Genomic DNA, 60,948 nt, shown 5'->3' with positions numbered 1-60,948 from the left:
AGAGTTTGGAACCTGTTTGCATTTTATTTTCTGCATATATTCACTATATTAACATTAAAATGTCCACATTTGCGTACCGAGAATTAATTGTTAAGTCCGTGCAATCCAGAATGACAGCTTTTGAGAAACTCTCATCATCATCCTCCTCCACTTCTCCCCCTCCTCGTCATCCTCATCCTCCTCCTCCTCCCCCCTCAGAGGATGCAGGACTGTGCGGTCTTGAGCTCTGACGCCTGAGAAGCTGCCGCGATCATCTCGGGGACAGTCGGGGAAAGTCGCCGCTCAGGGATCCGGTTTCTCTCTTCTTCTTTTTTTTTTTTTGTCTTGGCTATCTCTGCGTTTCTCTCTCCGCGTAAACTTCCACCTGACAGCATGACGGAACGCGCGCATTTGGGATAATTTCAACGATGGTTCGCTTCAAAGGTGCATTTTCACGGAGCTGCAGCTGAGGTTTCATTCAAAGTCCGACTGGATTCGCGCAGCGTGATGGATACAAATGAGCTCGCGGTGCTGAAACTTTTTGTTGTTGGGGTTTTGGGTGAGTAGCGATGACTTTTTGGTTTCTTATTAATTTCAGAGAACGCTCAAGGATTGATGGATGCAAATCCATCACCCAAGAAGTCTGCCTGCTCTGTTATAAGGAGAAATACCATAGCAGCATCACACAAATGCAACATACAACTTGAGACCACTTTCCTCATTATAGTCCAGTAAATAATATATTATAATTGCTTTTGTTTTCTATGAGTGCTGCAATCAATTTCTTTGCATCTACAAATGCACTGCCACCATGTCAGGTTGCACATAACGAGGCTTCATAAGAAGAACTAACAGGAACATCAATCCCACCTCAGAGCATGCACTGAACGGGGAATATACAGTGCTGCACCATGGCCTCATGCCCCACTGGACAGAACTGACCTATATCGTGGCCAATAGGAATTTCTGGATCTGGCTCATTATCCGGCAGCCCAGGGGTGAAATCATGTATGAAATTATGTTTCATGTGGCGCGAGGTTGTGGCTGAGGAGTTGAAAGGGTTAAAGGCTGTCACGGCCGAGCTGTTTTGATTGGGACCTGCTCTGTGTCCGCAGAGTGGCCCGTAGTAGTGACAGCAGATAAGAATGAGGAGTCCTGATACTGCTGAGTACCGACTCTTTCCAGGATTCGGAGAAGCCGGGCTGAGGGGCTGTTAGTTAGCAGCTGTTGGGCTGATATTTGGTCAGCTGGTCTGACACTGATTGAAAATGCCTGGTCATGCTAGGCGACACAGGATTTCAATTTTATGGCTTGTAGTTCAGCGAAACTCTTATCTAGTTGCAGTTTACCCAGAGCTTTTTGGAGGGGTAAACGTGAGACAGTTAGGTGACAATTTTATGGGAGGTCATTCTGCCATTTAGAAGCCTGTAATAAACAGAAGGATGTGCTCTATATTATGTCCTGACAAGATTATCAGCCTGGACTAGGCTGGATCTCAGCCATGTAACAGCTGTGGAACCTCCCAGCGCTGCACATCCAAGCAGAAACCTAACTTAGATGCTCATGTTCAGGCATAAAACATGTTTTATGTTCTAAGCTCTCCTTTCAGTGTTTATGGAAAACCAGCGAAATCAAAGATTTACACGTGTAGGAGCTCGCTGCATGTGCTGCTGTCAAAGCAGCGAGAGGTTATATTCCCATGCCGTGAAGACATGCAGGATTTTCCCATCAAGATCCCTACTGGGAGGAAGAAGGCGGGAGTCCAGATGTGTTCAAAGAAAGCCAGAAAGCAACGCACTGAGTCATTCTTAATGCAACGCCAGTGTGGTGGACGCAGCGAAGACTGGAGGAGATGGTCCACATCTGCAGCACACAGAAGAAAAAAAAAAAAAAAAGATTCCCACTGACGGTGAAGCATCTGCTTACCCCAATAAATAGTTATTCACATACACTCTCACAGCGAGGGAAAGGGCCTCAGGGTTCTTCTGTTCTGCTGAAAAAAAAAAAAGGCATAGCTGTGAAAAACGTTTTTTAAGTTTTTCTTGTAAAAATGCTATTCATAGACCTGAGGAGAGAGTTCGATGCGTGGAGCTGTTTTCAATGTGTGTGGCTGATGTCTTTTCTTTTAGCACATGGATGTTGTTATACACGGTGCTGCTCATCATCTGGACATTCCAGGTTGAAATACCTTCAAGTTTATTAGACGAGACAGTTGTAACACCACGTTAGAGCTTTTAACTCAAGCCTGGTGTCACATTCTCAACAAATACTTAAAAAAGCTAGAGTACATGGACAACAATAAAATGATTTCACAAGATACATTTACCGGCCCTCTAAATAACCCCCAAATCGGAGATGTTTTCACAAAATATGACAGAATACGAAGAAGATTTCCCCAACTTTAGGAACGACATTGAACTTACTAAATAGAAGATGACAGCATCAGTTTCCTGCTTTATTTGTCTTTCCAAACACTTGTTTGAACGGCTAGTTGTTTTGCTGCCACCGTGTTTACCTCCCAGAAACTTGGGGCAATGATGCACAGAAAGAAACACAGAAACCTTATCTGTTCCAACCAGAGAGAAACAACATCAGATTAAGCATTTACATGACAATTAGGCACAAATGTTTCCCTACTGAACTGACTACCAAAGTGTTACACCACCCTTCTCAGTCTCATTGAAAATGTCCTCTCCAGTCCAGTCGCCGGTGCTGGCCTGTTCCTACTTGAGATGGTTCTACGAGGTTCTTCTGTCCGGGCAAATGAGTAAAATAAAGTGAACACATAGCAAGAAGGTTCCGGGTTTGTATCCATCGGCCGACTGGGGCCTTTCTGTTTGGAGTTTGCATGTTCTCCCTGTGTCTGCGTGGGTTCTCTCAACTTTAAAAATGATAAGAATATCTGTGAGCGTATCCAAACTGCAGATCGGGCTTTATCCTGTCAATCATGTGTCCACATTCAGCACATGTCATAACATCAACAAGAGCGAACGTTCGCTCGGCGTCGTGACACTGACTGGAGTCCACAGGGCGCAACGGCAGGGAAAGTGTGTTAAGAGCGTTATTAATCTTTCAGATCCCCGTTAAAGATTCATGCCCCAGAGGGGACTTGAACTCTGCCTCTTAGCTCATCCCGCTCATATCAAAGTCTGAAGCCGAGGTGTCGCCGACTCCTGAGTTGCCGCGCAGAGGGCAGAGTGTGTTTCTGTCAAAGCGCCAGATGGTCAACAGATTGTCGAGGGGTTCACCCCTTTGTAGAAGCACCCATAAACTCCCTGGGTATCTGTTCGTCATGCCATATGACCACCGAAGATTTCTTTAACAGGAAGCGCTGGAGGCTCCTTTTCACAGGCCAGATTAGCTCTCATCTCATGTTATGAAAGTGTGGAAGCAGCTCCAGATATGTAAAACAGTGAAGCAAAAATGGGTCATAGACTGAGCCTTATTAAAACTGAATTAATGCAAGAAACTAGAAATGGTTGGTTTGATTAGTTGAGCAGCAGAAAATACATTGTTTTATAACAGAATGAATATACACAGTTTCTTTAACTGTTGGTTAAAAGTGTCAGATTTGGAACTACATTAGGCAAAACAACAATTAAATGAACTTGTCTGTGCATAGTGTTAATACATAAACCTAATTTCATTTCATACATCCTTCAAGGCTGGAAATACTCCGCGATGTTTGCATGGCAGCTCAGATCATCTGATGCTGCAGACCCGTGGCTCATTATGTAACGTCATTTGCAGAAGCCATCATCCTCTGATGCTGGCTTCCGCAAAGGAGCGGCGAGAGGGCAGAGTCGGAGCAGGATGTCTGTTTATATCGGGAGACGTGATAGAAGGAGGGATCTCATATTTCCAATCACAGAGAAGGTGCTAATGAGCCTGACTGAAATGAGAAGCGACATCGAGTCCAATGGCGGGCTCAAATTAATGATAAATGACAGACTGAAATGAGGTACTGATGGGAGGAGAGGGACGCATCTATGACAAGGAGTCATTTTATTCACTGGAGGCCGAAATGTTTTCAGTGGAGTAGCCAAATAGCAAATGAGTTATGATTTAAAATAACCACGGCGGGCCTAAGCGTAATGGGTTGAAGCTGTCAGAGGAAGCGAGACCACTCGGCGCTCTCGCCCGGTTAATTAACAGGCAGCCTTTTGCGTTTTTGAAACAGATTCTGACTCACGCTGAGGTGTTTTTTTTTTTTTTGCGTTCCTCCACCACTGAAACAGTTTGCAATAACCCGCAGCAGCTGTGAGAAGCAGTCAGACATCCGAGGCATCATTTACCAACAATATTTGTTTAGCAAAATACGAAGTATCACGTTGGTGTGACAGGAACACAGCGGAAAGGGGGTGAAATGGGGGGAGGTAGGGTGGCATCTTCTCTTAGAGTTCTGCAATTTAGTGGACATGTGAAAACTACGGTTGCAAATGATCAGCGCCTGATTCAGTGGGGGCAAAGTCTGAAGACCACAAGATGGAAACGAGGTGAGCTTACCTGAACTCCAACTCTGCTGGAGCCTTGAGGCTGCATTCAAGACAGCATATCAGTTTGAAACATTGCAGGAGGTAATGGATAGGGGTGTAACGGTACACACAAATCACAGTTCGGTACGTACCGTGGTGTGGGGTTCACGGTTCAGACAAAAATAGAATAAAACACAAAACAAATGCATTAGGAGGGTTCTCGTACCATTCATTCATTTTATTCATACAGAGGAAAAAACACAATTTCTTGTAGGGATAAACTGAGGTAGCACCTCCGCGAAACATCGTCGGCAGACAATCTTTGTCCGGTCCACCACTCGCGTCCAATCGCTGTTATGTTGCACCAAGAAACCAAAGTGTTCCCACGCTGGTGATTTAAATGAAGCCGGCGGCTCTTCCAACTCCACACTCTCTATTACTTTTCTTCTTCGTCTGTTTTTCTTCTTCTGTAGGCTAATGACGTTAGCTGGCAGCTTTTAGGCTCATGACCACCACCTGGATTGAAGTGAGGACTCGACTTTTTCTTTTTTTTTTAATAGGCTATTCACTTAGAAGTATTCGCCGTATGACTGTGTGCACCAAACCGTGACACCGCGGGACGAATACAAATACCGTTAAACCCCTAGTAATGGAACAAGAGGGAGTGCCCACAGTGAGCTGTTAGATGAGGAGCTGCAGGCCACGAGCTCCACCTTGGACCTTTCACCGTGCTGTGCTGTGCTGTTTGCAGCCTCATGCTATGTGATCTGTGGCTTTGATTTTTGCATTTGCTGCTGCACAACCATGAAGTAAATGTTAGAGATTGCCACTTTAAAGGTCTTTTCGCATAATAAAAATGAAGTCACAAATAACGTAATTATTAAAACTTCATGTGCCTGCAGCAGTCCCATGGTGAAGATATTCATTCATAGACATGGTTATTATTATGGTGTGTGACTGGACAAATCAGCATGATTGGGTGATTAGTGAGTAGTCCAAGAGACTTTTTCAGAAGGGCTCTATCGGGGTTGCTGTTGCTCTCTGCGGTGTAGTCATTTCTCACGGCCGGACATTTTGACTTGGCAGGGAAAGCAGAAGTGCGCGAATGATTGCTTAGTTGCTTAGTGACAAGTCAAAATACCTGGTGTGAAAAGGGAACCCTAATAAAGATGTTTCTCTTTGTTTCCATCTTTGCTCCTTACTCTGCCTTTTCTCCTTCACAGTTTTGCGTCCCTGTCAGGCGGACGAGCAGCTTGTTCGCGCAAAGGTCTTTGTCACTGCTGGTGAAACAGCTGACATAAGCCAAGCCCTTTTGTCCTTTTCCACTCAGTCCCTTGAATGCAATCCGTTTTTTAATGGAAATGGGTCGTGTAGCTGTCTTTTCTGAAATTACACACGCTGCTGAACTAGATGTAAAATATTCATAGTATACGTCCATGTGTTGTACCTATTTATCTGTCCCTTAGTGTATTCATCTCATCCCTGGCGAGAGTTGGGCCGAAGTTGCAGTGATAATGCGCTTCTCTGCTGTGCTCTGGCTTTTTATCACGCTGTAATTAATGGCCAGGACAAGTTGGCATATTTATTACAGACCTGTTGTGGAGGGGGTGGACTGCATCACTCAGAGAGGGGGAGTGTTTACCGCTGCTGCAGTGCTTGACATTTAAGGATAAGTGCATCTGTTTTATTGCATTTCATCTGAAGGAACCAGAAAATCAAGGTGAACTGGTCGGGTTTCATCTTGGCTGAAAAGGTGACCCATATTAACTCAATTAACAGTTTTGTCTTGTTCTGCGTAGCCTCGCAACTGTTTCTCCTGTCGATGGCATCTGCTGCTTTTCTAAAAGCTCACACAAAGCGGTAAAAGAAAGCCGCGACGTCGTCCTCGCCAGCAAATGTTTGTGTTTTTCTGGTTGCAAGCGTCCCACTGGAGCTCACATTTGTCAGAGAGGGATGACACGAAGTGGCTTTAGGCCGCGTTTAGCTTTTATGTTTTGGAATTAAACGCCCGTCTGCGCTTGAAGAGGGGGCCGTGCGCGGGGAATACTGATGAAAGCCCGAATCGCATTGCCAAGCTAATTCAGTTTTTCATTTGATTATCCACCGCTAAGGAAGAACAGTTTGGGATTTCATAAAGAGGGCAGATTCTGCTAACTCACTGTTATAATCGCATCCGAGTTGCTTATCTGTCGCCGGCAGCCTGCGTTGTGCGTCAGCGTGAGCGCTCAACTCCTGGTGCTTATGTGAATACAAATGCTAAAAAAAAAATAAAAATAAGAAAGAAAGAAAGCATTTAATGAAACTTTTTTTGTTTCCATGCTGAACTGCAGACAAAATGTTTACGAGGTGCTCGGCGCAGCAGCTTCGGCACTCATGCAAACAAGCCGTGATAGATCATAGACAGATGGATTCTCTCCGCAGGGGCCTATTCTGCAGAAGCTTGGCTGTAATTTTCTTCTCCACATGGTAAATGGACTGCATTTATATAGAGCCATTATACCAAAAGCCCTTCACGCTGCCTCACATTCACCCACGGCGTCCTACATACAAATAGTGTAATAGGTTAAAAAAATATTAATTTTTTTTTGCCTGGAAAGACCTCAATCATGGATTCCCCCACTAATGGCACTTTATTTCTGTCTGTCTGCACCGCGGCCGTGCAGGAGTCCCCCCTCTTAACTTCCCCTCCTTCCTGCTTTTGTTTGCCAAGTTCCCCTGTCTTGCGCATCTGTGTCATTCTCCACTCTCGTCTTCCTCTCCCTCCTCCTTGACCTCCAGATCCCCTCTCCTTTAAGATATCGCTCTGACACAAGCAGCCCCCGGATCAACGGGCGGTAGCAGCAGAGAAGAAGTAGTGCGTGCCGTGTGATGGAGTGTTTATTCCTGATCCAAACAGTCGCACTCACGGGTGAAGACCGGTCGCCTCAGCGCGACGGAAGCCTGTTAAATAAAAAGTGAGGATCGTGACGCACACGTGGAAACTGTCTCCGCGCTAAGACGTTTGCGGGGTTGCACTCGGCAGTATGCGTGGGCAAACATGACAGGAGACAGAGGCGGGTCTTCCTTACAGCTGGACAGTTTCGGTGTGAAGTGGATGTAAATGACAGGAAGGTGTGTGTGTGGGAGTGGGTTTCAGTCAGGGACAAGCAGTTTGGATGTAGTATGCTCCACTTCAACTGCACTACAAGTGAAATGAAATACTTTTCCACACTCTTTATTATTTTGGATTCAAAGAGAATCAGTAGCAACACACTCTTCAGTAAGAATTAAATATTGTTCCCGTTGAACAATATTCATCCTCCACATTTACCTACTTTGTACTTTTTCCCACCGTCTCTCTCTTGGTTCAGTCTCCTTTCACAGAATTAATGTCTGCCCGCCCCAACTGGCTCTTCAGCTGGTCGGTGAATAATAATCACTCAGCAGTCAATCACTGCGTCTCTGCCTCACTGTGACTCCAGCAGACCGGTAAACGATGGGGCATGATTGAGAACAGGACCCAATCACATAGTTTCCCCTTTCAGTTTTCTCATCCGCAGCGAAAAAGTGATTGTCTTTGACTGTGAGTGAAATAAATTCTGCACCCAAGCTGAATACGTTTAGAAGAAAAGAAAAAGTCCGTTTGTACGCCTGGAAGGTCTGCTTCTCCTTTGGCTGTGGGCATTTTCACATATGTGATAGACATCCTGAGATTTCTTTGTTTTTTATATATATATTTATACATATTTTAGCTTCTGACAGCAGCAGCTGGAGGCCATGGTTGAACAGTTTACAGAGGAGAGATTTAAACGTCCTCCCTGAGAAGCAAACCTCTCACACACTGACAGACAAACACACCAGGCTTCCTGATCGGTACCCTTATATTTTATCTATATGCAGAGTTGTGCTTTTGTCACTATTAAGCAACACAGACTGCTAAAAAACGTCGCAACAACGAGAAAATCATTCTTACTAATTTTTTTAAATTAACGAATGTCATGATTTTGAGATTAGTTTCCCTGGGTTTCTGTTTCCTGTTTTATTTTCTTAAGTTCTTGATTTCCTGTTTCGTGTTACTCCCTGTGTTTTCCCCTTTTGATTAGGTCATTGGTTTCTCCTTGTGTTCTGTCTTGATTTGTGTCACCTGTGTCTCGTCATCCCTCTGTCCGATGTGTGTATATATAGCCCTGCCTTCCCCTTTGTTCTCTTTGATGTTGTGCTTGTCACACGTCGTACATGTCCCATAGTTTTGCCTCATCTTGTTTAGCTCGTGTCTCGTCATAGTTTTTTGTTTTCTCATGGCTTAGACTTGTCAAGTTCATAGGTTATGTTTCAAAGACGTTTTTGGTTTCATCAAGTTAAGATATCCTGCCTCGTCTGCAGCGCTTTTGGTTTTGTCAGTTTTGTCTTTTTTTTGCATTAAATACCTTTTTGCCTACTCCTGCCTCAGCCCTCTAAGTCCTGCATCTGGGTTCTAACCTCCAATACCCACAAACCCCGTCCTGACAACGAAAGCATGACTGGAACAAATTTGATTGTGAAATCTCAGGAGGGGGAGACAGTTGTTGCAGGCAACAGCTGACTGTAGACTGACTTTCCCAGCTGATCCAGGGATTTGTGCAACATGCAACTTGTGAGTCTTTGAGAAAAGCATATGCAACCCTGCACGCATAATATCTAATGTTCAAGAGGATAATGTGACAACAATGTGGGTCAAATGATTGAGTGCAATGCTATGTCAACAGGTCTGCAGATATGTGTTTGTGCCATTTTTTTAATCTGCATTTATCTACAAATGTCTCTGCATTATACTCTCAGCTCTCAGCAGCAGCGGTCAGATTTTTAAGGCGGCTCTGTGGTTGTATAGCTATGCACTCTCCTGTGAATGAGCTCATGCAACGTCTCCCCGCTGGGTCGGCAGTTATCACTCATCAGATCGGTTTGTAACGCTGTGAAAGTGTCTCTTTCAGCGCGTCCCTCAGTTTAGTCGCCCACACCCAACCCAACAGGAACTGAAAGTTAACGCAATCCAAAAAAAAGAGAATAGTATGTCGACTATGTGAAAAACAAGAGAAAGCGCTTCCTAAAAAGCACTGATCCGACCCCAGCCTCCTGGCTTGAGAGATATGGAGGCTGTCAAATATAAATGGATGTTTGGACAGCATTTTGGATGCATATTCACAGAACTCATGTCGCTTACACAGCACGACACATGACGCACTGCACAAAATTAAGAGAGCAAGCTTGAAACCGAAGGAGGATGCTGTTTCCTACCTCTTGATGTGCACACACAAACGGACAGAAAATCGATTGGGCAACTAAGGCGTTGTCTGCGCTAAGCTGGCTGAAGTTGGAGACATTTTATGTGTGAAAATGAAGTGCATCCACACTAGGTCATTTTTTATTATTTTTTTTTTAATCTATGACTAAGCCAGTGAAACTGTAAAAAACAGGACTGCATTTTTTACTTCCTCATTTTATTTTGCTCGAGAATCAACAAAGCGTCAATCAGAAGAGCCTGATTAGTCTGCTGAAGTCTCCTGAAGTCGTTAAATACAGTATGCAACTAATAAAGAACATGTTGCTCAAGGGATCAAATGTTTTATGTGGCAGACAATTAATATTTAACACAATCCAGGGATGTTGTCAGTAAATTGAAGTAAAGCAGACGTTGCTGATCTTGTGCAGCGTCCTCACAAAAGACGGATGTGGGTGGTTAATTACTGATCCCAAGTCTGTGTAAACACGACCTTGACAGGCCACAATTTTCTGCTAAGAGAAATTAGAAGAATCATTTTCGGAGTCGGGGGCGTTTTATGTATGAGGAAGTCTATTTCTAAAAATTGCTCGACAGTCCTCACTATCAGCTTCCGTTTAGGGCTGTTATTAACTTTGTGTATTAAATCTGCCATCAGCCAATCAGCGTCAACTTTCAGCACAAAGGTGGCTACAACCACAGAACAGTCAGTGGAAGTCTGAAAATATAGATATCAATCAGGTGTTCATATGTGGCAGGTACAATGAAGATGATTACTTTTCAAATTTGAGACAAGAATGCAGTTGGGGTCAATGACAGACAATCCAACAATGCAATATTTTGTAGTGTAGAATACAGTAAAGCAGTCAGAAGTATCAGCACAAAGATATTGCTACTGGAAACTTTTATAAGTCAAACCGTGAAAGTAAAAATGAGTGAGTGCAGGGACTACAAATAGACTTCTGTAATTGTGTTGACCACTTCCTCAGATCAATATCACACTGAGCTGAACACTGCACTCGAGTCAATACAAGATTTTATTAAACTGTATTTCAGAGAATTACGGGTTGTCCCATTGATCAGACGAGGCTGTTTTCCCCCCCTCTCATTTGTAACCCTAGACCAACAGAGACTCACTGCAAAATGACACATTATTTTCAGCGTGTGTGACTTCACATGACCCCGACGGGTCAGTGTTTCTATCACAACAACATCCTCTCCTTGTTGTTTTGTCACATCAGGACTCAGCAGCGGCCACTTACATCGGCCCTCTACTAGGAGGTCATCCATCTTCCAGTCAGGGGAGCTCTGCTGATAAGAAGTGTGACTAACACTGACAGTGTTTGGCTGACACTGGTGTTACTGCCGGAAGATCAAACCGAAAGGTTTTGGCATGGATTTAACACTTCTTCTAATTTAGTTTTCTGCTGCAGATATTGTCTTAGCATGGATTTATTCATTTAGGTACATTAGTGTTTATTGTCATAGGAAAAATCTCATCGGACTAGATAGCGGCGACAGTCTCAGATGGAAATCAGCTGTGAACCGATGGAAAATCACTGCCAACATGTTGGTATCCCCTTGAGTCAAAGAGAAAATAAACTGCCACAGGAAGGAGGAGGGGAGGGTAAGTAGGAACATCCTCTAGACAGGACCAGTTTGGGAAACTCTTGTGCAAACGTTGTGTTTGAGACTATCAATCACCCAAGTTTCATTTGATTGTAGGATACTTACAACTGCTTTAAACATTACGGTAGAGGGTGTAGATGTAACTTGATGCATTTTCCAGATGTAAAGTTGTTATATCTACAAGCTCCCTGTTTGCCCACACCACTCTTTGCCCTTGACATTTCTTTCTATTTATTTGAAGACAATGAAAAGGATTCCTTAGAAGCAAGATCTGCCTCAGACCTCTTGTTCTTATAACCTCAGTCAGTGTTTGAGACTTGTGAATTTCCCCGGGCATAAGAGCAGGAAGAGTAACAAACAATAAGGAGTGACTTTATCTTTGACCTGGACGTGAAGGTATTCTTTTCGTTCCCCTTGCAACCTTGCGGTAACGTCATCAAATTTATGTCGACACTGATTAGGATTTCTGCGGAACACCATAAAGTCATTGCCCCATAAGTCTGCCATTTGTCCTCCGTTCTTAAAATAAAGTATCCAGTCTGCTCTTTCACTTCCCTCTGGCCTTCTGAGATCTGCAACGCAAAGAAAACAAAGCTTTTCCGCCGCACAGCTATGTCCTCATTGATCTAGCTTGCTTCAGTTGTTTTCCCACAGCTGGTGATCACCGGAGGGCAGCTCGGGTTGAGAAGTCAAAAAGCCAGAGATCTTTAAAGTATCCTCAAAGAGCAGAGAGGGAGGTAGAGACTTTTATTTATGAATGCTGAGCAGTGTTTGCCAATAAAATATAAGCCTAATATATTCAGATATGCAGATTTCTCTATAAAGTATTTATAACATGCAGCTATTGTTATAATTTTCTTCAAACCACATGATGCTGTTGACGGTGTTATCTAATAAAGTCTGCAAAACTGGCTCTACGGGTGCTGTAAATAAATCTTCCTTCCTATTCATGTTAAAGGGCGTACCCCAGGGTTCTATACAAGGCCCATTCAAATTTTTCAAAATCGTACGACATCTAATGACACTACTACCTATTTCTTTTCCCTCTACAGCCTATAAAGCATGTAATTATCTATCTTGGATTTTCATCAATTGTTTTCTTTCGTTTAGAAAAAAGCTTTCACATTAACTTTAGCTTTGTGGCCAAGCTGAGGCAAAGCTGAATCTGCTACCAACATTACGGTGCATTCACGCTACCAGCGACAAAAGCTACAGCTCTGCTCGCGTTGCCAGTGACACTGTTGCAGAGTCTCTGTTAGAGTGTCACTCAAGCGCACAGTGTCGTTATGAACGGGCAAAGACTTTCAATACGACATGGCCACGGGTGAAGCAAGCGTTTATGATTGGTTGACACATCGCCACATCGGAATATAACCTGTGACTGCGGGCTGTGTCGATGTTGGAGCACACTGCTGTGGATGTGTCAAACCACGGTATCGTTTGACTGAGCATCTGCTGCAGGCTTAGGTGAGAGGAGGTTTAAAAGGAGTTGAAATCAGGGTTAGAGAATGACGTCACCTGTCAGGGAACGTACGACAGCGCTGCCTGATACTGTGACTACCGTACAGGACATATATGTGCCTAAATGCATCTCTCCTTGGGCTGTCCCCCTCCTTACCCATCTTAATATACAGTTCACTAACAAGACCACACCTCTTGATATTCAAAGAAGTTTATGGAGAGATGGAACCGAGGGGTTGAGGGGATGGGATGAGAGGAGTTGAGGGGGAAAGGGATGAAGGGATGGAGGGGTTGTAGAAAAGGTATGGAGGGGTCGAGGGGAAGGGAAAGAGAATGGAATAGCAACTGATGGCGATCCTTGGAAGTCTGGATGCAGGAACGCGGGGAGAGAGATTCAGGGTGGGGGCACATCTCTGGAGGCATCGACTCCTTGACTCCCTGGTTGCAAAGAGATTGCAAAGAAGAAGAGGCAACAGAGAAGGTTGGGGTGGAGGGGTTTGAGAACTGAGTCAAACGGGCGAGGAGAGGTTAGATGCGCCTATATAGGCAGGTGCGGGTAATTGGGTGTTTGAGGCGTGGCCCTGTTCCTGAACCTCAGTTATTTAACTTCACTATAATAACCAGGATCTACACGCTCAAGACTCTTTCTTCTTTTTTCAGACTGCCTCAATTTCCTGGAACAATGTGCAAATGAATGTAAAATTGTCCAAGGATGTAAAAAACAACCTCTTGTTAAGCATGTTTGCTTCTAAATCACTATTTTCATTTTCATTTGTGTAGTTCTGGGAACGTGACAGTTGTCAGCCTTGATAAATAAAGGACAAAAATACTAATATCTCCAACGTTGTTTGGGGTGTTTTCAGTAAGACTGCAAGCTTCTTTCTCCATTTCCTCCTATTTGCATCATTTTTCCTCGCCCTCTGCGCCGTGTGTCCGCCTCTCATTTCCATCCGTCTCTCCACCTGCATGTAGAAACCTCAGCTGATGTCGGCCTATTTATCTGCAGTGCTGTAACGGAGAGACCGAGAGATTGAGACAGGAAGAGAACGATTTATGAGGACACCTGATTTACTTCCATCTTTTAATTCCTCTGATTGGATTTTAAAAACAGGACACGTTACTGATTCAGAGCCAGACATATCCTGCTTAGGATTCATTACTTCATCTAACTAAAGATTTTTGTCTTGTTGTAAAATCCCAAATTCAATTTGCAGTCGGATGCGTTTCCTTTTATTAAACCTGCCTACTTTCTCATCCTAACGACGATGTGTCAGACCTGAAATTCCTGCCACTACCACCTGTGCTTGAAATATATTTGGACAGCGCTGGCAGTTCATCTACCTTCATTCACGTTCTGCTTTCTCTCATCTATATTTATCTAGCAGGCAGCATATGACGGGGTGACAGCGTGCCAGCCGAGCCAAGCCGATGCTCAGCTGGCACGCTGTCAGCCCGCGCGTACAACAACCCTTCCCTCTGAAATCACTCTGCTTTAGCTGCACAATTTACTCTTTTACTGCCTTTTTTAATGTGGACCTAAGGTCGCGTTTTAGATTTGCGAGCAGAAGGTTGTCACTTCACAGCTCACATCTGCCTATTTAAGTAAAAACCTGGTGCTGTAATGGTATCGCAAGTATTTAATGATCATTGCTTTATGGCATTTCAGTGCATTTCTTAGGGAAGCTAGTAATGACAGCCTGTTGGCGTCTGGCTAATTTTAAACCCCCACATGCAGAGAATCTAATGAATATCCTGCCACATTTGTGCTCTGTTCTTTATAAAACTGGAAACATAATTAAGTTGATTGTTTTAACGCTATATTTTCTTGTCTTGTATGGAGCCGGTTATTGCTCTATCTTTGGCGTACATTCAAATTAAAGCGATGCTCAGTTAATGAGATGTTATTATAGTTGCATGTATTTCACTATGATGTTTAAAAATTATGCTTTTTGATTACCATTAGTGTTCTGATTACGTCTTGATGATCTGAGCGTCATCGACAGCAGCCAGGAAAGGCCTCTTTATCCCTAAATGTGTGCGTGCCGCTCGTCTCCGCCAGTTGTTTCTCAGCAACGGCAGCCACAGCTCCCCGAACCTCGCTTGAAGAGGAACCTGATGAATGGCACCGAAGACGGGCGAGCAGCTGGCTGAGCGAACAAACACAGGACCACTGATGAGACGTTTAATGGCTCAGTCGTCTGTAGCGAGCCCGGCTTTTAATGAGATCTCGTGAATGAGTGCAATAACGTGCAGTAGATTGCTCCTCAAACGTTTTTGATCCGCGTTTGTTTCTGAGAGGGGGAAAGTGGCGTATGAAGAACACAGGCGGCCATCTGCGTTTCACAGCTCAGCTCATTCAACTTGAAACAGGCTTTCACACTGAGTTGCCGCAAATTGGCACTCAAGGTTTCAGCAAATTGAAAGGACATTGCTACAATCTACAACCCACGGCCTGTAATGTTCTGAAGACGGCAGAGGCTCCTGCAGGTAAATTGCATTGCTGCCATTCGTCCTCTCTGCAGAGGCCTGGTGAGAGAAGCCGCTGGAAGGCTGTTATTGACGATTTGTCGCTGATCCAACCTCTGTGCTTCTCTAGACTGTATAAACAGCCTCTGTACGCACACATACTGCACTTTAAAGTTGCACTATTTAATGATTTATATAAATAATGCCCTGAATAATTGGCTGTGATGTGAAAGGGGTCCCTCGTAGGGAGATATTGATAAAGAATTCTCAATTTACGTTGCATTTTAGCATCTATAAGTTGTTTGGCATCCGTTTTCCCCCTGAAAAAGCACCTATTCTACCTTTCTGGCATCAAATTTCAAACACACAAAGCCAGCAATTAGTTTAGCTGCTAAAGCTGAACAGAAAACAGACGACCTTTACTCTCATATTTGAGTTTAAGCTTATTTTTTTTTTTTTCCTGCTAGCAGGTTTTTATGCTTGTTTCCCTTAAAGCCTGCAACTGTTGCTCATCATTTTTCAATTAATACTTCTTTGACAAGTCCTTCCTGTGATATTTTATTTGCTTTTCAAATCCAGTTTGAAGGCCAGAGATTTGGCACGCCAGGATGAGAGAGATTTACCGAGCCGCTCCAATTCACGCTCACGAATCGGCGCGTGATGTAACCAAATCTCTCGTGCTCACGCTTAATCACTACCGATGCCAATTCTGCCTGTGTTTGCTCAGTCCGCGAAGCTGATAAAGTGGATTTAGTTTCAAACCTCCCCCACCACCACCACCACCTGCTGTTACGCTGAGTTCACGCCGCAGGGAATCCTGCCGCTGGATTGTTTGATCGGCTCCGCCATCGCGCTTGTGTATATTAATAACCCCAGAAGAGCCAGAGTGACTCTTTGGCAGGGCGGTGTGTCAGATTTTATGCAAAGCTTGTTGAAGCTCCAATGTTCACACTGGCTGTATATCTGTTATGTTATAGCAAAGCATATTAATACAGGTGCAGTTGGTGGCTACCACCCACTTGGCATGTTATATAGGATTATGTAATCTTCTTCTTACTCTACTTTCCGATGCTGTTGCGTTGCACCCACACATATTGTCGTTGCTGCTGGATGCTGTTCACACTGTTGTCTGTGGTTTGTTATCAAAGAGGGACATTTGGCTTTGCCACACAGGAGCTTATGCGCTCGAGATGTATTTACTTTGGACGTTACACACGAAAATGTTATTTTTGGACTAGTCCGCATGAGGGCTGCGGTCGGGAGTTATCGAATGCAAGGGGAGAGCTGTGGGAACGAGAGGGCTGAAAGCCAAGTTCTGAAGTCAGAGAGGGCGAACTTTCAAAGAGTGCATTTTTTAAAGTGCTCCGTGAGCCGCCGTAATTCTTGATTTGATGTATTGATCACAGCGGGCATCGAGGGTTTCTTTTCTTTGTGCCCCGGTGCTTCGGAGAATCCCGCGAAGTGATTTTCTGCCGCGGCATGTCAGATTTAATGTCAGAAAAAAAGTGACACTGATTGACGTTGTCCCATGAGCTTGGATACTGTCAGGCAGCGACTCTAGCCGCGCCTCGATACGCTCCAAGGAAGTGTGACTGTCACCCAAAGACACCCCTTTAGTTCTCAAAATGCTTTTTCTCAGTTTCAAGAATTAATGCATCTGCAATTTCCCAGATGTTTTTTTAAATGATTTTGGCAAATAACTGATGTGAATGTAGAGAGCATGGACAGTGGTGACTGAACCTCAGAAATCTATCTATCTGACTGAAAATGTTTAAACCTTAGGGATTAGGGATTTCCATTCAGGCCCACCGTTCCGTAGCACTCTGCAGACTTTTTTGCAGAGTCCTTTTTCTAATTAAGAAGATTTTTCTTGCCCTTTCCAAACAGTTTTGACCTGAACTTTAAAGGATAGAATGTATTTGGGGTCCTGAAAGCTCAGGGCAGCTCTTCTAAAAACTGTCTGGCAGGTCGGGGCTTTCTTAATTCTGCGCTCAGAAAACAAATGCCTGTGTAAAAGTTAATGTTTTTCTTAATTATGAGCTCCAGAGATTCAAGTAGGCCGAGTTTGTAGCAGAGCAAGGCCAGATGTTTCCAGTGCTAAGCTGATGTGTAGCTTCATATTTAGCACATTTCTAATATGCAATCTGTTTTCTTACTTTTTTTGTATTCACGTTTTTGTATTCATCAAATCGCGGCACAAGTCAGATCAGAATCTACTTCAAGAACTATACAAAAATTTGCTCCCATCACAAACACTCCACCTCAAAACATCCTCAAATACTCAAACAAGGAAGTCTCTATATTTAGCGCGCTAACTTGGTGACAGTCTGTGTCCTGCGGGGCGTCTTTCAAACTGATCCGCCGCTTTGTAAGCGTGCCACATCAAAGCAAGATTCTCCTTCCTGCGCAACGCCGTGTTTAGCTCGGGCCGTTCCTTATACCGTTGCAGTGAGACTCAGCCGCCGTGCACAGGATTTTTAAAACCAGAGCACTGGAGGGGAGGGAGAGAATGGGAGGAAGGGAATTTTAAACGTTTGTAAGATGGATGCTGTGCAGAGGAGTATCAGCGAGACGACTGCCTACATGTGTAATACTTCATGTGTCCCTTCCACCTGCCTTAGCTCTGCAGGAAATTACTGCAAAGAGAAAAAAAAATAGAAATGAAAATATGCAGACAATGCCCACACAAATAGATTAGGAAGTCAACCCTGAATGCAGCTGCCTTCAGGGTCGACTAAAGGTTGAATACGATTTAATACTGCAAAGCTAAAACAGAATAGCAAGCTGTTTTGAGTTAAAGGTAATTGTGACTACATTACTTAGGAAATATAAATTAGTAGCACATTTAGCAAGTGTAATATCTATTAATTCTGATCACTACAGTGTTATTTAAACAGTTTTATAGTTATGTTAAGTTATATTATGTCACAAATCTTTGTAAAACTATGTGAAAAATAATCTGTGTAATCTGCTAAACTGTAATGTCATGTGTTGTGTTTGTTGTGGGGCGAGCTCTTAAAGGGGAACTACTGTTTTTTACAACCTGGACCTTATTTCTTGCATAAAATACGATCGTTTACTCACCCATATAACTTTTGTGTAATTTGTTGTCGTTCGGGAGATATTTAAATCAGCGTATATCCATATAGTGGGAGTGACTGGGGCACCGAAACGCAGCGCTCAGAGATGACATCATCCAGGTCAGAAGACATCATCGGGGGTCTGTAGGTCAATCTACAGACCCCGGATGATGATAACAGGTAACTCCAGACTCAACGGGGAATAGCACTAGCGTAGCATAACAAAATATTTGTGAAATGAACGTGTTTCGCGGCAGGTAATGCGTTATTTAGAGGCTGCGTTTCGGTGCCCCAGTCACTCCCACTATATGGATATATACGCAAATCTAAATATCTCCCGAACGATATTCGGTTATATGGATGAGTAAATGATCGCATTTTATGCCAGAAATAAGGTCCAGGTTGTAAAAAACAGTAGTTCCCTTTAATGCACAAATCATCTACCCAAACCACCTCCTGGATCTGGTTTGCTCCTTACTGTCAAGCGGTTTTCCCTCAAAACCTTGCAGAAGTCTGGTCAAATTTGCAAGCAGAAACTAACCCAAATAAAAACAAATCCCGGTAATTACTTGTGTGAAATAATGTTGTCGGGACCAGCTTCTGTTAAAAGACACAGTGAAGCATCCCCAGCAGCTTTACAGTAAAAGTTAAAATGCCGCTCTGGAAGAGTGGTGACAGAGCTCGACAGAGATCAACGAGTCCGCCGTGACTTCATTAGCATTAAATGAATTAAACAGGGTCGGAAGAGTAATCACACGAGAGGGAGGTCAAAGGTCACAGTCCGTGTCAAAGAGTGTAAATTTAGAAATAAGTCTTTACTTCTCGAATACGGTTCAGTTTTTCAGTTACTTTAATTTTCTTCTTTTGTTTGTTTTTTTACAGTCAATGCCTGGATGATGACATCAGGGACATCAGGTGAGCATATCCATCCATCCATCCATCCATCCATCCATATTGCAGATACATCCACCCGTCAGTGCTTGTAAAAGTTCCCAGGAGATAATGGGTAGAAATGAATCTCATGACGGACAGTACGGAAACTACAAGTCACAGTTTAATGACAGAATATGCAGTTAGAAGGAAAAACTCTCACGACAGAACGCTCGTAAATAATACAAGAGTACAACCCAACATTCATCTTTGTCATGTTTCATCACAGTTATTTGGTTTATCCGAAGCCAGGCGCACAAAGCACGATCCATGACTTTGTGTCTTTGTGTCCTCTCAGCTGCAGACAGCGTCAACACAGAGCCCACTGTGCCCCGGCCGGGGAAAGTCTGCAATGAATCCCGCCTGCAGTGGGAGATAGAGGTCTGTGGAGAGGACTTCAAGAGGGACATGGCTCACATAGATCCACAGTACTGGTGTAACATCACGCATTTCATCAGGTACGAACAACGGGGGGGACTGATCACTGTCGGCGACCCCCTCATCGTGTCTGTTCATGAAGTTTGTGAATAACTACTGCACGTTGCAGTATATATATATACTTATAAGACTCGTTCTATGTCACCCTAATCAAATGCTGAAACCCTGCATCCTCCACAGCTGCTCATCTTTCACTGCAATCCCCGCTAATGCTTTAGTAATGGACTTTCTACCGACTGAATCTAGATGGAGAGGCTGTTTAAATATTGCAGGGAGACGCTGTTTCCTGTCCAGCTCTCTAATACCTGCACTGCAAACAGACACGCTGAGGCAGACTGGAAATACTCCAGCTAGAGTAAACCACAAGTGGCGCACACGCAGTCACCGTTCTGTCTACCACTTCCTATTCTCATCCGTCATTGTCACAGGTAACAACAGATCTGTAATGCTCCAGTTTAACACGTCGAAGCGATGCTGGCAGATCTGTCCTTTGTCTTGTCTGGTTGCATTTTCCAAGACTGACGGATGTGAGCTTCTCTTTGCAGGTCCTCAATGCCAACTGAGACGCTTATTAGCTTTAGCTTAGCTTTTTGAACCATCCATGCCCCAATTTGGGGCAAGTAGACCAATCCAGACCAATCCAATCCAATCCAATCCATCGGCCGACTGGGCCTTTCTGTGTGGAGTTTGCATGTTCTCCATGTGTCTGCGTGGGTTTTCTCCAGGTACTCTGGCTTCCTCCCACCGTCCAAAGACATGCTCATTAGGTTTATTGGTGATTCTAAATTGGCTGTAGGTGTGCATGTGAGTGTGAATGGTTGTCTTCCTCTCTGTGTTAGCCCTGCTGATAGACTGGCGACCTGTCCAGGGGTAACGTCTGGGATATGACATCTGGGAAAGGCTCCAGCCTCCCCGTGACCCTCCAGAGGACAAGTGGTTACAGAAAATGCACATGCAAGGATTATTGCAAGATTGTTGATCTGAAGAGAAAAAAATCTGAAAATCTCTCTGGTTGAATTTTCCTGCACGCAAGGTGCAGCCTTCACGACTGGCTCATTAGGTGAACACAACATCTGTGCAGCATCTGTCAAGCCGGTGATCACCTGTGGTTTAATGTGGACGCTGAAGAGAACATCTGATGGTCGCGAGCCAAGAGCTGAAGTAATGAAGAGCAAAAATATTTACGGACCTTTATCCTCAGAGAGTTCATGCCATTCGAGTTAAAGCTTCAGTGGGCGGCTGGTGGTTCGTCTGGATCTGGATCCGTTTGTATTCCCAGCGCATCTCAGCGCTCATTTGCATCAGCTAGCAGAGACACTGATAAAGACACATACAGAATCACTTTGGGTTTAATTGCATTTTTGAGGCGTTCATTGTTGCTTAACCTCATCGTCCCAAAATGGATTATCTCCAGCAACGTACCTTCCCTGCTCGTGATCTCAGCACAACCACGTAGGAACCTGTTGGCTGTTTTTTTTTAAATTTTATTTTAATCACGCACACACTTAAATTGACTTTAAATAGAGAAAATCACCCCTCCTCCCTAAGAGAGAGCCCATAAATTCTTCCTGTGTTGTCCCAAAATAAAGCACCGATGTTGGGAGCAAAGGAGGATCTCCTCTAAACACACACACATCTCAAGGGTACAAACAAAGTGTTGCATTACATTAGTTGGCCAATGCAGATTTAATCTGTCAAAGAGGAAGTAGTAAAAATGCTATCGGGGTGGTGGTGCTGGAAGCTGCTTTTACAAGTTACTACAGAGCAGCTTTGTTTATGAAAGCCACGAGATAAAAAAAGACATCTGGACGGTGAAGAGCCACCCACGTTTTGAATCATTATCACTCCTCCTTTCTCAAGTGCTGCTGTCCTCCTGTCTGAGTGCCCTATATTTGTCATTTTAGTTAAGGGGCTGTCAATTCTGCATGGTGGCATTTTCCACAAAACACTTTGCAGATCGACAGGGAGACTGCAATCCATCCCAGCCTCTTGCAGCTCAGTGGATGTCTGCGGGTGAGAGGGGAGACGGAGGTTTGGGGGTGTTTCCACAAAGCCCAGACAAGCCGTCTGAATATGTCTCCATCCAGCTTTTCCACCTCATTCCATCTTCACAACTCTGACCTCTAGCGTTCTTCTTTTTTTTTTTTTCTCCTACACTTCGTACGTCTGCAGAGCCGGGAAGTCAAAGAGCGAGCCGCGAGACCGGGTTCTTGCGCAATAATAGCACACGCAGACTAGCTAAAATAAATATCTGAGTCACCGATACGCAGTAAAGATTCTGGGAAAAAACGTTTATCCACTGCTTGAAAGCTTTTATTTATTTTTTTCTGCTTTTTAAAAAAAAAATAAAAATCCTGTTCTTTTTCTTTCCTGGAAGGTTTGTCAGAGCTTCATGCTGATTTCAAATAAACTGGTGTTTTATTCGGATTCGAGGAAAGGAAACATAAAGATAAGCTGTTATTTAGAGCACCATTCATCGGAGAAAGAGGACGAGGACAAACCATCCCCCCACATGACAAGCATCTGGCCGTTAACAGACACTAGTCTGATGGGTAACACCCGCAAGTGTTCCTCTTTAAACCTCAGCTCCTCCACCAGTCTTTCAGAACTGAAGAAGCCACACGGATGAAACGTCCTCAAGAAACTTCCAGTTGCCTTCCTTTTTGGATCCACTGTGACCTGGATGACTGAGAACCTTCACAAAGAACTGGTCATCTGTTTTTCTGTTTTTTAACATAGACGTAAGCAGTTGTGAAAAATATTAAGACTTAAACCTGCTACAGTCCAAAATCTAACTATGGAGCACTTGTGAAAGTTGTCACTTACCGCACCGATGAACCCACTGAGAATAATCATCCACCTCCTGAGTTCCCCTCAGATATGCAGAGTTTTATAATGATTTTAATTTGTTTCCTGCACCGCTGGAGCTGGAGCTGCATCTGGAAGCGTCGGCGTTGCTTGCAGATGCAGCTCCAGTCTGCTGCTGTCCAGTACAGAACGCCAGACAAAGATAACGATGAACAACTAGCAGTTAAAGAACCATTTATTTGCTATGGGACACCAAAATCAAAGCTTGAAGGATTTTACTTTGTGGCCCACTATAAAATATATATATATATTTCAGGTTTAAGATTTCCAGGGTGTACCCCGCCTCTCGCCCGATGACAGCTGGGATAGGCTCCAGCAGACCCCGGCGACCCTTAACAGGACTAAGCGGGTATAGAAGATGAATGAATGAGTGAATGAATGAATGCTGCCTAACTTTCACTTAGAGCAGGTGTGTCAAGCTTAAAGACCTTTTTGAAGGATAGTTTATTAAATGTAAATATTCTCCTGATTTACTTGTTCTTCTTCTTTGCACTAAAACAAATGGAGTAAATCTGGAGTTGTCGTTACTTATAGGTTATTATTCTGTTATCTTACTGGTCCGGCCCGTTTGAGATCAAAGCCCCCGAACTAAAATGAGTTTGACACCTCTGACTTGGAGAGACAGACGCGCCTTTTGTCTTTCCTTCCGTGCTGGTTGAAAAGAGACTGTGTACATCAGGGCTGTAATCAAACCCATTAATAAGTCAAGTGTTTTTTGGATCCTTTCAAGTGCTGTTTTTGTCTACTAAAGTGCAGCATGGGTGGTGTAATGTCCGGTCTGTGTTTTTCACATTTTGTTCTAGTTAAGCTACATCATCACTCAAACTTGAAAGCTATGGGGAAGGACTTTTAAACAGTCTGAACCACCTTCAAGCTGGAATTTGACATGTAACGATGTCTGACGTATTAATGGCAAGGGACGAATAATATTCAGAGCATGTTTCCTGGTTAAACCCGGTATGACTTGCCTTTCCAGGAACATTGCCTGCATGAGTCCACATTCCTATGAAACAACAACAGTTCAGTGGGGGGTTTCGTGACACTTCATTTACATGTCCGTGGAGGATACACTCATTTTCTCGGCAGCGGTTTACACTGGAGCCTGGAAGAAGTTGATAAGAAGGCAAGAGAGAAGGGGAAGGAGGGAGTGAAATAGGCTCTAGAGGAACCGGAGAGTGGTGTGTAGGATCAGGCTTGGAGAGCCAGGGGCCTTGTGTTTAAACAAGCACTGACCCCTGCAGAGTTTCCTTTATTTGACAAATGAGCCGTGTCGCTCTCTGCAGTGATTGCTTCTGGCCAAAACACTCAGCAAACATGACTGTTATTGTTCCAAATGAGCCGGCACAAGCACGTCGGGCCACAGAAAAGGCTACGGATAGCCCACCGAGAGGCAGTGTGTGCTGTAGGTGCATTTACGAACTTCGTCGTTTACTTCAAATAACACGCCGCATCGATTTTCTGCCCTGAGCCATTTACACCTGCAGGAGCAGCCGGGGATAATGAAGTTCACACAGGAAGAGGGAAACAGTGGTGTCAGTCTGGACCTTTTAATAATACAAAAAAAAAATATATATGGTCAGTTTCTTCTTGGACCAGACGCTGCTCTTCAGTCATCAGAGCCAAGTTCCGCTGCAACTAATGAGAAGCAATTGACCATTTAGATGAGAAACCATTGTTTTAAGTGGGTTATGTTGTCGTCACACGAGACACAGTCATGGCAGGCGAGGACTGTTAATGGTTAAGAGCACTTGAGGACTATGCACGGCTGAAACCGATGGAGAGTGTAGAGTGTCATTCTCCGCTTTCAACAATTACAGGTTCCACGCGGCTCGTCGGTCAAGTGCTCATAATATTCACATAACAGGTTGCACACGCGCATTCATTTGCATTTTCTGTTTGCTGTTTTTCTGGCAGTTTGGATGGAAACTATTGGACTTCCATGCAGTCCAGCTGCCTTTAAAATTAGGTTTCTGTTCTGTCTGAACATGCATGAAGATTTACAGTCTCAGATGTCATAATACAACACAACTACAAAGCATTTTTACGGCTCAAGTAACGGCATATCCTCTTTAGTGCATGTAGAAATTGATCGGGAAAAGTAGAAAAGAAAGAAAGAACACTAAAATAACATTTATTTATTTATTTTTTTAATGTAGAGGTTGAGACCACAATCTCAAGTACACTAAGTGTATGTCAAGCAGTGTATGTTACATGCCTTGCCACATCCTACTGATTTCTGAGCTTTAGAAGTGCTAAATGCCAGGTTTTTATGATATTCTGGCTATTTGTTTCTAATTTTTATATATTTTTTATGCTAAAATAATCTAATCCACTGAAAGTAGTTTTATTCTTCCTGTAATAAGCCAGTGTACAGACACACCTGCAGCTTTAATATCTTTCTGCACCGTGAATGTCTTTGTGTAAATGAGTCTTTATATTGTGTTCATATACATGTGTGCGTGTGTGTGTGGTTATGTTCGCAGCTATATATATCATGCAACTGGGACTGAGATGCAGAGCACATTCGTCTCTTCGTTTCCTCCTCCCTGCTGATTGCTGTGTGCGGATGAGAGTTTGAAAACGTGTTAGATGCTGTGTGTTACATCTGGGAAATAACTTCAAAAATCTGCTATTCCCCACAGTCTTGCATGTTGCATTTGGCTCACGTCTGCCTCAGTGCTCTGATACATGCTTTTCTCAACCCCCCATCTATTTCTCTTTCTCTCTCTGTGACATTCTCAAGCTCTTTCTAGTGGTATAAACTCCACCTTCAAATAAGACCTCTTCATATATCAGAGCAAACCAGAACCTACAGCCAATAGCCTGTATTAGCATCATCAGCATCACCCAGTGTATATATTTTCTAAAAAAGTGTTTTTGTTTCTAACACATGAGCCTCTGCAGGTTTATGAATATACTATCGCTGGGTTTGAATGCCACAGGATGCTTTTCTCAGTAAAACACTTCTCTAATCTGCACGGCACGCACTGAACTATATACATCTACAGTTTAAAAACCCATATATCCCTCTGCAGACATCAGGGCTTCCTTGATTTGCAGCACTTAAGCGTAGGACATTTAAAACAATGGCTTAGGTTGACGTCAGAGCTATAGATGCTGTAGATGTTGAGACAGTATAATATATACTTAATAATGACCCCTGTGGCGTGGGAAATATGTACAGCAGCATTTCATAACAGGCGATGTGTTATCTTGTACTGTGACCCAACATTAATCATGCACTCACATCAGGCAGCAGTGTGTGGGATATCTGAATTTCGTTTTGGCTCTCAGGCCGCACACAGGCCTAAAGTCGATCCATGCAGATAGATGATTTTCCAAAATCCATAATGGTATGTGAAATAAATTAGATTAGATTAGATTCAACTTTATTGTCATTGCATCTACAGTAGTACAGGTACATACACATTGAAATCCAATTAGGCATCTAACCAGAAGTGCAAATAGCAAAAAATGCAAAAAGGTACAGATTGGTATATGCAGTATGGACAGATATACACACTTATATATGCATGCACATGCACATAAATACATTTATCCATTCATATATACACACAAACATAAATATACACATATCAAGCTACATAGATATGCATGTTATACTGAATGTCATTAAATATATACAGTACATAACATATTATACAAAATTATACAGTATAATAAATAAATAAGAGATGTTCTGTTATTTTTAGTAGAGTAAAGATCAAATGTAGCATTATCATTAAGTCCATTACTATAATTTCAGATATCTTAAGTGGTACACATTGTCCTGCATAATTAATTATGTGTTTAGTGACCAGTCAATGGGTCTAATGTTTTGTTGATTTGCACTTTCGTGTTTGTTGTTGTGTTGTGTTTGGCATAGTTGAGCACAGACACTGAAAAGAGGCAAACAGCTTGCCTGGCTCCGTCCCAACATGACAAAAATCCCTCTAAGATGTCTTTAATTAACATGTCATACTTTGTTTGCTTAATTCGCTCGAAAAGGCCAGAGCTGAAAAACAAAAAGCGCAAGGAGCACAAACACGAGAGCGATGCCAGTTGAGAAGGAGTCCTTTTCACGCCGGGGCCAGAGTGGGAATATGTTGCTCAATTTACTGTTCGGCTGGCGAGAATACCAACAGCTCCCGGACGTCATGAGAAGAAAAAAAAAGAAAAAAGAAGGATAGAGAATCCAAGGCCTAGAAAGAGGGATTAAGAGTGGCTGAATGTTTTCATCAAAGCAGAGCTCTGAGCCTGAAAAGGCCTGGGGAAGGCTCTGAACAACGCTGCTGAAAAATAGAGAAGGGTAGTGGGCCATGAAAGGGAGTAAAAGGCAGTGTATTCCCTCTCACAGTGATGGGTCACTTACCACATGTTAGATGCTCAGGTTAGCGAAAGCACGGTGGGGATTTGAATTTATGTGTTCCCTTCAGAGAACCATGTGTAGAGTGTCAGTTTGGACCTTGATAGAGTTTATTGATGTATGGGCCACAAGCCAGTGAGATGAAAAGTCATAACTCTTTACATCTCGCCCTCTAGGGATTCATCTACTAAAAGTGTTCACTGGGGATTTTCTTCTAATCCTTTTCTCCTCTCGTCTTTCTCCCCAGGGAGTACCACTTCTTCTCCCTCTGCGGAGAGGCCAAGTCCCTCATCTCGGACTGCTACTGGCCCAATCCGCTGGTGGAGAGCTACTTCATCCGCATACACAAGCACTTTTTCTCCAATTGCACCATAGAGGAGGTACTATGGGTCGACCCGCCGGACAACACGCTGACCATCCTCATCGTCGTCCCCATTTTCCTCACACTGGCCATGATTGCTCTGGTGGTCTGGTGCAGCAAGAGGAGCGATATCCTGGCCTAGGACACGAAGGTGGACGAGAATGTAAAGAAGGAACCGAGTTCACGGTCCCGATCGCTTCACTAACTCTCCTCAGTGCTGAACTCTGAACGAGCGCACAGAGTAAAGCCTCTGTTGGTCTGATTATCGGACATAAGTGATGCCGAAAACCACCTACACTCCTTGTGGAAATGAAGAAAGGACCGCCTGCTTATATGACCTGCTGTCGCTCAACATGTTGAACTGTTCAACAGGTTTTTATGTCTTACTTTCCAGTAGAAATTGATTCCGCTGCCATGTCTCTATGGTAAGTAGTAAGCTAACAGCTGGTTAATTTAGCTTAGCATGAAGACTGGGAACAGAAAGAAACAGCTACCCTGGCTTTGTCCAAATATTTAAATGTGTCTGAAAGTGGCTTTGTCACCTTTGGGTAGAGTCATGCTACCTGTTTGCCAATGTTTCCAGTGTTGTAATGCTATGCTAAGCTAATCGGCTGCTAGCTTATCTAACTCTTCACAAAGAAGTGATTAAGCATATTTCCCTTGATCTTTTTTTCTTCGAGGCCCCGAGGGGTTTGGTAGCTTCAGTCGTCATCGCTCACTGGGTAATTTTACCAGATGGACAGTCGACCACATCTTGGATGCATTTCGTAAGCTCACGGATCCAGACTTTTTGACCTCGACGTTTCTTGTCAGAGCACTGCAATGCTACTGAAGGCCAAAGTACCCGCCATACATCAAAGTCAGTGGCTGACCTCTACAACCCTGTGGGAAATTAGACCCCCCGAGGAAACTGTTGTTAAATATTTTAACATGACACTGCATGATGGCCTGGAAGGATGAGGAAAAAAAGCCAAATATGGACACAGTATTGTTCCAGTGTAGTCTTACTGTTGAGTCACTGAATGGACTTTAACCACTGGAAAGGATGCACTGCCCAAAGACGAAGCAACGCTTCACGTAGATCGGGACTTGAATTTCTTGTGTGAATACCTGAGCCCCACAGACTGTTTTATAACAGTGTAACTTATCAGATGTTGTTGAATAAAATACTGTTAATGCTCACAAAGAGGGGTTCTCAATGGAAACAAACAAAAAAAACAAAAGAACTGACATTGAGACCTCATATTGTACAGTTATGCTTTCTGTCTGTGCTATCTACTGTATCAGCATTGCCTCTCCAGTGTTAACTCAGAGAAGTACGCGCTGGTGCTTTGAGGAGGGAGAAAGGTTTGATTCAATGTGCGCATTCCATCAGGTCTTTGAACAGTCCCAACCAGCCATGGAGCAAACTTAACCAACCACCGCTTTTCTTATTTTCATCCAAAGCTAAGTCAGTCAGTTTGTCTGCTCTCACCCACACTCTGTGTGTCTCACTAAACCTGTCGTCGATGGAAAGTGAAACTTCTCATCAAATGTTTCTCGATTAAATTCCAAATGTGTCTAAGTGTGCTTGGCTGGTCTTTTATTAGGTGAACTGAATGTGCATGGGAAACAAATAAAATACTGAAGTCCTACAGTTCAGCTTTTTGTCGCTCAGCATATTTTGTGTATGTATTGGTTACTGGTTATTGGTTGTTTTATGGTTACATAACTCCACTGAAATAAAAGAAAACACACAGATCGGGCGTAACATTATGACCACCTTCCTAATATTGTGTAGGTCTCCCTTGTGCCTCCAAAACAGTTGTGACTCATCAGAGAATGGACATGGGCCTTCTGAGGGTGTCCTGTGGTGTCTGGTAACAGGATGTTGTTAGTGGGGGCCTTTGGGTCCTGTGAGTTGAGGGGAGGGGCCTCTGTGGATCATCCCATGATCAGTTTGGGATCTATTGAATTTGGAGGCCAGGTCAACACCTTGTGCTGTTCTTCATGTTCCTAAACCTTTTTTTTGTGTGTGTCTGTGTCAGGCTGCATCCTGCTGGGGATGGCTGCTGCCATCAACGAGTGTCATTGCTATGGGGTGTGGGTGCCTGATCTGGTCTAAGTGGGTGCTACATGTCTAAGGAACATCCACACGAATACCAGGTCCAGAAGTTTCCCAGCAGAACATTGCATTGTCACAAGATGGTCAATGTTATTTACTTCACCTATGGTCATAATGTTATGGCTGATTGGTGTATGTACAGCCTCAGCTTCTTAAAATTCGTACAAATTCAGATTGCATTCTTGGACACAAGAGACTCACAATAAACAATGCATTTATGTACAGATTTATACCCTGAAAGATATAAAGTCTCCCATAAGTCAATTTACGTATTGTTTCCACTTATTCCATTATATGAGCTACTCTCTTTTTAATAATAATCTGAATATTTGTGGTGTTTTAGTATAGCATTGTTCCTTAGTCAAGTACAAGGATTACTGTGCACTTAAAGCAGATTCAAAACCTTCTCATGATTCATCTACACTTGTTTTCCTCCCGCTTGCAGACCCCCCTGCAGACGTCCAGGAGTATGCCCAGTTATCTAATTCATCTTTTTAATTCATGTCGTCTGTCATCTTGAGAGCTGGGCATGTTAAATGTCAAATGTAAACGCAATCATAACTGACTTTAGGTAATTCATAGATAGCTTTGCCCCTTGAATTATTTACTGCAGCGTCGCGTGCTGCCCCAGTTTGCTGAGTCTCATTGTGATCACGCTTGTGTTTGAATATATGCAGCAAGCTGGAAAAGGGATCAAATACCCAAAGCTGCTGACACATCGAATCTGTGATCTATCCAATCTGCAATGTGCCAAAAGACCATGAAATTAAGATTTTCTCAACTTTATGAAGTCATACACACTCACTTGCTAGAGGTGCAGCGTTGGCATAAAAAAAAGTTAGTTGCCTCACAACTAGCAACACATATTTAAAATGACAGTAAGATTTAATTACCCTGATTTCATTGATTCAGAATTATGAGTTAACACTAATCAAATAATCAAGATGTGAGTTTTTTTAATCTAAAGTGTTGATTTCAAAAACACTGAAGGTGACAACAAGACAATAACTCCAAGTAAATTCATGTTAATTCATGTTGCTGGCTATTAAAAAGTGGAAGCTATTGCGGCTTAAGTGTATATTGAAACCACTTTACTCAAGAATTATGTTTCTTTTTGTTTGTTTGTTTTTTACAGAAATGAGATATAATGAAACATACATACATATTAAACGCGCTAGCTAACACCCTAACTTGAACTAGCTCTGGCATGTTCCTGGCTTTTTAACATGTTAGCAGAGTTAGCAAGTTAGCTACCACTGATTGATGCTGCCCTGAAATGGACGTCACAAACTCGTGGTTATGACATGAGAAGTTGTGTACGTGAAATGTTTGACGTTCTCGTGGTATCATCAGCCTTAAGTCATGAGAACACCGCTGCTAGGCAACCATTGGCGTGTAGAGGCCACTTAAGTTAACAGTTTAGCAAGCTAATGACTGGCTAGCTTAATGTAGGAAATGGAAAGGTGTAATGAAAGGAGGACGTTGAGAATAAAAACATTTTTCTCAGACATATTATAGAATTACTGAGAAATCAACTAAAATACAATATTAAAACTTTAAATTCAGGCTTGCTCTGGGGGTTTCAGGCTGGGTTTTTGTAAAGCGTCTTGAGACGATTTGTATTGTTATTGATGCTATATAAATAAGATTGAATTGAATTGAATTGAATTAAATCATCCAGCGCCGCTATTTACAAAAATGTTACAACCAAACATTTCCCCTCACAAGGTTGTTAATACCACGAGATGAGGTCATTCAAATGGACTTTTCTTGTAATTTCTCATAATAAACCCAAGAAAAATACATGTGAAATGCAAAAAAAAAAAAAAGGCTAATTACGGTTCCAAAGATTTTCTTTATACATCAGTAAATCACTTTTACGCTAGCATGAAATAAAAGTGACTAAATATGTAGCTAACTATCGGGTAACAAAAAAATCCTGTTTAAATAAGTAATACTTATGTAATACTTAATTTTACATTTCTAAAATTTGTGTAAAATAAAATGTGAGGCAAATATTTGACAAGAAGTGTTATTGCAAACATAATATAATAAAGCTAGTGTTTTAGCATTGCAAACATTGATGTTTCACATCAACCAATAAATCAATCCACATAGTGTTATATATACAGTAGCTACACATAAATACTGTATATCACGGCTTACATGATACATTACAACTTTGCAACATAAACAATATTGTATCATTTCTCTAGCGTGATAATATTTGTTTGATAGAGGTGCTAACGTCAGACAATAAAGAGGGTTCAGGTTAGCAAGAGTTTGTGTGCGTGCTCAAACTCGGACATGATTCTTTCATTAAGACAACAGTATTATCTCAGCCCAGACCAACAGCTGAATCCATGGCAGATTTTCTATGTGTTTGTTTAAACCTTGGGAACAATACAAAGAAAACCCAGCATGCAGCTTCAGTTCTTATCGCTGCATCGCGTAAATAAACTCAGAGTCAAACAATGCAGTCATCGTTGTCGGTGGGTGACGGTCAATGATGTTGACATTGCTGTCGACACCCAGTCTAATCTTCCTCTGTCTGACAGCGAGGCACAAAGCGGGCGGCAACAAACTCCATGACCACAAAACAATCGCAGCATCATTATTGACTCCACCTAAACAAACAAATGGCAAGATATCAGGCAATATTTATTCCAACTGAAACTGTCCAGGAAACAAAGCTGTTTTTTTTTTTTCTTCTGTCTGAGCAACACAAACAGAGGAGACAATAGTTCACTCCGCGGTGAAGGAGACACAGCACAGCGTAGTTGCCCTTAAGGATGGCTTTTCACAAGGCCTGCGTGGCCAGCATCTTGGAGGCAGGAAGGATATAAAAGCTTTTTCCCAGAGTTGACAGAAGAATACAGGGAAGTGGGTTGACCCAGCGGTTTTGACCAAAAGCGTTGCAGGAAGCGTGAGAGTGCCATGCTTCCATGCAGACCTTCACTGCTGTGATGGGTGAACTGCTGGCAATGCTCAAAGTGACTGTGGCTTCCCAAGGTTGAGGACCTTTTCTAGAATATGTGGTGCGGTTATTTTTATTTATTTTTTTCTTTTTGAAACTACTTTTAGCTAAAAATAACATCAAAAGATTCACACCAGTACATCTGCAAATGATTACATCAGTCCGGCTTTAGACATCACACTCACACACAGTTATGAGGCAGCTGAACAGGTGCCACCCACAACAACATCATCGCCCCGAACACCTCACTGATATGTCAGAATTTCAGGTTCTTGCACGTTCAATGTTCATGTCGCACTTAACTGTCCATTGCATTTGTCAAACCCATGCATGTTAACAATGAATGTGGAGACCGAAAACATGCATAGTCTGACGACAGGGAGCAAGCAGAAGACGAGGAACCTCAGAATAGTAAGGCTTTTTTTAGACATAGGCTTCTCACCTGTTAAAAATTACATCAGTAAATGTATTTTTTTTACGGTGCAGTAGCATGAACGCATATAAACAATAAAATTCCTGATGGCTGAATTCTATTAAGTGCACAAGTTTCAAAACAATGTTGAAATAGAGGCTTATCATACTGTAGACATTACATTTTGGGGTTGTTTAAATCATCCACTTCTACTGTAACATGCTTTTCTTCTCAAGTTGTGCAGTAATATTCTAGGGCAATGCAACTGATATTTCATTATCACTTTACAATGTATTTATCTGCATATAAACCCCAATGACTGTAAGTAAGTTAGACTCCTATCTCCTGTTGTTCTACCCGAGGAAAGATATGAGTGTGACGTCATCTGAGTAATATGTGCAGGTGATAGCAGGGATAAGATAAGAATAAGGTAAGGCAAGAAAAACTATGTCAAAGTAAATATGTTGACGGTATAAAAAATAGAAAGGGCCGAAAGTCTGACGTTTTCTGATATCAGTAAGCGTCTGTGGCTCTGGTTTGTCCAATGTGTCCCGTACCGCTGGCACTGGTTCAGTGTGTTGAATGAACAAGTCAGTGAGATAGATCGCTCTTGGCTGATTGGATTTGAGAACAAGTGCATGAGAAGGAAAATGGAAGGGACAAAAATAACCACAACAGTAATGTGAAAAGGGCTTTTTTTAATGAATGAACTGGAGACTAACTGAGCTGCATGATTCAGGGTTAGGGTTGCAACTTTATGGACACATGCGACGTAAAGTGACGTCACCGCTGGCCTTCGTTGATGGTAGTTCACTCAGCATGGTGTGTCCATACCTCAGAGTTGTTGTTAGAGGACTATTCAAAAAGAAACTGTAGCCCGCTTGTCGCAAAGCTGGAACAACTGCACAGTCACTTGGACACAGAAAAGGAAAAATAAGTGCCCAGAGCGTTTGGTAAGTCTGTCTCACAATAAGTTTCAACAAGTTGTTATGACACCAACTTTATTCATGGCTCGATTCACAGCGTCTTGAGCAACATTCCTGGCTCATCCCACAAAAACACTTGGACGACAGCCGTGCTAATTCACCAGCAGCAAACCGTGGCGATAACTGCACTACACTTACTGTCTGCACCTGCTCCTGCCGCTGTGCAGCTTAAAGCTGCAGTGCACTTCAACCGTGCGCTTGCATCAATGCAGCAACACAATCAGCTTGATGTTTCCTGGCTTGACAGATTTAAAGCAGTCTATTGTGTTTTTTTTTTTTTTCTTTTCAGGGGGAGGAGCGGGACATGTGTCATAAAGCCACCATCTGTGGCATTATGAGATTTCTATTCGGGATACTTTAAATTATTTGCACCTCCCTCGCCAAGAAATCTGCATCACGTGATGATAAAAGATGTACGATGATCATGACACACATGAGGCATATGAATTAAATATTTCGAGAGGCTTTACTGAATTAATGACAGATGAATAAATCTTATTCATACAGTACAGTAATAAAGAGATCGTAACTTATTCATAAATGAATAATAATAAACTGCAAGGACCAGTATCAATAAATTAATAAATTACTTAATATATTAAATAATAAAGCAATTAAAATGCACCAAAGACAATGTTTAAAATCAAAGCATTAATAAATCAAATTAAATCAAATGCGGCAAAATTAACTTAATATTAATTTCCATATTTTATTTTCAATTTTATATATATTTCCTATTTAACTGTATTTATTATTGCATTTATTCCTTTTTTTAAAAAAAATATTTCTTTTTTTAAATAAATAAAAATGTATTTATTTTATTCCACTAACTTATTTATTTCTGTCACACACACACACACAGTTTACGCACTTCTGCTTCATTACTTAAATGGAGGGGGTGGCTGTCTTGGTGTCAACTTTTCACCTTTTCTTTTAATTAAGTCCTAATTTTCTGCAATTCCTAAATGGCCTCCAACAGGCGAGTTAGCACTAATTCCATTTAAACATACCATTTTCCATTTATTAATTCAGTTTTCCTGAATTCTGTGCCAGTAATGGCTAATCATAGATCTTTTCCATTATTATATTATAATGAACCTATACACACACAATGCATGGAGAAAACCTGCAATATCTCATACATGTAAGTGTCTGCTTCTGTTTATCTTCTATTTTCTGCACCCACAAGTCATGTCTACAGAGATTTACTCGATTTTTCATGTAATGTAGACGGTATGACCGGTCCCCAGGGGTCATGAGTCATGTTTTCCTTTTATAATTAATGGTAAACTTCTCATTCATGTGTATGTTTTTTAGTGCAGAGGCCCGTGAGAGGGAAGGTTTCTCTTCACCCACGCAAAACACACGCATGCATACACACATACATACATACACAAACAGTGGCGCTCTGCATCTGCAAAGACATCACACTGGCTTACACAGTAAAGATCATGCCTTACCCTAACCCACCAAATTGCTAAAAATCACCATGACGACATCCCGAACTTCCTTACAAGAGCAGCGGGTTCTCACAAGTGGCTAAACTAGACCACACGCAAACACATACATATACACACACACACACTTTCCCACAGTAAAAAAGCTCTGAGGCACATGACCCAAACAGGACATCCTCCCAATCTTTCACCCTCTTAAGTTCCCACTCTCTTCCTCCACCCCCCCACCCATAAGCCACTCTTTCCCATTTTTCTAGCTTGCTTCGGTTACACTCAGTGTCAAATGATCTCACGTTTGCTTTTTATCCGTCACGTCAGCAGTGGTTGTAGTAATTACCCTGCCCCCGATTAGCCAATACAGAAGTTTCTCTTGTCTTCCTGACCTCGCTGTCCTACAGAGCAACAATGGGCTGCGAATGGAAGATAAAAAGAAAAGGCAGTGTCATGGAAAACACTGTGAAAATGAACCTGGTCTCTTAAGAGTTCATGAAGTGTATGACCTAAAATGAGTTCTGAGGGAAAAAGTCCTGTGGAGTCAGCTCTGTTGAACCGTTCGTTCAACTCACTGACTTCCCAGATGTGTCCATGTCTCCAAAGAAATGCTGATGTATTTTGGCAGAGACATCACTGCTACTTAAATTATATTTAGTGGCTAGGCAAATTGTCAAGTGGGAGACATGATGTTCTTGTTCTGCACAGTAGTCGCAGCCAAGAGGTCAGTTCAGACACATGAGTTAGACATTGTGGGTTTAGGCTATTAAAACACTGCATTAGCAATATTGCATTAGCAAACACATCCATCTTTGTCTTCACATGATAACTGGCTTTTCCCAACTTTAACCAATACCATTATGTTTCCACAATCTTAACCAACCCTGTTTCAAAGCACAGTCATGAAGATATTATGAAGAGGTTGCTTTCACATCTTTCACGTCTGAGATGTAGCCTGTTACAACCCTTGTGTCTGTGCATTAAGGAGCAAACAGACTACCTTGGCTCAGATTCAGACTTGGCAGCAATGGTGTGTTTTGACTGGGTGGTAGCGGAGCTCACTGCCGCTCCCACGGCCTCAAGCACCTCCTGTCTGCCTCCGATCCGACCAGCCTGCACAGCACAGGCTCCTGCTTTCTTAGTCTCACCTAAAATAGGGTAACGGTCAACATTGTGACAAGTCTGGCCCCAGACTGGATAATGAGACTGAAGGTAAGGCTGACAGTTTCTTCTTGCTGACATGCATGCTGTGTGCCGGGGAAGAGTTTCTGTGGTTGCCATGGCCACACACCAAGCCGGGCTGGCATGTGGAGGGTGTTGGACGTGTTTATACTGAAAATAGAGGCGACAACCACTGGCTGTCTGAAAGCACCTGCCTCTGATTGAAATCTGAAAATAACACAATACATTTCATTTGTTCGGTCTATACAGAAACTCTTTTTTTGTTTATGATGGTTACGTTCTGCAACTATTTCCGTCTGAACAGCTACAGCCACAAACTCCAGGAAGCGCAACTAAATTCCACGTCAAAGACACAAAAATGGTAATTTTTCATGCATTAACAATCCACATGGCACAAAATATCTGAACATATCAGCTGCAGCTGCAGAACATAAGAAGTGGACTGCAATGACATCTGACCTTGGGCCAGCAATGTACAAATTCGTCCCTCGTCGTCCATCTCCCACAATGCATCGTCACTTGAGTTTCTCGTGAAGTATAAATTACCTGACCAGAACAAATCTTTTTCTTGTTCTCGCAGCCCTAGTAGCAAGAACAAATTTCCTTGCTTCTTGCGGTGTATGTAACAAGCTATACACATCATCTGAGTGCTATGGAGTTGAATGTGTTTACAACAAAATGCCATATGTCAATGTCAAAATGCCATAGTAAAATCAAAATGGCGGCAGTTGTTGTCTCTGGTAATATCAGTAGCTACTAGTTTAGCTTTCTTTGGTATATTATTAATTGTATTAGCACAACAGATTCAAATGCCGGGACTCTAAATCAGCTCCATGGTTCCTTCCTTCTGAAGGTTTTGAACTTGTTTTTTCTGTGAAGAAAACCAAGTACATGACTGCACCGTGCTGCGGCATCCTCCTGAATTTTGCGTCCAGACTGTTTCTACTATCATCACAGGACTTATGTATTTGAAGAATTATGTCTCTGTGTTAGCCCTGCGATAGACTGGTGACCTGTCCAGGGGTGCCCGATGACATCTGGGATAGGCTCCAGCCCCCGAGGCGACCCTCCAGAGGACAAGCGGTTACAGAAAATGAATGAATGAATACTTTACAGGTTATGGACATGGCCGATTCCCACAAGATTAAGTCCATAGATAACATCTCCAGTTATTAGTAATTACTAGAGGTCCCAAGGTGACACTAGTCAAATGCAAACAGAGCTTATAGGAAATTATCACCAAATTAGTGTTCACAGAAATGCCTAAATTACAATATAAATGCAAAGGCACAGAGGAATCTATTGAGCATGGGCTGTTTCTCTCTGCTTCCAGTCTTCCGGTCCATGTTAATTTATGCTAATCACCTCTTAGCTGCAGCTAAGTAGTTGTGGCACAAAAAAATGTGAGTGGCATAAGTCCTCTAATCTAACTCTCAGCCAGAGAGCGTAGTTTTGAAAATGTTACAATATATATATACACATTTAATCAAGCTTTAACTGCCATGAATTTTGTTTAAAAAGTATAAACATATGCTAAATATTGTATGCTGATGAAAAGCATAATTCAGGCAGCTGAATGCGGTCTGGTTAACTATTGGGAAACAGGGTTGACGAGCTCGTTGCTCCACTTTAGATCTTCGCAGCCTCGTTACGACCTCCTCCTCCTCCTCCGTCTTTATTTCACCATCTCCTTCGCTTCCTCCTCAACCCCCACGGTGTTGATATTAGTCTACTCTTTCTAATCCTCTTTCCTGCTTTCACCTTTCTCATATTTTTCTTCCCCTCCTCCTCCGCCTCTCCTCTCCCCCAGTGATCCCTTTGCCCTCCTCTGTTCGACTCCCCCGCCGCTGACCAGATCACCGCACAGCTGGATTGTGTCTTGCACACACACACACACACACACACACACATACTTGGCAGGAACACACTGCTCAATCTAAGAAGTCATTACTAAATTAACTTGTGACAAGTAATGGCAGTTTTTGCAACAGCGTGCCTGTGTGTGTCCAGATCCGCAGACTGGGAATTTTGCAACATGTTGCATCACATTTCCAACGCTAGCACGAAGACAGTCTGGAGACTCATTTCAAAGCTTCATCTGGATGTGTTCATATCTTTGCAACATCTCCTTTGAGTGTGATTCCTCTGTTGGTTCGTTCAATGTAATTTTTTTATTTTTTTTTTATCAGTATTCACTCTGACAAGATGCTGAAAGAACAATAATCATGCTGAGTTTGATATTGCGACTCCGTGTGCTTTGTGGAAATCCACAGCAATTCAGTCTGTGCCACGTGAATATAATACTCGAGTCTGGAGAGGAGGCGTAAAAGGTTTTGTTCAAATTGGAGATTTTATAATACGCAAAATAGACATACGGAGGGAAATCTAGATGCAGGAATGATAAAGAAATTTAAGTCTGTAACGCCACAAGATGAGCTGAGATAAAACAGGAGATGACATTTTAATGATTCCCATGTGAAAAAAAAAAAAAACATCAGAAGGAACAGATTCAGGCTTATGCTGAGTTTCTGTCAGTTAGAGATAAATCATATTAAGCTCTCCCCTGACAGGTCGTCCATCGTGTTACATCTTCACATAATCATCCTTCTGACATATACCTGCATCCTGATGGTGGAAACTTGATCCGTTCTGCCGGGTGGGCCCTCTGTGTCCTCTGATGCATGGGAACGATAGGAAATGAGTGCAAGTACGGACGAGTGACTCATGTCCTGACTCAGTAAAATGACATGGCGGCGGCTCCAGCATCTCACTGAAATGTACGACAGGGAATTTTCACAGCGGCGCTTGAACAGCTTTTACGTATGTCAGCTACTGAACACAAATAAACAACGTTAAATGGTGCTTTATATAAGGATGAGTGAGTCTGTCGTGATGTTATTCGTACTGTGGGAGCAGCTTTAAAGCTCTGTGTGGCCTGTCTGACTCCCCCTTAAGGCTCATTTAAGGTACTGCGGGACACCGACTTACGTAACCTACGCACGTAGCCTACGCCGGTGCGAGTCATTTGTACTTGTGCCCTTGTCAGACTGGCTCGCTCTGTAAAAGCGCTAGTCGGCGGTGTGTCGTTTTTGCCAGTGGGGTTAATTTTTGTTTCTACTTCCTGGTTCACTTTCAACAATGGCGACTGAAACTTTTCCTGAAATTACACCAAAGACGCGTCGTACAAATGTTTGTGTCGCCGAACCTCCTCAGTTAACCTTTCCTCCATGTGTTCCATCTTTATTCATCCAAAGCAATCAATTCGAAAACTATGGAGCGGAGGGTCAGCTAGCTAAATGCTAAATTACGCTACTACCAAGCAGACCAATGACAGCTCTTGAGGACTGCGTCGCCAGGACGCGCAGTTACATTTCTGGGGAGGCGCACGTCAAGAGGCACCTTAGGGTCTGGGTAGCATCTGGGCGGAGGTATTGACGCGAAGCTATAAACCACCAACCTGTTAGGGTAGCACAAACACTTGAACCGAATCCTTTCTGATTTTTGGGGGTCTGTTTTGTGCCAGACCATGTTTATTTCGTAGACATTAGACATTTTAACATCGATGTCTATGGGGGATGATGATTCACTTTTGGAGCCGGTATCCGTAGCAGTTTTCATCTGCAGCTTCATTGTTTGCTCCATTTTTCCGCCCTAGAGTTTGGCCTGGCAGTCGATTAGCTTAGCTTAGCATAAAAGTGGGAAACAACCCACATGCATGAAGCGCCAGCTCCACATGCTCTTAAACTAACACGTCCTTGTTTGTTGACTCTCTGTAAAATCTCAGCATGGCTCCAGGAAGTCACTGAACCTGGCCAAGAAATTTCACAACGCATCACTCGCCGTAATGCATTCTGCTTTTTTATTTTAAATGGAACTAACTAAAGTAATGAAAAGTGTATCTTTATAGGCTGCAGATTGATGTTGTGTATTTTGGACAGATCTGTTCTAACTGTTTCCACTAGTTTCAAATCATTTGGCTAAATTACTCTTAAACTGCCAAGCATCCAAGGACAATTTCCAATTTTAATTGTGCTCTTTGTTTTGCGTGTTCAAGCTGAAATACTCAGGGGTACTTGGCAATATGTAAATGACCTAATGGATGATACAAAATGTATTAGTAGGAAGTGTTTATGGTTTTTATAGAGAGGCGTAAGTGCATCCCTGAGGTATTTGTAACCTCAGAAGTCAGTTTCACTTTTCCGGTGACGTATTTGTGCCTTGTTGTATTCTGGGTGTTGCATCCTGCCGCTGTGAGTACAAAAGTAGATTCAAAGGAGTCGTTTTCTAAAAGCAGAGTTCCCTCCAGGTTCGTTTTCCTGTCTACACCCATTCTCACACTTAAACACGCAGACACACACACACACACACACACACACACACACATCCAGCACCATGCATACATAACCATCTCCCTTTTAGAAATGTACACATGCATACAGGGATAAACCCCACATGTACTACTGCACACGTGTTGTTATGAAAGTATTTTATGCAGTATATTATTAATGCAGCATGGTGAATGGCGTTCCACAACGCAGTGCACCAGCCAGTCACCTGAATTGTCTCCCAGCAGGACTTTCCGTGACGTCACCAGAGCTTGTATCTCCTGGAGCTGTTTTTTATTTACATCTAAGGCAAGAATGAAACAAGCTCACCGCGGTATGTGTCATTGAACGGGTCACAATTAGTGCACCTCTCCGACGCTCGTCTGACTCCAGGACGAACTAGATGAGAATCAGGAGAGGAGGCAGAAATTGAGTGTTAGAGTGAGAGGGAGGACAAGGACTCACATGAGTCACGCTGAACCCAAGAAAATAATCCCATCCCACCTCATCATCTGTTTTTTTTTGTTGTTGTTTTTGTTTTTTTTGGAGGAGAGAACTAATTGTTTCAGTCTTTGTTACATAAAGTCAGTAACAATGTTCTCCTACTTTTAACCAAAGTCCACCAAATGTGTCCCTTAAAGGAGAATTAGTGTTTTTTACAACCTGGACCTTATTTCTGGCATGAAATATTTACTCACCCATATAACTTTGATGTCATTTGTCGTTCTGACAATATTTAGATCTGCATATATCCATATAGTGGGAGTGAATGGGGCACCGAAACGCAGCCTCTAAATAATGGTGCTCAGGTGACATCATCCAGGTCTGAGGTTAGTAGGTCAATCTACAGACCCCAGATGATGATAAGAGGTAACTCCGGACTCATCAGGGAATAGTACTGGCGCATCATAACAAAATATTGGTGAAATGAACGAGTTTCGCGGCAGATAATGCGTTATTTAGAGGCTGCATTTCGGTGCCCCAGTCACTCCCACTATATGGATATGTGCAGATGTAAATATCGTCCGAACAACTCCAAATGACACCAAAGTGAGTAAACGATCATATTTTATGCCAGAAATAAGGTAATTCCCCTTTAAGTTTTCTGTCCAGTCCAAGGTTTCACCAGTTTATGCTCCAAAACATTTAATGCTTACCATGATCTAATATGTCATTTGAATGCTAATTTTAGCTAAACACAGAGCGCAGACTGATGGGAACGTCATTCGTTTTGCGGGTTATTTAGTCATAAATCAGACTGGAATTTAGACTGAGACAACTAAGAAAGTAATTATCTTTGATCACATTAATCTTATTGTGAATTGCTGAGAGACGTGTTTCCATAATTTTCTTTGCAGTATCACATAAGAGAAGGCTGAGGGGATCACTTTCCACCCCTGACACTTTCAGAAAACCGCCTTTAGTGGGAGCTGGAAACATCTTTGTTAAATAAATTCTGACACTGTGAACATTTAACCTACATAGCTGATGAGTCGTCTTCTAGAAAACGTCTCTACCATGTTTATGGTGGTTGTATGGTCGTCGCTTCCATGTCTTTGTCTTAGTCTGCGGACAGCCAAACCATGGCCAATACCAGCTAACGTGAAAGAATATTTACAGCGGGAATCCTCTCTCCAGTTTTCTCACTAGATTATTTCTTCTTCATCCTTTTCTGAACAGCTGTTTATCACATCCATGCTGCAAATATCTCCTGTTACATCCAGCGCCGCGGCATCTGTTCGTGATTAACTGTGACTCTGTTTTTTGGGCATTTCCTGTTTTGTTTTGTCAGTTACTAACTCTCTGTCACTTCAGGTGCCTTCACTTCCTCCCATGTTGAATGCTGCCCCTAGCCCCGCCCTGATGAGTCTCACCTGTGCCTCAATGTTCTCCCTTGTATTTAGTCTCCATGTTTCCTTCCCACTTTGCCAGTTGGTTTTTGTGCTTCATGTCAGAAATGTTCTAGTTTGTTCCTATTTTTTACTTTTTCATGATGTTTAGGGACTTTCTATCCACCACCTGTGTCTTGAGTCGTGTGTTTGAGTCCTCTGTAACCACTTCCTCCACCTTCTGATGACACTGCACAGTCTACTTGATTCACTCCAGTGAATCTAGTTAATGGAAATTCAAACTTTTGCTAAAAATTTTCTTTAGAGTCATGTGTTATATTACAGTCTTTTTTGTTTCTTTGTTCTTGGACTGTTTGTTCATGATGTCCCGTTGCACCAGGAGTTCTCACAAGCAGTCCGTACCCTCTCCTGTTGATATATGATGGCACTTAACCAACGCCGGCGAGGCGGCGAGGGGGGGGGTCACTACGTGTCGCTCACCTCTTCCTGTTCTCGATGACATTACACTACGCTCACTTGTTTGTTCTCACGCGGAGTCCTCCTTTGCAGGCCTGATGCATGTTTTATTCACTGCAGCAATTCTGAATGTCATATGTGATTATTTACCCAATAAACACACTAACAGGTAAATAATGAGAGTACTCCTTTTTATTTTTTCCACTGGTTATAACCATTGTGTGTATTCTGTAATTAATGGAATCAATTACTTTACTTCTTCCGATAATTCCTCTACATATGTAAGATGTGTTTATTATTTGAGTTGCAAAAGTGTTTGCCTTTGTACTGGATTAAATTCTGTGACATCTGTGTTTAATTATTTCACGTGAATCATAGTCTGCTGGAGGAGAAATCATCTTTCTCAGTATGTCAGCAGTTTTCATTAGCCTATTAATTATTCATCTCATAACACGCCATTAATGGTGGAAAACATGACGCTGTTAAATCTGATTTTTTTTTGTTTTCTTTGGTTTGAGCAATAGTCTGAACTCCCACCGGTTCTCTTTTCACTATAATCTAAGACGAGGAACACCAGCGAAGCCTCAGACGTTAGAAACCATCTGGGCTTTCAAGTCAGTTATCAACGTAACTGTCAGTTAATCAACTAATCCCTGCGGCTTAACTGTGGAGTAGAAACTACACATCCAGCTGTCACTTCAGGTGCTGCCCGTCTTATTACCCTCAAATAAAAGCCTCATTAAATGCCTGTTTCCAGGCAACCGGTGTTGTTATAAAGCCCACTTTGTGACGTTTAATTCCGCTTCGAGTGTGTGACTGTGCTCTGGCTGCTGGCGCGTAGGAGCTGGGATTGTTTCTAGGGATTTTATATTTTTATAATAGACTGATAAAACAGAATGTAATAGTTTATGATTTAAAACCTTTTACATTTTACATGTTTTGCTGAATTGAGCCGCATCAGCCCATAAAATAAGCAACAAACAATGCTAGAAAGAGACAGAGAGGTATGCTTTCTAGCACTGGTGGGCAGTGTATTTTTTTAATTAAAAAAATCTGTGACTCTGTTTTTTGGGCATTTCCTGTTTTATTTTGTCAGTTACTAACTCTCTGTCACTTCAGGTGCCTTCACTTCCTGTTGAATGCTGCCCCTGATTGCTAGCCCCGCCCTGATAAGTCTCACCTGTGCCTCAACGTCCCCCCTTGTATTTAGGCTCCATGTTTCCTTCTCACTTTGCCAGTTGGTCTTTGTGCTTCATGTCAGAAATGTTCTAGGTTGTTCCTATTTTTTGCTTTTTCATGATGTTTAGGGACTTTCTATCCACCACTTGTGAATTGAGTTGTGCGTTTGAGTCCTCTGTAACCACTTCCTCCACCTTCTCATGAGTCATGACACTGCACAGTCTACTTGATTAAAAAATCTGCCTGGGCCTTCACAATTAAAACTGCAGGCAGCTGAAGCTTGAAACACATTGCAAAGACGCTGTTCCTTTAACCAGTCGCATTTCAAGTTGGTATTCTTAGTCCTTCTCTGTGGCCTACGGTACCGTCAGTGTTTTCGCGTCCTCTGATTGGAGGGTCAGAAAGCCGCTCCGTTTAAGACAAGCTAGCGGTTCGTGTCCATCCTTTGCAAATCGCCCCCGTTGTGATAGCTATTTTTTGAACCCAGAAGGAGGGGAGGTTATGGATTTGGTTAGAGATCTTCTTAGAAAGTCATTTTAACAGCAGAATTTGGTGTCATAGCGATCGTGTTTTGAATGAGGTTGTAAAATGCACAGCCCGACACTGCTTTTAAACATCTACTAGATTTGTATGGTTTGATGTTGCAGCTCTTGTATTGTCAGCAACACTAGTGCTCTCATATAGGGCTTTAAAATGCACATATCAGTGTCACCATGAGTTATAATCAGCAGCTGCAGCCTGTGGGGTTTTTTTCATTTACCATCCTGCACACAGTCTGCTTTGCATGCAATGCGTTAAATACACAGAAAAGGTTGTGCTGACCTTCCAGAGCTTACGTTAGTACACACACACAAATAAAAATGACCAGGTAGGCATCAGCCCCGGTGGCAGCGGAGCCTCCCAGGAATACTGAGTGTCCATCTGTCCATCAACCTCCCTCAACCCCCAGCCCTCAGAGACTGTATAGCTGCCAAGCCTTTGTATTGAGGCATCAGCACCAGGGAGAAAAAATACAATTGAGTGTCTCTGGGGGGGTGAAGCAGTGGAAGGTGAAACCGTCCCTCCAGGATAGTTTCTCAAATGCCACTGCAAAAACAGATTCAGTGTATTGGTGCAGTATTCGTGTTTTGCATTAAACTGTCACAACTGTGAATAATTTTATTTTTAAAGCAGGAGCTAAATGAGCAATAAATGTGTCAGCTTTATTTTTGGCCTTGGCTATTAGGAGGGGGATTTAACGGAATAGGTATTTGTGAATTGGCACGCTGTCTCTGCTGTGTTTCTATTAGAGGATGATGGAATTAATAATTACCTGGTTGCAGTAAAATTGAGGATTTAAAAATCAGGCACACTCAGGCGATGTGTACAGATGAGGAGAAATTGGTACAGGAAGGAAATACACATACATTTATTTCCAGAATATATTCCATGATGCTGAGAGAGATGGGAATCCGACGTCACAGGCTTGTTCATTAGAGCTTTCTTCACCAACTATATATACTTCAGCCCAGAGAAACTACATAAGTCTAAACGTGAGCTGTCCGAAATGTGCTTCAGGTGTGGTAATGAGGTGGGCTCCTTCCTGCACTCTACTCGGCCCTGTAACAAGGTGAGAACAATCTGGCACGACCTCTGTGACACCTTATCCAAGACACTGTCCTCACTTTATATCCAGAATTGAGTTTGATCTTCAGAAAATGAGTAGATCTTTGACTCAATTCCAAACCAATTTCATAGATATTGCTTTAAGTGTGGCCAGAAAATGCACTGCTGGGACATGGAAGTCTGTCAAGAGAGAATTTCATAATGGGGAGGAGGGCTTGGCAAAGTTTTGTGTTACTTTGTGTCTTATACATTTTGTGTACCAGTACGGTCCGAGAGAGGAGCCACGATATCGATGACCCGCCCACACTTACGCCAGACTCACTCGCGTTTTCGTCTAATTTCGCTCTGGTCAATGAAATGTTCAGTTATACACTGTACTTATTTATTTATTTTTTTTACAACTCTCGAGAAAGGTTGCCATGGCAAGTGGTAGTCGCCATTATGTCACATCCTGTTCCTATAGCGTCAAATAGCTAACTAAAACGATGTATCCAAAAAAAAGATACTTGAACATTCATCAACATTATATTAGCTACCTAAAATGACAGAAACCATCTTTGAAAAAAAAATAATTTATGTGTATTTTAGTGTTTGAGTTTGGCCCAAGTCCCACCCACTAATGTGGAGGAGGTGGAGCTTATGACCTATACTGCAGCCAGCCACCAGGGGGAGCTCTACTTGCTTTGGCTTCACTTCTGAGGAGCAGTTCCACCGTCCATCTTTATACCGTCAATAGAGCGCCGGGCATCATGTGACTTTTTTTGTTGGCGCCGCCATATTGGCAGGAAAACTCTGAGGAAAACTGAATGGCACCAGCAACTGATTTCAGGCCGTCAGAGTTTACTGGAGTAGGAGGTTCATGACACTCATTACTACAATAATAAGTAACTCTCGTGCCTGCTTATTGCGCGTTTTATTGCAGTAATCCACCTCTAAAGTCTTGCGGGATCTTTGGCAATCCTGTCAAATGATTTCCCCTTTGCTTCTCCCCCCGACTATTCTGGCATCCTGGGCCACAACAGCTGTCGACCAGAGGAGACAAATTACTGTACTGTACTGGCAATCAGACACATGTTGTTTTCTGAGAAATTATTAATAATGACTGTTTCTAAAAATGTATTGCATCCTATATTTATAACTTCAAAAAAAATATTAATAACAGCTCTTGTCCAGACACTACGTGTTGAGGCCCACACAGCCCAATAATTTATCAAACAGCAGTCAGTCGTTCACTGCCATGAGTTGCCACAGCGACAGACCAGCATCCCGTTGGGACTTTATTTGAGTGACGTGTCGGACATGTTATGGTAACGTCTGTGGCTTTGCGTATAAAAATACAGCAGCGAGGGCAGATTTTTATCAGACAGTGTGAGAACCTGCCCTGAGGCTGCGGTGGGTGAGCCAACGGCCAAGGAGCTGTCATGGTCCAGAAAAATAGAAACCGGTCCTCATAAAGCGTCTTTATGAGGACCGGTTTGAGCTGTGAGGACATTTTAGCTGCTCCTGACTTTCTCAACTTCCTTCAAGGAGCTGTTTCTAGCTTCAGGCATTTATTTAATTTTTAACTCTTGGTATGAGGTAAGTGCAGAGATTATTGGTGTTTAGGATAAATAAAGTAGATGAGTGTAATGTCTACTTAAGCGAAGGAAACGTGACTGTGTGCATTCATGTGTTTGATACTATGGGTTTCAGAAATCACATTGTGTGTAAAAAGAATTTTTTTATTCATTCATTCCAGAAACACAGACTTTAAATACATGCATGGGCCTAAATGAAGCCAACACTGAAGTGACATCAAGGAACCAATCGAAAGTGAGGACAAATACATGATTGTTAGAGATTGTTGTGGAAAATAGCAGAAAGCTACATCATCCTTTCTGTTTTCATCTCCTCCTCCTTCACTATCTGGGAGCTTTACTAAAGCTAATTGCATCCCTGTTGTCTCACAAACTCTCTAACGTAAGCTCAGACGCTTTTAGCCGTTATGTTTTTGGTGAGCCGCAGACACAGTCAGGTTTAAAGATCTACAGATCTATTTCCTATCTATCTCCTTGGAATTGAATTGAATTGAATTGAATTGAGTGACTGTATCCTCGGGAATGACATGATACGTGTATGAATACTTGAAGCATGTGTTTTCTTGCAAAACAAAACCTGAAAGCTAAATGGCTTCAAGTGACAGAATATCTACTTTTTCTTCTGATTCAATGTGAAGGCAGGCCTCTATAGTTTAAATTATTGAGCATTACTTTCTTGAAGTAGCTCTATAACAAGATTACAGGCAAAATGGCAGGAATATTTAACTGCGCTCAATGGTTAGACATTAAAGATAAGATAATCTTTTTACTTATCCCACAGTGGGGAAATGTGCAAATTAGAAATTTAAAACAATTAATATCAGCACCTGAATGATAATGAACTGTCTCCTTCCATCTCCACTGATAATAATTTCTCAATATCAAGAGTGAGTTCATTCAGTTGCTCTGTGTTTCCCTCAAGCAGGGGTTGAAAAATGAAGCTGACATGAAAGTGCCAAGAAAATAAATTTTCTCTACGGGCTCCTCGAGACTGACTCTAAAAGCGACACAGACCTCCACGTTAAAATGCAAAATTTACAGCTGAAATAAACATCTTTGCTAAATTCCCTATTCGAAATGACTGTGGACGGAAGCACAACATTTTTTTTTTTAAACAAAAGGAGGAAATGTAAATGTGCCATCGTAAAAACAGATATATATACTCCCAGCAAACTATTGATTTATTTTTTTAAAAAAAATACTAGGTCCGCTTACAGTGACTACAGCTTTATTCCACTTCCTGTTCTTATACATCTATATTTCTGCATTTGGTTACAGGTGGAGAAAGATTATGACATGGTTTAATGTATGAAAAAGACCACAGTGTCACCTACACCTAAGGACAAACAGAAATAAGGATATCCTACTTCAGGCGCTGGTGACAATTCGTGTTTCGCAGACCCATCATCCACCCCAACCTCCTCCTAGTGGTTTCTTATTAATATGACACTTAATTTATTTAAAAATAAGGAAAACTGACTGTGGGCATAATCCTTACAATCAATTATATGTTATAAATAAGAATAAATCATTCATGGCATTTAGTGTAAGAGTCGTAACTCTACTGCTAACATCAGCATAGCAACGTGCTCAACATGATAAGACTTTGATGTTGATGTCAAGGCATAATATCAACCACCTTGGTTTATCCTGTTTGCTAATTTACACCAAGCAGGGGACGGCATCTAATAGAAAAGCCTCGCAAAGGATTTTCAGCTGCCCTTCAATTATACATGGTTAAACAAAGGGATGGGGAATGTTACATAAGTTCTCTAAATGTATTATGTATGACCTTTTGTAGATGTCTCCCACCTAGTGAGACAGCCTGTAATTATCTTTAATCTGTCTTCACATGTAATGTGTCCTTTTGTGGTTATTCAAACCCATCCGTTTGTTTTATAACAAGTCATTCTAGCTGCAGGCAGGACTGTGATTTTGTTAAAACAAATGTCGCGTCATCTTCACAGTGCTTCTGAACACAGCACCAGCTGTGATTCTGTTAACAGATTCGGAAATATCATGGCAGCACACTGCATGCTTTAAAGACTCGACTCTCTAATACCAACAGAACCATTTATCAGGCCTCCAGAGGCTTTTAGTTTCCTGCTATGCGGCAGTTTTTAGCCTCTTTTGAAACTTTAATTTGAAGATGTGAATGAATAATGAGCACTGACAAGCAGCCTGAGAGTGTTCACATGAGATCCACATGAAACTCAACCTAGAGTAACATTTACACTAGTGTGAACTAATTTACACTCTTTCTACACTGCCTGGCCAAAAAAAAAAAGTCATCACCAAAAAAAAAACAAAAAACAGTCACACTCTAATATTTCGTTGGACCGCCTTTAGCTTTGATTGCAACACACATTCACTGTGTCATTGTTTCCATAAGCTTCTGTAATGTCACCAGATTTATTTCCATCCAGTGTTGCATTCATTTTTCACCAAGATCTTGTATTGATGATGGGAGAGTCTGACCACTGCACAAAGCATTCTCCAGCACATCCCAAAGATTCTCAATGGGGTTAAGGTCTGGACTCTGTGGTGGCCAAACCATGCGTGAAAATGATGTCATGCTCCCTGCTCCCTCATGGGGCTCAAATTGTGAAAGAGTGGTTCAGGCATGGTTCAGGCATGGTTCAGGCATGGTTCAGGCATCGGCATCCTGGTATTGTCATCTTGGAATATGCCCGTGAACATCAGAGAAGAATGAATCCATTGATGGAATAACTTGGTCATTCAGTATATTCAGGTACTCAGCTGACCTCATTCTTTGGTGATATAATGTTGCTGAACCTAGACCTGAGCAACTGCAGCAACCCCAGATCATAGCACTGCCCCCACAGGCTTGTACAGTAGGCACTAGGCATGATGGGTGCATCACTTCATCTGCCTCTCTTCTTACCCTGATGCACTGGTTCTCCACTATCCTTGAAGTTTTTAATAATGTGTTGGACAGTTTTTAACACAATGTTAGTAGTTTCTTCAATCTCCTTAGATGTTTTCTCTGCTTGATGCATGCCAATGATTTGACCTTTCTCAAACAGACTAACATCTTTTCCACGACCACAGGACGTGTCTTTAGACATGGTTGTTTAAGAAATGAGAAGCTACTCATTGCATCAGTTGGGGTTAAATAACTTGTTGCCAGCTGAAAGATAATCACCCATGCAGTAATTATCCAGTAAGAAGCACGTACCTATTTGCTTAGTTAAATCCAGGTGGCGACTAGCAAAGCCAGGTGAACTGTACTGAAATTCACCATAATTATTTCTTGTATCATCTACTACTTTATCCTTTTTTTTATTATTATTACACACTGTGTAATCCCATTGAAAGATTGCATACCCCTGACCTTAGACCCAACCCCAGTTTAAAATGCATTTCCATGAGACACAGAATGTGCCTCAAGTGGCGTACTGTTTAATACATTAAGTCACGTAGCCATGACAGCAGCCTTGAACTGTTCTCAGCAGTGTCACCAGAAGATATTTCTTGCCCTGATGTTGCTTTTCACATCAAGAAAGACCCCTGTTAACTGCAGACCGTTTTTATGGACAAAAAATGGAGAAAACCCTTTTAATGTGGTTGTTGGGAACAGGAAGTAAGAGTGGAAAAATACAGCTGGTGGCCAACAGTAAACTGTAGTATGATAAACAAAGCTTCTGTTTGCCAGCATGGTGATTGGTTTTCCATTGTAAAGTGAGTGATGACATCTGAAGGGATGGCGCAGATTCTCCGGTCCGCCACCAACCTCTTGTTTCCGACTCCGTCTTGTTTGTGTTTTAGCTGCATTTCAATGTTCATTTATTATTTTTGAAGATCAACAAACTTGAACTGAGTGGTAAACACTCTGGAGTGCATGTCGCTGTAGTTGTTACAGCTGTCAAACTTGTTTTCTGTCATTTCCAGTGCAGCTTTATGAGAGTATGATTTTACTTCTGCATTTCCCCTGGAAATGTTACAGTTCTGACTTAAAGCCAAGGGCATAAAATGTTTTAGTTTGACATTTGGAATTTGATGTAAAGCAGCAGTACATACTTTATTAAACCAATACGTCCCAAAATGTGTTTCTGAACTCTAGGATGGATGATTTAGGAAGGATTTTGATTCAGGATTTGCTCCTTCCAAATTCCATTTAAATGGGCAAAACAAAGACATATATTGTTAGCCTGACAGCATAGTAAGTTTGGTGGTTTCTAACTGGAAACGGGACACCTGGTTGGGTAACTCTATATCTTTTCTCCCTGTTTACTCCCGTTTTGTTGTTTTACATTACATTTAAAATAGCTCCTTTCAGCAAACATGTTAGCTTGTTAGCTTAGTCTGATTGCTAATGGGAGGATTAGCCCACACTATTTGTGCAGGGCTTTTCCAGGTTAGGAACAACCTCAGTGTGCCTAGCCAGGACTTTCAGCAGTGTGTACATATTGTATTTCCACCTCTGTAAATGATCTCACTTGAGCAAGTGGTTCTTCATTCATTTATTTTCTGTAACCGCTTGTCCTCTGGAGGCTCGCGATTGGGCTGGAGCCTATCCCAGCTGTCACTGGGCGAGAGGCGGTGTACACCCTGGACAGGTCTCCAGTCTATCTCAGGGCTAAAACAGAGAGACAGACAACCATTCACACTCACACCTATGGCCCATTTAGAGTCACCAACTAAACTAGCAAGCATGTCTTTGGATGGTGGGAGGAAGCCAGAGTACCCGGAGAGAACCCACGCAGACACAGGGAGAACATGCAAACTCCACACAGAAAGGCCCCAGTCAGCATGGATTCGAACCCGGAACCTTCTTGCTGTGAGGCATCAGTGTGAACCAACCTAGGGCATATTTGGGTTCACACACCTTAAAGAGTGCAGTCATATGATCAATGCATCATGGCCATGTTCACTTGTAATTGGGTCCAGCAAGTTTCAGAAGGAATGTGAAGATCCTGCATTGGAAGACGTTTGGTGGTCTAAACTAGAAGCAAACAAATGTGTTTCCCACCTCAACCCACAGTCCGAATGATCCATATATACATTATATTTCTATTGATATTGCATGTATTTTTCATATTGAACTTGTTGATTTCCTGACTATTTAAAGAAGGTACGCCATCACAAAGACATAGCACCATTGTAGCATGGCATTCCGTTTGAGCTGTTCCATATTTCCCTTCCAAAGTAACCCGGACCGAGGCCTAAAACCTATTTGTCGAGTAACGTCTAGAAATCTAGGACGCCCGCACTCCAGCACACAGAAGCATGGGGAAACCCACCGAAGATAAACTCTCAGGATCAAACTAACTGTCCAAACAATAAACAATAAACAAACAGAGATAATCAGATATTACACGTGAAAGGCATTGATTACTATAGTTGGGTTATAAATGTAAATACTCGTACAAAATCAGGCGGTGCCAGTACAAACAAAAGTAAAGTACTCAACAGGAACAGGAGTGAATAAGATATGAATCTTATGTGAATCTCATAACACCAGGATCCAATTTCCAGCTTCACCGAATACATATCTTCACTGCAATAACGGAAGCACACCATCAATAATCGCTTATCCCAATAATTTACTGCTACGCACTCAGTCACCTTTAAAACATCCCCAACATGATAAATATTACAATTTGCTACAACATGCCGAAACTTTCAGAATTATACTAATCTTAATAGATCCTGAGTTAACTGCACCCATTCAACCAGCTCTCTCTCTCTTTCTTTCTCTCACTCGCTCTCTCGCTCTCTTTTCGAGTGTATTGCACTTCTTGGGAAGGATGTTTGGACTTATCTAATGTTTGGGCTAAAGGTCCTGCAGAGATTTGTTGTGTATACACACAGATAATGCTGTTTGGTTTGACCACTGGCCTGCATCCTGCCTGACACTGACGAAACCAGAGAAATACAATGGACCCCCATCGATCGTGCTCGGGGGGTCCCTAACCGTCCGCCTCGCCCGCCTCGCCCTCCTCGTCCTCCTCATCCTCCTCATCCTCCTCGTCACAACACGGATTTCATGAAGCTGTCTTCCCCTACAATGTAATTGTTATTATAATTCATATATTTTGTAAACCATAGCTTCAAATCGGCGTTTGTAATAAATGTAAGAACTTTTAATGGAAGGAAATTGTAAGCAAGCGTCTGTGTCTCTGATTGTAAGACTCAACTTACACTTTTCTTTGTGTTATTAAAACTAGACAAGCATCAGAGAGCAGTTACTGTGAGGACAACGTGTCTCGTAATAGTCTAACCCCGGTACAAGTGAGCTTTTATTTACATGTCATATCTAATCCATTTTCACATTTGTCACACGACCACACAAGATGCGGAAACACAGTGTGTGTGATGCACGTACGCAGGTTAATGCAAGTTAAAACATGACATGTAGAGATGTGGCTTTATTCTTTGTAATTAAATCAATTAAATTATCACTCATAAACCAGTTACTACGGTTCAACCATAAGTTATTATTATTTTCACAAAATATGTTTCGTCTTGCTAGCTCATAAAACAGTAGATCCCTTTCACTCCCTTTTATAGCGTAATTAAATTGTACACAGGATGTGAGTGGTTGACGAGATTACACGGTAACAATGCGTGCATGTGCGAGAACTGCTTTCAAGGTTACACACATTATAACTGGAACACATGAATCTGGATGACTTTCATCTGGACACATCTTAATCTAGTGGGAATATTCTTATTTTCTTTGATGCTGTTCCACTTCGCACAACTCCTCGCATGAAAAGCATTCATTCTGCAGCACTGAATATACCAACCAGCCCATATTTATTAACTCTATACCCAACCGGTAATAGATGTTCATTGACTATTCATCTACATCTTTGTCGTGCAGAACATTTTATTTTAATGTCAGCAGCTAACAGTCTGCTGGCAGAGTGAGGCTAAGGCGCACAAAAATAACAAAGAACAATTATAATGTAAACTAAATAGAGGAGAAACTTCCTTTCAAATGTTGCAGCTACAACCCATCTAAAGACAGTCTGTGTGCACACATGTTTGCAATGTGACTAGTGGAAGCTCCCCGAGCTTAACTCCGGAGCCCCCTGAGCCTTCGCTCCATGCCGTTCACACAGACATATAAAAACAGAGCGCACGAAAGCAGCCGAACACCAAGCATGTTTTAGTTTATCGGATGCCTCCGAAGGTCGCTTCTTGTAGCTCATTTTTCCAAAACGTCACGACGGAGCCGTCCATTACACCCACGGGGCGAGATGAGCGGCGGAATGCAGCTCTTTAATCCACTCATTTGAAACATCCTCATGTCGCTGCAATCCAGAGCTCGGGGGGATTATTATTATTATTATTATTATTATGTTGTGAGTAGGGAGATTTGCCAGAGAGAGCTCATGATGTTATCATGATTCCTCTGCTACATTATTATAGACCCCGTGATCTGTAAAACATTGAGCCGGTGATTAAACACTGGAGCAAAAGGGACTTAAGGTTATGAAATAATATCCTTAACACACAAATAAAAATATATGTAAAAATGAATTCCGATAATAAAAGAGAATGAAAAACACGGTGGTATACTGAATAATCTCGCTTTGATTAGGCATGAACAGAAAGATCTACAGGGAGCGCTGCCATCACAGACACTTACGCCTACGTTCAACACGAGCAGCTACAGTTTGATACTTAAATTACAGGCACAGTAGGGGTGTTGATCGTCTCATAACAGTGTTTGAAACAGCTTTGTCAAACTGGACTAAAATAAAAAGGGTTTATTTACATATATACTGTATATGTTATGGTGTAATTTTTCATGTCATTCTACTATATCAGGTAAATGAAGAATAGGTCTTGGGAAATCTGATTAAAAATGGACTGTTCTTAGTTTGTCTTTTCACACCCAGCATCGAAAAGTGTTTCCAGATGAGTTTTAAGTGATCACTTGTGATTAGATGTCACTCCTGAACATGGACATTACCTCCTGGGAAGACCAACTAAGCATCTGAAAAGTTTGTTTCTAGTTTTGTTCTTGGTGAATTCAGGCATTTTAAGATGATTGACATATTTTTAATATATCTCTCTTTTGCAGATGAGTATTTATACCATTTCCACTTGTGAAGGATGTCAGCTGAGCAGGAGGTGGTCCTTCGGATTTGGCCTAGGAGGCATATTTGGGTTCACACTTCTTAAAGAGTGTGGCACTTCCATTTGTGTTCTGAGTATATGCATCTTGGCCATGTTCACACGTGTACTGAGAGCTGTCCACTTGTGTTTGGATCGGACAAGTTTCAGAAGAAGAGAACTAGGAGGCAGCAAACAAATGTGTTTCCCATGTAAGCCCTCAATTTTATCTATACTTACACACCAATCAGCCACGACATTAAAATCACTGACAGAAGAAGTAAATAACGTTGACCATCTTGTGACAATACAGTGTTCTGCTGGAAAACTTCTGGACCTGGCATTTATTCATGTGGATGTTACTTAGACATGTAGCACCCACCTAGACCAGACCAGGCACCCCCAACCCATAGCATTGACACTCCTTGATGGCAGCAGCCATCCCCAGCAGGATGCAGCCTGACACAGACACACACACAAAAACGCTTTAGGAACAACTAAAAAAAAAAACATGAAGAACAGCACAATGTGTTGACCTGCCCTCCAAATTTACTAGATCCCAAACTGATCAAGTATCTGTGGGAAGATCAGAGGCCCCTCCCCTCAACCCAAAGGGCCCAAATCCCCCCACTAACAACATCCTGTTGCCAGACACCACAGGACACCCTCAGAAGGCCCATGTCCATTCTCTGATGAGTCACAACTGTTTTGGAGGCAACATAGGAGACCTAGACAATATTAGGAAGTTGGTCATAATGTTATGCCTGATTGGTGTATGACCAGACCACAAATCCCAAACTCTCTAAGTACATTTGTTTCAAAAGTGGCTTTAAATCCACAGCACCATTGTAGCGCGATGATCCGTATGAGCTGTTCTACATTACTGTCTTGCCTCCTGCCTGCCATGGACTATACATTTCAGAGGACCTGGGCTGGACTGTGAACACCACCCACATAATCAAAAAGGCCCAGCAGCGTCTCTTTTTCCTGAGAACGCTGAGGAGGAACAAACTCCCTCCACCTCTGTTGAGAAACTTTTATCACTGCACATAGAGAGTGTCCTGACATATGGATGTACAGTGTGGTATGCCAGCTGCACTGCATCTGAAAAGAAACAACTGCAGCGGGGTCATCAAGACTGCTCAGTGGATCATTGGCTCTCCACTCCCATGCCTAGAGGAGATCTGCTCCAGCCGACTCCTCCGACGGGCCACAAAGATCCAAGACGACCCCGCCCACCCAGGACACTCTCATTTCACCAGCCTTCCCTCTGGCAGACTCAGAGTCATGCGAGCCCGCACAAACAGACTTAAACACAGCTTCTTCCCCATGGCTGTGAAAAGACTGCTGCAGGAACCATGACCCCCCACCCCAACCAACCAACACACACACTACCTCTCACACCAGGAAACGGACTACTAAGTTTTGCACTAGTGTAAATACAGACGATTTATATATAGTATTTTTACTGCACCTTCATATTTATTACATGTATACCTTTATTTCTCTTCTATACCTGTGACATGTAGCTGCTACAAGAGATGCTGCCAAACGAAATTTCGTTGTATTGTTATACAATGATAATAAAGCTTCTATTCTATTCTATGTCTCATCAATGTCTTAGCATAACATAACGATCTCTGCGTAAGAAACAAACACACACTTAGAAGTCCTAACTTTATTTTCACCACACTTCCATCCCACAGGTTTGTGTCCCCTTTTTCTGATTGCCACATGCTTTCTCTTCACCCTCCAGCGTCCCTGAGGCAATGATGTATGAGACCTTTAACTCTGCTGGGATAAGGTCTGAACGAGGGTCGAATAGTATGTTTGTGATTAATGGACCTAGGTGTGCAGGCGAGATGCACACATACACACACCCAAGAGATGATTACGAGGTGGAGATTGCTTTGTGTTCAAAGTCACTAATGGGAACTTTTCAGAGCAGCAAACTGTAATAGAAGTCACCTCAATGCAGGAGATCGTGCTGAGAAGAGCCACTGAAGTGTGAGTTTATTGGGTGATGAGTGGTTCAATGCTCCCCCGCCCCTTAGCCTGGTGGCATGTGACTGTATTAGCAGCTGGCGAAAGTTGGGGGGTCCTATACTAAAAGGTACTATCAGTGGTGGGCCATAAGGGCCAGTAAAGTAACTGTCTACGATTCAAAGTCCTGTTTTATTGCGTGTCTGTATGATGTTGATGGTTTCTATTGTGGCGGTGGCATCATAATGATCATATTAAGAGGTGTTTTGAATAAGGTTGGAGGTCACTGAAGGCCTAAGTGGAAAATGCACGGCCCACTTTCTTTCTTTAGCTTTATAGGGATGCAGAGGCCTTGTTAAATTAGACATTAGACACACAAAGGTCTTGAGACTATTTAAGAGTGGTACATATTGTTTTTAACTGATGAAGGCTGACATGTGTTTAGTCCTCCTGCAGTTCACAATCAGCCACTTCACCTTTATTATAATAAGAAGCAGCAAAGGTTGACAGAACAACACATGTGGTTGATTTGGTGACACCTGTAATTACTAGTGGCAACAGAAAATACTAAAGATCACACAGTTCAAAGGCAGCTAAACAAACTATTGTCGTTTTAATGAACGTTCTGTGAGCAGCCGTGATCTGAATATTGCCGCGAAGCTTGATTTTCTTAACGATGGGGTGCAGTCTAAGACGTCGGTTGACTAGCTTAGATGTTGGAGGTTTGCAGCTCTTCATTTAACAGATCACTGTGGTTGCTTCTTCTTTATTCCTGGAATTTCACCACAGGCACCCAGTGTGTGATAAGGGCCCAGTCACCATTGCTATGATTTATGTGACCTGTATTAATGATCACTGTTTGACATTTAACACTATAACAAAAGTGACTGTAGTGGAAATAATTTCTTACTACCTTAAATATATTAGTTTGAGCCTCAGTTTTGACAATTCGACTTGAACAGTTCTTCCTTTTAGTTTTTGTGTCGTACATATGTTTCCATCACCCGCCTCTGAATCAGTTTCTCTTTCTTTTCCACCTTCATCATTTTCTTTAAAAGTTTCTTTACTCTCTACATGTTCAGTCTCCAGCGTCGCAGTTTTGCAGCGTTGCAGTTTTCCCCTCTCTTCTGCCTCCTCTTCATTCTCCCTCTGTTTTAAAATTCTGACAGCGCATCAAGCCGCACTCAAATTTACAAGGTCGTTACTCACACCAGGTGTTGTTTAACAGATTAATGTGCTGTGAATGTTATGAGCAGTGGAGTCACTTTGATGCTGCTGTAAACTTTGTAAACACGAGGTCTCACAACTTACATGTTGACTGAAGAGTCCCTGAATGTCTGCACCAGTGGCAATGAGTGGTATTAAATCATTCAGTATTAGCTCCACTTGCACAAAAATGCTCTGATTTTGCACATTTCTGGCTGAAGTTAAAGGACTTTCATGTAAGTCCATCAGGACACCAGGCTCGGACACCATTTGGACACAGATAGTGACTTAACAGACATTTGCTGACATGAAAATCCTTGAGGCGGACACTTTAAGATGTCATATCTGTCTCCCCACTGCTTCCTGGATGACACTGACCTTTGAAAGTACCTGCGGTAAAGTGTGGTCTTTACAATCTGCCTGTTAGGTTTATTAGAAGTTTATTTTTAGTCACATGTCATAGCAGTGGGTGATGGGTAGAAAAGTGTAGCATCTGTAAAACAAACTGGGAAAGGAAGCCTAAATGGTGCAATGGTGCACTAAAGATCACACAATTCTTGAGGCAGCAAAATGAACTATTATCGTTTTAATAAAGGAGCCATGTGATCATTAATCTTTTCCCAACGTTCTGCGAGAAGCCGTGATCTGAATTTTGCTGCCCACAGCTTGACTTTCTTAACAACTGCTTCTTCTTGTTCCATTACTCCCGTGACATAGGCAAAAGAAAAGTGTAGAAGTTGTAAAAGACACTGGGAAAGGAAGCCTAAATGGTGCAAAGTCCCTCTAAACAGTGAGTCGAGGGGCTGCATAAATGCTCATGTGGGTTTCGCTAACAAGATCACACCTCTTGATATTTAAAGAAGTTTATTTGACCAGGTTAAGAGGAGGAAAGTTAGGAGATGGAACGGAGGGGTCGAGGGGATGGGATGAGAGGGGTCGTAGAGAAGGGATGGAGGGGACAAGGGGAAGGCAAAGAGAATGGAATAGCAACTGATGGTGATCCTCGGAAGTCTGGATGTAGGAACCTGGGGAGAGAGATTCCTGCAAAGAGACTGCAAAGGAGAAGAGAGAACAGAGAGGGCTGGGGTGGAGGTTGTTTGAGAACTGAGTCAAACGGGTGAGGAGAGGTTAGATGCGTCTATATAGGCAGGTGCGGGTAATTGGGTGTTTGAGGCGTGGCCCTGTTCCTGAACCTCGGTTATTTAACTTCATAAATGCATTAGAAGCAACTATTGCGGATTGTTGACATGCCCATAATTTAACCCTCTTCCATCCCGTCCATTTACATCAGATCTACAACGAACTCCCCACCTTTTCGTTGAGTGCACTTGCAGCTTGTGTTTTATGTCCGAACTGTCCCTTTCCCCCCGCTTCACATCTCCTTGCGTATGTCAAACCAATATTCTTTTATGTGCTCACACCGCAGCAAATATCCACATTTCATTTCCTTTTTTTTCCACAAAGCGGCATTATACTGGGTTAAGCCATGGCATCCATTAATAATAATAAAAATAATAACTTCCATCTAAAAGACGCGTCTAGAAAAATATTAAAGGAAGGGCTTTCTTTTCTTTTGAAGGTGAGAAATATTATTTGGTCCCTGTGGCGTCAAATTATATTGAAATATATAACATGCTGGGCAGTACGTAAAAAGAAAATAAAGAATAAAAAATGATTAGATAAGCACTGTGTATGTGCTCCTCTGTCAGCCGTGCACCGCGTTTGTTTCCCTGCACGATTCCCAAAAGCTCTTAAAAGATGTTTCCTTAGAAGTGTTGCCAGAAACAAGGCCCTTATGAGGGAGATGACAGACGATTGAAGACCCCCGGGGGACATGAAATGTGCGGAGAACAGATCAAATGTATTCAAGAAGATCATTTCAGCAGCCGGAGGAATAAACAAAGAGGAAATATGTGTGTTTGCCGGTGGGATGACACTGCAAAATACAGCTGTGCGTGCTACAATACGTGGGGAAATACACAAAGCCCCAAAATCCTGGATAGTCCCTGTTTTCATGCAAGGCCAAGCACCACTTAACCTGCTTCCATTTGCAGTGCAGAAATGCCGCAGGCTTTCTTTATTTTATGGTGTGTGTGTGCACTGTATGGCATGAGTACTGTATACACTTTGTCATATGAATGGGTGCAGTGTTTATGTCCTATTTATGTAACCATCCATTCTCTATATACGCTAATCCTGCTGGGGGTCAAGGGAGGGTGACGACAATCCCAGCATGCAGGGAGCGAGAAAGCGAGATTTACGGCCCGGACGGGTCAGC

At 42.3% G+C, this 60,948-nt stretch overlaps 1 protein-coding gene across 1 annotated transcript; it reads left to right on the top strand.

The window, feature by feature from the left end:
• Positions 1–207: 207 nt before the first annotated feature.
• LOC311503282 (receptor activity-modifying protein 3) lies at positions 208–29,239 on the top strand. The gene is made up of 4 exons (XM_084565920.1): positions 208–538; positions 19,209–19,241; positions 19,555–19,714; positions 27,176–29,239. Exons 1-4 carry the CDS (start codon positions 487–489, stop codon positions 27,429–27,431), a joined length of 501 nt encoding a protein of 166 aa, XP_084422046.1. The 5' UTR covers positions 208–486; the 3' UTR covers positions 27,432–29,239.
• The last annotated feature ends 31,709 nt before the right edge of the window (positions 29,240–60,948 follow it).

The sequence above is a fragment of the Chelon labrosus genome (genome assembly GCF_963514085.1).
Source record: "Chelon labrosus genome assembly, chromosome: 18".
Taxonomy (NCBI): Eukaryota; Metazoa; Chordata; class Actinopteri; order Mugiliformes; family Mugilidae; genus Chelon; species Chelon labrosus.
This window is presented reverse-complemented; position numbering and strand designations above follow the sequence as displayed.

Bases quoted from the DNA above. Each gene is read 5' to 3' on its own strand.
- LOC311503282 (XM_084565920.1), top strand. From the start codon at position 487: ATGGATACAAATGAGCTCGCGGTGCTGAAACTTTTTGTTGTTGGGGTT. The intron at 539-19,208 runs GTGAGTAGCGAT...GTTTTTTTACAG, and splicing joins TTTTGTTGTTGGGGTTTTGG to TCAATGCCTGGATGATGACA. The intron at 19,715-27,175 runs GTACGAACAACG...CTTTCTCCCCAG, and splicing joins AACATCACGCATTTCATCAG to GGAGTACCACTTCTTCTCCC.